Source organism: Cavia porcellus, unplaced genomic scaffold (assembly GCF_034190915.1).
Source record: "Cavia porcellus strain 051 isolate PalLab524CR breed Dunkin Hartley unplaced genomic scaffold, mCavPor4.1 scaffold_2, whole genome shotgun sequence".
In the NCBI taxonomy this organism is placed as follows: domain Eukaryota; kingdom Metazoa; phylum Chordata; class Mammalia; order Rodentia; family Caviidae; genus Cavia; species Cavia porcellus.
Genome location: NW_026947485.1, coordinates 136,894,546 through 136,955,493, shown reverse-complemented (window position 1 = coordinate 136,955,493; position 60,948 = coordinate 136,894,546). Strand labels below are relative to the sequence as shown.

Below are 60,948 nucleotides of genomic sequence, written 5' to 3'. Positions count from 1 at the left end.
GCACAGTCCCCCAGCTGCTGCTGAACCTGGAGGGCCCCGACAAGGCCATCACATATGGAGGCTGCATTGTGGGGGAGCTGTGTGTATTACTGGCAATGGACTCCACAGAATAGTCCTCCTGGCTATCATGGCTACAGCCTCTGCACTACCTGGCCCTCATGCATTCACATCTCTGCTCACAGCTGGTGGCTGCAATGTGGCTGACTGGGCTGGCCAGCTCCTTGGTGCAGACCATGCTGATCACCTGGATTCCCCCCATGGGAGAAAGGTCATCTTATCACAACTTCTGTGAGGCACTGGCTCTGCTGTGGATGGCCTGCATGGATGTCACGTTCAATAGGATGGAGCTCCACATGGTCAATGTGATCTTGCTCCTGCTGCCCCTTGCCCTCATCCTGGTTTCCTACAGCTGCATTGCATGGGCTTTGTGGACACTCAGGTCATCTGCAGGCCAGTGCAAGGCCCTGGGGACCCACTCTGTGCACCTGGCAGTGGTGTCACTCTTCTGTAGCTCTGCTGTGGCTGTGTACTTGCAGCCCACCTCAGCCACCACTTGGGACCATGACAAGTTCCTGGCCTTGCTCTATGGCAACAAGACATGAAAGGGGTCCTGCAAAGAGCTGTGGGCAGATAGTGAGGAGAGGAGGCCCAGCAGGGGGAGAACTATTGGACAGAAGCAGGCTGAGGGCCAGTCGCGGCTCTGTCATTTCCAAGCATGCTGCCTGTGTGTGAGAACAAGTCATGCTGGGAGTTTCCTCAGCTCCACTGCAAGGAGATTGGCTTAGTTATACTCATGGCTGTGCAACTGCTGGTGAGGGGACAAATCCTGACTTGTGTATTCCCTCTCTTGTCATGACATCAAAGAGGACGACAGTGCACACTCAGTGTAATACAGAAGTGGCTGTGGAGATGAGCCATACACAAGGGAGTTCTGCATTCTTCAAGTGCAAAACAGAATATTCCACAAGAGAGGTGCAGGGTGGTTCTCAAGGTCCTGAGGGGCTCACAGTCCATCTGATCAACCACAGTCAGCATCCCAGTGCCCACAGAATACTGCTTACGAGTCATGAGCTGTGTCCTAGCATTGCCAGGACAAAGCATTCTGTTTTCCCCACACTGAATGACCGTGTTTGGACAGACACTCTCATTATCTGTTTCCTTGTCGCTTTTAGATTGAGATGGAAGTTTGTTTCCTTTTATTTCAACCTTCCTTTTGGCTTCTGCCTTGAAAGTGGCCTGAACTCACTTCTGACAATGTAGTATCCTACTTGCTTAAGTGCTGTCAACACATGAAATCAGCAGCCAGCTACAACCTTTCTGAATCCATGCATAATTCTTTAAGTATTGCTTAGGTGGCAGGATGCTAAATAAACTTAAAATCTTGCAAATTTTTAAATTTAATTTGAGAAATCTTTAAATTGCTCCTACAAATAAATTTTGCACATCAAATTGCTTTATATGGATGGAAGGAAGTGGCCTGAGTTTGTCTCCCAGGTACACGTTTATCTTCTCCCAGTCACAGTGACTGGAGGTCCTGCAGGCACTCCTGCCTGATGGTTCCTAAGGATGCTGGCCCTCCTCTCCTTGTCAGCCAGCAGGATTTGCGTCCATGGTGAGCAAGTGGGCATCAAGCATTCATCCAAGTGCAGAGTTGGTCCTACCTACAGCTCTGAGGGACACTCATGGGGGTGTGGGGTGTGCCTGTCGCTTCCTGCCCAGTATTCTTGTGTGAATCACCATAGCACGTGCATGGAAAATCTACACTAAAGCAAGAGGCTGAGCGCGTAAGTGTGTGCTCCCTGCCTCTGCTTGGTTGTCCCAGCTGGAAGTGACCAGGCACCTCTGCCACCTCTTCCCCCTTGGGTGCCTCCCCTCCCATCCCCTGGCAGCTAGAGCCATGCAGATTAGTTCCTCATCACTTTGGATCTCCTGTGAGGAGCACCATGTGCTTTAAGTTTACTGTGTAAATACCTACTGAATAACCACGTGGGCCGAATTAATAGTGATGAGATTTAGTAAACCATCTGGATAACAATTCTATATAAAGCCAACTCCTGCATCCACAATGACAGTATAATGTATAACTCATCAGTTAACTGTTCCATGACTTTTGAATGTGCGTTGTGAATTTTCCCTTATTTTACAGTATTGACCTAGAACAATAAAAGATGTTAGTAGTGGTGGTGGCGGCGTGAAAATATGTCCCTATTTTCAACCAAAAGTGACATTAAGGGTAGATTTAACTTAATAGGTAAGGAAGTTTCACTTCTACATGTCTGAGATTATAAAAGTGCAAACTGCTCTGAAATTCTACCAAACACATTATGTGTACTTTTAAAAATGGTTTTGCATCATCTTGTTTTTAATATCTTTTTTCCTGTTTTAATATTTTCCTTCTTCTATGAAGTACCCACTAATGCGGGGGAGGGGGTGCCCCAGAAGTCAGTCACCTCTGCCGGCCTGCGCTCTGCTGGTGATCTCTATCTCTGTCACCTTCATGTCACTCAAGCAGGCGGCATGGAGGCCCCTGGTGCCTGCGGTGTCCTCTTCCTCCCCCTTTGCTGAGCTCCGCTCCTGCACAGGGAGAGCCCTCCCCCGACCCTGCGCCCAGCATCCTGTGGAACAGCACCGGCCCTTTGAATGGGGCAGGAGTGGCCTCAGGACTGGAGCAGGTCAGGGAGGCTCTGATGCCCCCCGCAGGCTGGGAGATGCGTCCCAAATGCCTCCTACAGAGCTCACACCCTGCTCAGGGGCCGCCCTTAGGAAATCGCAGGAGGAGGTAAAAAGGGAATTTGACTTTGAAAAAAAGCTCAGTGGCTCTTTGTGCGGGGCTTGGCATGTGACTGAGGACCGCAAGAATTTTAAGACAAATTTCTCCCCTCACAGCATTGTTCAAAAGCATCGCCTGAACTTCGGTAGTGTCTGCCCTGCATCTGTCAGACCTCTCACTGGCCCTAGTGAGGCTCAGGTTCCCTCCTGTCCGGAGAGGAATAGCTCTTTGGGGTCAGAGGTGGAGGCTTGAGCGGCGCCTCTCTGCACCTAGCACCGCGGACAGCGCCCTGCGACGCGCGCCCCTCCCCGCTGCAGCTCCCACGCACCTTGGAGAGGGCAGAGGGGCGGCGACTTCTCAGAATGAACACCGGATCCGGTGGCAGCCTTCTTCCCTGGTTCAGTCTTCCTCCTCCTTGATGGCTTCCGGGAGCGCTCACCCCTGAAGGAAGCTCGATCCCGCGCTGCGGACCAGAGGAGGGCAGTGCCCAGCACCGCTCTCCAGGCCCCGCATCCCCAGTCCGCCCGCTTCTGAGCGCCTAGGATTCTCTCCCTGCCCAAAGCTCCAGCACCCCAACACTTCTGCTCTCGGAAATGTGCCCCGGCCGCTCCAGGATACTTGTGTCCCCTCTCCTGCACACCTGTGTGACCTGGGCTTGTCCAGCTCGGTGACCTCCTGGTTCCCACTCTCGGGACGCCGTCTGCTGTGCAGACAGACAGAGAGGTCCCCAGCCGGAGGTGCAGAGGACCCGGTGCAGAGGCTATGGATGCCCGTGTCCAGGCTGCTGCCCCTGTGAGGGTGAATAGCCTTCTTTCACTTGCGCCGCAGACTCAGCTTTGTAAAGTGGGATAAACCTGTTCGAGCACAGGTTTTAAAGATACATTTGTCAGGATTAATGAGTGTCCCACTAAGGGCTTTCAGGGGGTGTTAATAGGTGCTTATGACTGGTTCTTTTCCAGAAGCATAATTCTGATAATCAGTGAAGAATAATATCATAGAAGATGCTGAAGACATCAAAAACAGTTCCAGAGAGCGAAGAGGAGATGGGAGAGAGGAGAGGTTAGAGCACATTACAGGCAGAGGGAAAATTGACAACACTGAGCAGCACAGAGAGTCCCCAGGAGTGCATTTAACCCCACGTGCCCCACCTGAGAAAGCACTGGTGAGAGCCCTGCCCTCGCCTGGCAGCCCAGAGTCCCTACCGGGCGGTGTGGATCCCGGCAGGCAGGAGAAGTCTCGCTGACTTGCAGATGTGGTGCCTCAAGTGCCCGGCAGGCAGCACCCTGCTGCGTAGGACCCTGGGGAAGCAGTCCAGCTGCCCAGGTACCCAGCCTTACAAGAGGACAGAGGGTGCCCATTTCCCTTTGACCCAAGGGCAGAGGGGAAGTTTGTCACCAAAGCTGAGGTGACTTGGGCAAGTGGATGGGCTGCCTCGAGGGCAGAGCTGTGGCAGAGATGAGGGGCAGTGAGAAGATGCACCCAGGTATCCTTTACTCTGGTTTCTTGTCTCCTCTTGTGGTGTGCATCCTCCTGGACTAGGACCTGCCATTGGACTCACAGAAAAGGCACCCAGAGGTGCCCCCCACAGGGAGCGGTGCTACCCCATCCCCATCCGAGAGCAGGGGACAGGGCCCCCGGTGCAGAACAGGTCCTCATCCGCACAGATCTGTCTCCTGCTTGGAGGGGGCTGTGCCTGCTCCCCTAGGAGGGGACTGGCAGAAAGCAGCAGAGACACATTAGTTCCACACTGGGTTTCACACAGAGGGGACACCTCCTTCCTTCCGGAGACCTCCAGCCACCTCAGGCTGGGGTGAGGGCTTGCGGTGGTGCTACAGGGTGACAGGACTCCCCTCCCAAGCCAGTGAGGTGGGCTGGAGTCCAGGCCTCCAGAGAGCAGTTGAGGAGGGGCTGAGCAGGAGGCAGGAGGCACAGCTCCAGTGAGGCTGGAGCCCGGGGCCTGCGGACCAAGGTCAGTGAACTCCTTCAGGGTCTGTGCTGAAATTCACTTAGTCCTCCTGGAAGGAGAATCACCCAGGATGGTCATCAGGCAGAGTCTGGAGAGGGAGGCAGCAGCCAGGTGTTAAATGCTGCTCAAAGCCTGGTCAGAGGGCACAGAAAAGTAGACTCATTAAATACATTTGTCATCACAAATTTTAATGTCACCAATGTAGGAAGATAACATAAACCTCAGAATATTTGAAATAGAACAGTGTACTCAGGACAAGACTAAAATGTAAGCAATAGGGTCAGTGACTGGTATCCTAGAGAAACCTAGTAACAGTGACAGATCCAGACACATTTGCCACTCCTCTGTCCGTATTTCATAGCCAGACAGGAACTCGGGAAATGCCCGCTGGCCTGGTGAGGGGAGGCACTGCCCACATCACTGAGGGCCCCAGAGGGACACAGAGGTCCTGTCTGAGGGCTGAGTTTCTCCCCAGAAGAACCCTTGGACTGAGGCCACCCAGAAGCTGGTATTCTAGGAATAGCTCAGGAAGTGGGGTTGAGGCCGCTTGTGTCATTGTTTAATATTGTGTGATGAATCTAGTCCTACCTCTGCCTTTGTATATAATGAACCCAATAAAAAGTGGGTGAAATACAGTTAGCTGAAGGAAGACACATACAGAAACCTAAATAATCAGTAATTGAGTTAAGAGATACAATGTCAAGTTCTCAAAACAACCCCACTAACACAAATCAATAAAATTAAAAACAGTAAATCAGTAAGGAAAACCAGTAGATCAAAAAACTGGTGCTTTGGAAAGATCAATGAAATCAGAAAGGTAGGTATGCACAAAGTTCCCACACGAGTTGTTTTGAAAGTTTTATTTACAATAACAAACCGTTGGATATGGCCCAGGTGTCCTGAAACCCACGGGGCTGTGTGTGGGCACCAAGATGTCACCCTGTGACACAAGGAAACTGGCGAGGAAGCTCATCATCACTGCATCCTGCTGTTGTACAGGTACAAATGACTGTAGACCGTAGCCCACTCACTATGTGACCTCCAGGGAAAGCCAAAAAGATTGCCAGGTGTAAGGGATGAACAAGAGTCACCAGGTGGCACAGTGTCTAGTGGCTCCAGGCTCTTTTTGTCCTGCCAGGGAACTGACCAGGACAAGCGGTGGACAGTTAAATGCAAACTTCTATTGACCTTATTTATTTATTTATGGTCTTTTGAGACAAGCTCTCACTATGTAGTGCAGGTTGGCTTTAAACTTGCTTGTGTAGCCCAGCAGACCTTGAATCTACGACAATGCTCCTGTCTCAACCTCCTGCGCGCTGGGATTAAAGGCTTGTGCTACCACACCTGGGAGACAAATTTCTATTGAGAGTAAAGGAAGAAAAGAGAGAATGAACAGAAAGATCAGGAAGAGATGCAGCGCTCAAGCAGGGTGGGCACTGAGGAGCAGGAGGACACAGAACACCAAGCTCACAGTGGTGGTGAAGTCAGCGGCCGCTGTCCTTTCCATTCCAGATCCAGCCCATTGAAGGCCTCTTTGCCCTGGCACACTGGCCACTCTGGGCTTGGTGTCTGGTCTTCCTAACAGGCAGGAGGTGGGATGAGTCATTGCATGCTTTTCAGGACTTGCAGAACGCGGACACAGGGAGAACCCCACTGTGAGCGCAGGTTTTGGTTACGTGACCAGCCCCTCACTAGTGCCTGCCTGTTCCCTGCAGACTTCCTTGACATGAGCAAAAGTGCTTTCCACCACACTCCCCACTCTCGCCTGTGCCTGCCTGATGTCATATTAGTTCTGTCTGTTTTGGGTCTTGTGTAAGTGGTGCCTTTCTACCCAGCACCATCTGGGTCTTGAATTTTTCTTAAATTTATGTCTGTAGCATTTATTCAAGTTGAGGTAGATGATTCCGATTCATCTGTGCTCATTTCTGTATAGTTCTCCCCTGAACAGAGACCCTGCTGCTTATTTCCTACCACTCCTGAGGGACATGGGCTGTTTGCAGCCTTGGCTTTGGAGCGAGAATCTGTCCGTCCCCTCGGCTGGGTCCTGTGTGCAGGGCTGAGGCTGCCCAGGGGCCTGAGATGGGGAGCACTTGGGGACACTGTGCACGGCTCTTCAGCTTCATTAGAAAAGGCTGCAGCCATCTCCGCGTGGTCATCCTGCTGTTCCAGCAACAGTGTGTACACACTGGTGTGTGTGCAGGTGTGTGCACACACATGTGCTGTCTGTGTTGGTCTGTATGACATGGCGTCAGCCTCCTAAGTCTGGGTAAATCGTACACTAGGAATACAGTGGGGTAATGTGGCAGTTTTAATTCATGTTTCCCTAGACACTTTATTTTGCTTACTACCTTACACCGTAAAATACGTATTCGGTGATTCCACCCATTTGCTCTTAGATTGTATGTGTTTACTAATTTCTCACATGTGTTCAGAGGTGGTGAGTGTAAGGCACTTTTATTAATGTACATTACACCCATCTTGCTGATTAGCTTGGGTTTAACTCACTTTATGGTGTCAGTTAATGAACAGAACTTGTTGTGTTGATATTAAATTTCTCAATCTACTTTCAGTCAGAGGGCTTTTTTTGTCTTGTTTGAGAAGTAAAATATGACAATAAATTCCAATATTCTCAAATAACTTTATTAGTTTTTCTCTCAAATTTAGTTACAATTCATTTGGAAATTTCACATATAATATAGAACCAGAGGGAAATTTTATTTTTTGTTATAGTAGAGATATATTTATAAAGTGCTCACAATTTCCATCACTCCTGATGTGTGTTCCAAGGATCCTGAGGATAATCACAAAGCCCTGCAGCTGCCCACAGCCTTCTCTGTCCTCCGCCGGCTCCCCAGGCTCCTTCCATGCTTCTGCAGCTGTGCAGCCCGCTGGCTGCTGTCCTGGTGTCCGGCACTTTCTCTCCCACTCACGGAGCCCTCAGCCTGCCACTTGTCACTGTTATCTGGCTTCCCATCATATGGTAGAAGTTTCTCTGACTTTTTTTTCCCAAAAATTTACCCCCAAAAAGAGGCCCTTTCATCCTGTCAAACTTTCAGTTCTTCTTAGACTTAGATTGTCCTGGCCACCAAAGCTTGTTTGTATTTTAATTGTTATTAGAGTTGATTTACAATTTATTCCCCCTAATCTATTACCGTCTTCTCTTTCCTCTTTAACTAGCATGTCATATGTTTTCTAAATCAAACTTACTTTCATGGATGTGTGAGGCCACAAAACTTGTAGACCTTAAAGGGGTGCCATGAGATGTGTTGATACATGGGCAAAGGTGTCACGTTAAATTGGGTTAAACATAGCTGTCTCTTCAAACATTTATTGTTTCTTTATAGTAAAAACTTTCAAAATTCTTTCTGGCTTTTAGAGGTACAGAATAGTTATTGCTATGTACTATGGTATATGTTTAAATAAAATAATTATTTCATTAAAAACATTTCCATTAATCCCTTTAAAATCTTCCTCCTTCTATAGTGGTCCTGGCCACTTGCTACAGAAGCTCTGGAGTCCTCTGTCCTGAGAGTCTTTAACTGTACTGTCCTGGCTCAGTGTCCTCAGTGTCCTGAACTGAGTCCAAACCTTCTGCTTTCATGGTCACTCTGACCTTGGGAGGAGCCGGAAGTCGCATCAGTGAGTGAGGCCAGCAGGGCACAGTACCACGTGTTTATGAGCTGCCTCTCCGTTGGATGGGACTGGGCAGCAGCCTGCACTGTGTTTTTGGTCACACTTCATCAAGGCACTTAGAAAGAGGACTCCAGAGCTGCTGTGGAGAGCGAAGCCACTTTGATGGGAGCAGTGTAAGTACAGTGGGGTGGATTAGGTGAATGACCTCATTTCAGTGTTTGTCCTGTTCTGCTCTGTGTCAGACTCTCACTTCAATACCAGAAACATGATTGTCACACTGTCACCACAGTGTTCAGAATCTGGGGCTGTGGCCAGACATTTAAAAATAGTTATGTGATTAATTTCAGATGCAGTGTGGCTGGAGGGTTAGTTGCAGATGGATGGTGTGGACAGGATTCTGAGGAGTGAGGGGTGAACCCAGGAGAGCCCGGCAGGCAGGAGAATGTTCCCACGGAAAGAAACAGTGGGAGACACTCCAGCAGGGCTGGCAGAATTGCAGTGTGAGGAAGGTAAAGCACACCCAAAACCCTAGAAAGAGAGCACAGAGGGAGCTGAGGAAGGAGGGCAGCCAGGAGGAAGTGCGGTGGGCTTCTTGGCCAGCCCTAAGAACGCTGGAGACTGCTGAGTACAGACAGGTTGCCTGCTGGGAAGCGGACAGTGCAGGGAGACAGAAAGGTGTCCAGAGAGAGCTCCAGGTCCCTGGAGCTTGGGAGGGTTCTCTAGTCTGAGCCAGGGTGAATGACAGAAGCAGCATGGGCTTGGGGATCTCTGTGCTGCCATCCTTGGCTGTCCTGCTTAACGAGCATTTCCTGGGGGATTAGAGTCCAGGAGGAACCTCGAGTGCCCTCCCCAGGGTGCAGCCTCACTAAGGTAGGGCCAGGGCTTCCTGGAATGGACGGTTTGCTCTCTGGACATGGGGAAAGGAGAAGCCTTTTCTTGTCACAAAGCAGCCACCTTTTACACTACACGAGCGGATCTCAGCTTGGCATTATTATTGCTAACGTATGTCCATAACTCAAAGCGCATTATTAGTCTGGAAGGGCAAATCTAACGTGTATTTCCTATAATTCTTTGGTTTGAGCTGATGCACTGACCACCAGGAAATGCTCATGTGTTTCCAGCTAAAGCGAGAGAGTTGTTTCACTTGTGCCCTTGACGCGGCTTTCTAAGGTATGGGCAGTAGTTTTCTTTGTGAGTCAAAAATTTCATTACAATGCATGGGTTCTTGACTCTAAAATCATTTTTATGACTTTTCCCTTAGTCCCTGTTTGCAGCCCATAATGGCCCCACCCCTCACGAGGAGTTGGTGGCTGTGCATCTCACCTTCAATTTTCTCCCCTCCTCTCTCTCTCTGCTCCCTCTGTCTCTTCCTTCCCATTTGGGAAAGATCTACCTCCCACATTGCAAAAGATCCCTGTGCCTGTCTCCTAACTTTGTATGGTTGTTACCAGGCCTGGAGTAGGTGAGGGATGGGAGGGAATGATCCAGAATGAAGTGTGCATTTTACAAACCTAGAAGAGAGAATTCTGAATGCCTTCTCCATAAAGCAATGATGTATGTTAGGTCAATGGTTTAACTTGATTTAAGCGTCATGTAGTGTATTCACTCACTGGAACATCCCAGGGTAGTCACTAATACATAAATACACACCATTTTAAGTTTTTGTGTAGCAGATCAAGTACATCTAATTTAAACTTAAAAATTAATCATAAGAAAGGGATTTTAGGTTTTCTCTAAAGCAACTCCTGATGTGTTTTAATAATTTCCTTTTCCCAGAGGCAGGAACAGAACTCTGAGTTCAGCCTCCACACTGAGCCGGCAGCAGCTCAGTCTGGGCCAGGACACCCTCATCTCACCGGAGCTGGTGAGGGAGAGGAGCAGGGAGCCAAGCTCTGGCCCAGAGCGGGGTGTGAAGGAGCCATGAGGTCCTCCTCAGTTCTGTGGGTGCAGAACACCCCATATTTAAATTGTACCTGCCTAATAGCAATGCATGCAGTATCTGCATAGAATTTACACTTTGTAAACACAACCTGCTCACAGTGCAATTCTCTTCGTCTTTTCATTCGCTTTAGAATAAAGGGAACTGGTCAACCATGCAAATCGGCTGAGCCTTGTCCAAATTCTCTTGCATGCATAAGGTGAATGTGGCCCCTTCCCTGGCATGTGCCTGCTGCAGACCTCACACTGCAGATATGTCCAGAGAAAGCTCTGGGGTCTCTCGGTGCTGTGGAGAAACTACTGCAGGGAAAGTCTGCTCTTAACTGATTTCAGGATTTTTCTGGTATTCTTTTCTCCTGTAAATAGTACCTGTTCTATGATCTCTAGCCAATAGCCCGGGGAGCACTGATTTGGGTGAGAATGCTTTTGCTTGGGGTCAGTGCTGCCACCCAGAGGTGTTTTCCTGGCTTCCCTTACCCACCTGCCCTGTTTGCCCACAGATCCAGGAGACCCCTGGGATGAAACGCCTGCCTCGGCTTCCCCGGGCCAGGTCTCTAAGCAGAGTGAACCTCCCCACACCCTGAACTGCAGAGCTGGGCTTTGGGCCATTCTCCTTGGTTGCATTTCTCCCCAGCCACTGCTGCCCCTTGTGTTTATCAGAAGCACCCCACCCCTGTCCTGTCTGTGTCATTCCACTTCCTTTCCCTCTCCAGGGCAGTGCATTCACATGCATCTACCTGGGAGGGAAGTTGACTGTCCACAGGGTGAGTGCCAAACATTTATAATTTACTCAGCTGCTCAAGTGTCCTGTGGAAAGCTCACCGCTGTCCCCTGATCGGTGGCTTCCACTGAGACTGTCATTCTGGACGGCAGAGCAGGGGAGACACGTAAAAGAGATGGCATGGATGGCACAATGTGTCCTGCAGGGCACAAATGTCCCTGGCTCCCATCTCCACAGGAACCCGGCTCTGCTTCACCAGGAGCTCTAGGTCACGGGCACCGGAGTCAGATCTGCCTCTGTTCTTGGGTGTCGCTAGCCACACAGCCTCAGTGCCCTCCTCTGTGAAGACAGGGTGGGGAGACCTCAGTCCCACGTGGAGAGGGATGGGCTTGCCTGGGTCCTGTGCTTGGGCAGTGAGCTGGTAGGTCTTGTCCTTCACAAGGTGGTCAGGACTTGGTGTCACCGGACTCCACTGTCCGACACCCACACAGGCACAGCAAAGGAGCCTCTTCCTCCTGTCTGCTTGCTGAGGACCAGGGGTCCACCCCTTGTTCCCTTTGAGACATCGACTTCCAAGGATGTGGGATCCCTTCCCCAGGTGAGTGAGGGGGTGCAGGATACCTACTCCAGATGAGTGAGGGGCCTATGACTCCGAGGTGGAACTCAGCCCTGGCTCCTCGGGTATCAGAGCTGCCCCAGGCAGTGCTGCGGCAGTGCCCACTTACGCTTCCTGTTCCTGACACCCGGTGCTGGCTGGGGATGCAGAGTGCAGTCGGGAAGCCCCCAAGGTGAGGCCCAGTGGCCAGGAGTCCGGCGACTGCACTTCATCGAGTTTGCGAACACACATGCGTGTGTGCACACGAGTATGTGTGAAACACCTCCAAACGTGTGGCCCAGACAGGGGTCCCCTTTGTGTAACTGCAGGAAGCAGCGTGTGAAAGTCAAATACTAAATGGAAAATACTGTTAAGAAACAAGTGGAAAAGATTTAAGTTTCATTTACACTAATATATGAGTAATCTTATTCACATAATGATAAATTCATATTGTTACACAAATATATTATTAGTATGTTATATTTACATATTAAAATAAGCATATTACAAATCACTAACAAATCATTAACACACAGTTTAATGACTTACTTTTAACTGTGCAGCTTTATCCATGCACCTTAAGACTCAGCCACGTGTCACCATCTCTCACCGAGGAAAGTGCCTGTGGAAGTGGGAAGCTGCACTGGGGGAAGAGGTCTGCATGGCTGGGCTCAGGGGCACCAGGCAGAAGCAGGGAAAGCTAGGAGTGAGGCCTAGGAAGACCCCGGGGATGGTGAGGCACATGCAACTTTCACCCTCAGCTTTCACTACTCCTGTGCACATGTTGCATGCAGTTTGCCACACAGGTTCATCCCCCAAGGGTGGTTAGGGCCTGGGTCATGCCCTAGTCGTGCCTCACCCTGCACTACACTGCACTGCAGCCTCACCTCAAAGACAGGACACTGATGCTCTGGAACCCAGACCCCACTGGACCTGAGCTGAGTCCTGGTGCCAAATGCCTGGCTGTGACCTGGTCCACAGAGGTGCGTCCTGGACAAAGATCACCCATGGCAGGGCCATAGTCCTGAGTCGGCTCCAGCAGCTACAAGGGAAAGTTTGAACTCATGAGCCAAGTAATTCAGGGACCAAATGGAGGACATACTTAACCAGTATCTAAAAACTGAGCAAAATTGTGCTTCAGAAACAATCTCAGAGCAAAACCTATGTCTATAAGGGTTAGCTGCCGAGAAATGGCAAGGGTTAGTTTGCTCTTCTGATAATGGATGGCTTCGCATATGCTGGGGAAAGTGGATATATTCAAGGGGGTCCCTAACCATGTTATTACAGAATTCTCCTAGTTTAATAAGTTACATGCTTGCACGCACAATTGTGCAAGGCAGGACCTCCATGTTGGTACTGTGATGCTGCATGTGTGTGTGTGAGGTCAGTGATGATCTCAGGTTATTCTTGGAGTTCAATTATGGTCAGTCAGATCCTTGGCACTGGCTGGCCTGGGAGGGAACAGAGGAGACCTGTACCTAACCACAGGGTCCTCGTTTTATTCCACATGATTTGCTGGGTCCTTTCTTCCTGTTAATTTGCTAACCTATCCATTTGCAGGCAAAAGTCTTCTCTTCTTTCACTTCTTCAGGGTCAAGCCAAGGGTCTAAACTGCCCAGGCTGCACTTGGCTTCCAGCCTTTCACACTGAAAAAATGATGATAATGAAACTGAAGGAAAGCTCTTTCTTGGTTGCTTCTGGCTTGCATTTATCTTCCAGCTTTGGGGAGGAACCCGTGGCCAGGAGTCCTGGTCGGAAGCCTGCTGGGATGCCAAGTATTGTGTACCCTGACATGCTCACTTTCATCTTTTCTCTTCACTTGTGTCTGAAGTGTTATTTCTTGAACCCAGGTCTTCGTTGTCAGACTGGTGGCCTGAAGTGCTGTGGTTTCATGAGGGTGAGACATCCTTACGGGGGTGCATGACCAGGCAAGAGCCATGTGGTGGATTAATGGCAGCGCCCTCTCTGGGTTCATTCTGATGGGGTTCTCTGAGCGGCCCCAGCTGGAACTGGTTCTCTTTGGGGTGACCTTGCTGCTGTACCTCATGACTCTGGTGGGCAACACCACCATTATCTTATTGTTCCTCTCGGACGCTAAGCTCTGCACCCCCATGTACTTCTTCCTCTCACACCTCTCCTTCCTGGACCTCTGCTTCACCAGCAGCATTATCCCCCAGCTCCTTGTCAACCTGGGGGGTGCAGACAAGTCCATCTCATATGGAGGCTGTGTGGTCCAGCTCTATGTGTCCCTTGCATTGGGCTCCACAGAGTGTGTCATCCTGGCTGTGATGTCCTATGACCGCTATGTTGCCATCTGCCGCCCTCTGCACTATGCCTCTGTCATGCACCCCCGGCTCTGTCACACCCTGGCATCCATGGCCTGGCTCAGTGGCATGGCCACCACCCTGGTGCAGTCCACGCTCACCCTGCAGCTGCCCCTCTGTGGGCACCGCCTTGTGGACCACTTCTTCTGTGAGGTCCCAGTGCTCATCAAGTTGGCCTGTGTGGACACCAGCTTCAATGAGGCTGAGCTCTTCGTGGCCAGCATCCTGTTCCTGCTGGTGCCTGTCTCCTTCATCCTGGGCTCTTACAGCTTGATCGCCCGGGCTGTGCTGGGCATCATGTCAGCCGCTGGCAGGCGCAAAGCCTTGGGCACCTGCTCATCCCACCTGCTGGTGGTGGTCATCTTCTATGGCACTATCATCTTCATGTACCTGCAGCCAGCCAGCAGCCGCTCCAAGGACCAGGGCAAATTTGTTTCCCTCTTCTATACGGTGGTGACACCCGTGCTCAATCCTCTCATCTACACCTTGAGGAACCAGGAGGTGAAGGTGGCACTGAAGAGAGCTCTCGGCACAGTTTGGGGGCGCCTTTCTGATCCTCAGGAGATCCACAGACACAGCCAGAGTAGCAACTGTTTCTCTATCAGGTGGTGGGTCCGTTGATGGGTTATCCTCAGGACACACACGAGGGTCTCAGGAGAGCAGTTGGAAGTTAGCTTGACCCGACCCTCACGATTAGACATGCTGAGAGCTGACACTGCAGCTGGACCTTGCACCACCTACAGATAGGGCTGCATGGTGTTAAACTGTATGAACTAAAAGGAAATCCTGGTTCTGTTTAAATTCATTCCATGTAATGACCTCAGCCACAGGTTGGATGCCTCCATTATGCCTGCAATTTTTGTGGAGACTGGAGTACTCAGTCAGTTGACAGGCCCAAAAGCAGGATCATCCACCTCTGCTGCCTTGCCTTGGGGAGCTGGCCCTTCCATCTCCTCTTAGATGCTTCCAGCCTTGTGTGTTCCTCTCCCCACTGTGGCTCAGGGAACGGCATTGTGCTGTGACATGGTCCCCTCGTTAAATCCGTCCATGCATGGGCGCCCCTGTGTTCAGGGTGCAGTTTGGACCTAGTTTATCCTCAGGGTGAACTGCACTGCGTCTGCCTGCCTGAGGGACAATATGAACACAGCCTCAGGGTTAACAGCACCACGGACTTACGGGCTCCTGGGCTCTGCTTCCTCCCCTCTGAGCTCTGTTTGAGGAGATGAGAATCACTTTGTCTTCTCTGGTCCCCTCTGTCGCCTGTGCCTGTCACTGGTGATGATGCTGTGCAGCACCTTTTGGCTGCTCTCCATTTTGCCCACTTCTCTGCAGTGCAGCATTTTTGTGTGGTTTTCTTGTTGTGTTTGGTGGTACTTGAGGCTGCTTTCACCCTTGGTTATATGCTCAGGACAGAGAGAGAGAGAGAGAGAGAGAGAGAGAGAGAGAGAGAGAGAGAGAGAGAGAGAGAGAGAGAGAGAGAGAGAATCTTGCTAAGTTGCTAACTGCCCAGAAGTGATGGGATCACAGACCACTCCTGCCTGGCTTCCAGCAGCCTCTCTGAAGTTCCTGTGGACTGCTGCCCTGGACTTTTTGCCTGGCAGGAGACACTGATCACAGAGTGGCCACTGTTGTTACACATTCTGTTCTTTTATTCTTTATTGACTGTGTGCAATTTCAAACACCACATGGGATTTCTCACTGAGTTAACTCATCATGGAACTTACGTGTCTTTTAAGAAGTGATAAATTTATTCAATTATAGGGGCATTAAGGGCACATATTTTAAAGAAGACCTCTAACTTCTCAGGCGTTCTGTGAGTGGTCTCCTGGTTTTTGATAGATGCTCACTGTAAATTGCCCATTATCAAAGGACAGAGATCAATGTTATGGAAAAAACTCTCACATTTAGCAAAAGATTTATAAAATTTATATCAATCAAAATGTAAGGTTAATATCTACAGGCTTTTCTTCCATTTTGGTATTTGTATTTTAAATTGATGTAGTTGTAAGTTAACATTATCTGGGCAGTGACACATCACCTTGAACAGTTTGCTAGATTATGAGTGTGTTAGTGTGTAAGCAAGGAAGACCCAGAGGTGAGTGTAAAGGAGCTGACATCTTAAAACAGGGTCAGAGCCTCCTCAAGCAGGAATGATCTGTGTCGGTAACACCAAGGGCATTTCCTCTGAGGTCACAGGGAGACCCAGGGCTTGTGTGTGTGACACAGTGGTGTGGCTTAGCCTCCCTCTGCTGACCAGCACACGAGTCTCTCTGAACTGGGAGCAAAATGGGACAAATTGATCTGCACAAAATAGGACACAAAGGAGCATGGACTCATTAGGCACGATACAGCTTAGGAAATCCTTCACGGGTGACAGCAGAAGGTTAGGTAATCCGAGGAGGTGGAGGGTTCTTATGTTTTGATAATAATAAAGCAAAGCTTAATTTTTACTCCTTTCAAAATCCAAAACTATTGAAAGCCTTTTTTTGTCCTCCTCGTGGTTCGGGAAGTTTATGTTTGCAATCCTGCAGATAGATTATTGGAATCCCAGCAACTTAACTCCAGTCCTTCACCTCCAGTGCGATGGCAAAAACACTAAGACACAGTTACAGTTACAGGGAGCCAAGGTGTCCTGAGTCCAGTCCGGATGGAGTTTTATGAAGCAAAGGCCTTGACCCAGGGCCTCACCCAGAATTTATTCATTCAGGGAGAAGGAAGCGTCTCCAGGATGAGTGACGATGGAATGGTGGGAATTACTTGAGTACTGTGAGCTGAGCTGGCTACATGGCCAGAAAGCGCCTCTGCAGCATGCAGAGAGAAAGACATGCAGAAAGGTCAGGCTGCATAACATAAATGAGGTAGCATTTAACGTTTGTGGAGGGGCAGTTGCTTCAGTTCCAATGTGCAAACCTTTTCTGCCTTGGGAAGTCTTAGCCTCTTACTTTGAGGCTGGAACCCAGGTGACAGACCTAGAGCTGTGTGAGTCCGCTGGGCTCAACCATTTAAAAGGGGACGCAGGACTGTTGCTTGGCTTCAAAGAATTCACACAAGCACCCCTGGTGCCCGACCTATTCATATTGCTTAGGGCCAACTGATGGGCAAAGGAAACAGCATCATTACATGGCAACAGGGCCCGGTTTAGCCAAGGTGGAGTAGCTGCTCTTTACTGAAGGAGAGCTGTCCCGCTGGTCCTTTACACAACTTAAATTTACCTTGCAACAGATGCATAAAAACACAAAGTTATATATATGAATGGGGTAACATGATGACTTGACAGTTTTTACTTCTTTAAACAAAAAACACAAGAATGTAAGAGTGGGCAGGAGGGGTAGGATAAAATTATTCCCTTGCACCAGTGGAAGGGTTGAGAACAGCACCCAAGCTTTGGCCTGGTCTGTCTCGTTGGGCTCCCTCAGTGTCCATTGGACCTTGGAGCTGGGCTGAGCCCAGGACTCTGTGCCAGGCTGTTGTAGGACCCCATGTTTCTGCTACATGCACCAGCATTGCAGTGCAGGGATCAATCAGGGCAAATTTAATTGGCAAGGCTGTTGGAAGCTCCATGCTCACAGCACCTTCTTGCCTACGTCCCTAGGGACAGGCAGGAATGGGGCTGTGCAGTGTTTTCCATGAAGGTTACGGGCATTTCTTGAGTTGCTTTTCTCCATGGGGAGTGACAGTAATTCCCCAGGCCTTCTGGGACATGACTATGCCATGTTAACCTGCACACGTACCTATCCCTCATGCACAGTCCTGAATGCCATGGAGGAGGCTGGAGCATCCTCATGTTTCTGCTCTGAGGGCCAGGGACCCTGGCATGGCTCACTTCCCTCTGACACCTTCCCAAGGGAGTGCATCCTGCTCCTGAGCTCCTGTGACACTCCTGCCCATGGCCAGGGGACCCCGCAACAGATGTGGGATGTGGATAGAGGTCCTCACGGCATCTTCCGGGCAGGAGTATGGAGGAAGTCAGCAACTGTGAGCACAAGTGGCTGCCAGCCAGGGATGTCACGCCCCTTATCTTCCACTTGTCCTTTCTGAGAAGCTGGCATGAACCTGGACCTTCACAGGAAAACCGTCTCACATCCACTCTAATCCAGCAACCAGAGCAGCAGAGAGGAGGAGGGCGTCCCGAAGCCAGGAAGCCCTCTCTGGCTGGACACAGCCGGGAGGCAGCAAAGACCAGGCTGGTCACGATGGCATGAAAGTGACCAGCAGGCTGGGAGGTCTGTGTACTGCATGTTAGTCCTTTCCTGGGTCTCTATTTCAAAGCCTTTTTTTCTTGTTCCTTCCTCGCTCCCAATACCAAGGTCCCCAAAGGTAGCCAAAAATGGGTTAGACTAATCATTCTTGCATTTTCTATATTTATAAAATTAAAACTAAGCCCAACCCTTCCAGTGCAAAGCTTCGCTACTGGCTGCAGGCTTCTCAAACCCCAGGCTGTGGTCCAGAGCCTGTCTAATAGGGCTGATAGGCCCTGAATTGGATCTGCAAGGCCCACTTGGGTCACTGACCAGTCAGGGACTCAGCTCCAGAGCAGATGGACAAATGCAGCCCTGGCTCCCTCTCACCAGCGGCTTGGGGTTCCCCTGCCCTGCCCAACTGCATTGACCCCTGAGGGTGAATGCTTCCCACATCTCCCATCCTTCTCCTCCTCCTTCTTGAGCAGTCTCCCCTACACCAAGAGTTTATATTTCTGCACCTACGGGGCTGGCTTCTCATTGCAGAGACAAAAAAACCTGACATTTACAACTTAAAAGAGGAAAGATTTATTTGCCTCATAGTGTGTAGAGGTTTCAGCCCACAGTCAGCTGCTCCAAAGCAGGTGGTGGGGCAGAGGTGCATCACAGAAGAGGAGCAGCCCATGGCAGGCAGGAGGCAGCAACAGGGAGCCAGTGAGGAGCCTCTTTCTGTCCCTTGTATCTTAGGTGGGCTGCTCACCCTTTGGACAGGCAGTGCTCAAGCCCCTCATCCCAGCAGCACACGCTCTAGGCCCAGCCACCAGTGAGAGCTGGGGGCTCTGGGAGCATCAGACATAAGCTAGTACAGTGGCCTTGGAGCCTGAGTCACAGGAGCTTCCAGCCTGGCTGGCACTGGCTGAGCAAGGTGACTCTAGGAGGGTGGGAGCTGTGGGGCATCAGGAAAGCCCGGGAGGGTACCCTCAGTACTGTTTCCCGGGCACCACAGAAGCTGGGGACATCCTGATGCAGTACACATTGTGGTGGACACGGCACGCATTGTGGCGGCCTCCTGTCCTGTCGGTGGGCAGCTGATGTCTGCACAGGTCCTGGGAGGGAGGGGCTCGGGCCTCACTAGGGCTTGGTGGGTGCCCTGAGGTTGAGCAGTGTGCCTAGTTTAGAGGATTATGGGTACTAGGGGGCTGTGTGCACAAAGGCTGGGGATGCGGCTGTGTTCGCTCCCCAGTACCCCAAACATCTTGCTCTGATGCTTCTCTCCTTGCATTTTACTATTTCATCTCACTTCCTTAGATTTTCTTGCTGTAACTTGATGTTTTGCCAGATATTGTGATTTTATAATGGAAGTATAAATTATTTTCTACGTATCTTCATCAGTTACTTTGTAAGGAAATCTCTATTTGAGGTAAATTTTATGAATCCTCTCCTGAAATAGTGTTAAACTGGCCACACTTGCTAATTCTGGATTATTATTACACACACACACACACACACACACACACACACACACACACATATATATCTTGTACTGGAGATTGAACACAGGGTCTTTACTGAACTACTTCTCCCGATCTTATCATTTGGTTTTTGCTTTGAATCAGTCTCCATAAGCTGGCAAACTGCCCAGGCTCTGTTTGAGCTCAAGATCTTCCTGTCTCAGTCTTCCAGAGGGCTGGAATTACAGGAAGGTTACCAGGCAGGGCTTGCAGAAGGTTCTTGTGAATACTGGGCAGTTTGCTACTGCTCTTGCTCTGTGTGTCCCGGTCAGGTGCTGTCTGCACAGGGACCAAGTCCTTCCGACGACTCAGCAGAGCAGCTGTGCATGGATCCCCATCCAGCCATGTGTGCTCTGCAGTGCTGGAGAGGGAGCAGATGGAAGGAGAAATATTCAGCTGTGTGGGGGGAAGCACAGCACTGGTGGCAGCTCTAGTTGAGAACAGATGAGTGAAGTTTTTGTACTGGATTCTTGGCTTCATTCCTTGCTCACTTTACAGGTGTCTGCTAGTTGACAACTGTGTTTTATTCTTTGGAAACAAAGGAGGAACAAAGATAGAGAGAACCCAGGAAAGTAACCCTCTGGAGGCTGCTCTGTGGATGGATTAGCAAGTTTGCTGGCTCTGCGGCCCTGGGTCTGTGAATCCCACAAGATCTTCTGAACAGACACACATAGAACCTGGTCAGGAACAAAGTCGCAAAATGCTAAAAACTAAAATCCATCCCTTATCAGAGCAGGGAGTTATGGGCAAAGGCTAAAGCAGCACAGACCAGTAAAGCACTCTGTCTCCCCGGGGATCCTTGGCCCTCACTCTGGTGGAGTGGGCACTGTCCCGCTGAGCTGTGTCCCCAGAGCTTAGAGGACTATTTCTGCCATGTAGAAAGGCTGAGGCTGCTGCTGTGTTCAATCCCCAGTACCCCCAGAACTAACCGTGGTGGTAATGATAACAACAACCCATAATTAGCAAGTATGGCAAGTGTGGGCACCTTTTCAGCAGAACAGGAAAGGAACTGGCTTCCTTGGTAACTGCGGGTCCACAGGGAGGGCTGGCCTTCACATGATGCCGCCATCAGCATCTTCCTGAGTAGCAGCAGCTGATGAACAAGAAGCAGTGTTTATTTGGGGATCACACCAGGTGCGAGGCTCACTTGGGAATAAATATCTCTTTAATTATGCACCTCAGGAGCCAGGTGAGGCTGACCCTTCGAGGTCACACTTACAGGGCAAGTGACCAGGAAGAAGGGAGCTAAGATCCTAGAGACACATTTCTTTACTAAGAGCTAGGTAAAGGCTGAGGACATGCTGGATGCCTGTTACAGGAGGCAGGCAAGACAGAAAGACAGACAAGGGCAGCAAGGAGGGGCAGAGAGACAGAGTTAGGGTTAGCGCTGGGCCAGGAGGAAGGGAGACACAGACTCATGAGCTGACCCTTCTCTGCGCAGCTTGGTTCAGACCCCAGGAGCTCTCCAGGACAGGGTCATTTTTCACTGGTGAGAATCAGGTCTAGAGTATTTCAGCCACATAATTCTGCGACCACTTTCTACACTTTGAGAAGATTAAACATGAATTTTCCTATTTCATTGAAAATTGCTGAAAGAAAACCTCAGGTTTCTGGTCCAGTTGGAATTACCTGAGTTTCTCCTTTTCTGCAGCTTGAGGGCGAGTGGTATCCAGAGGCGAACTGGTAAGGTGGGAAGGATGATCTAAAAGTTCATTGCTGTTCCCTGAGCCATCGCTAAGCCAGGCATTCGAGAGCCCGCTGTGCCCACGAAGCAGGCACTGGGACCACGTGTGCAAGGACTCAGCTCCTGGAGGGTGACACCCAGCACTCCTCCTGCAGGCAGCCCAGTCAAGACTGGGCCTGTGAGCACCATGGTGACTTTCTCAGTGAACCCTGGCCTTCGGAGCCTTGATTACTCCCTGGGGATGGTGAGGCAGACCAACAACAGCAGTGCGACGATGGGGTTCATTCTCTTGGGGTTCTCTGGGCATCCACAATTAAGAGAAGCACTGTTTGCGGTCATCCTGGTTTTGTATCTACTCACCATTTTGGGGAACAGTGCTATCATTCTAATGTCTTGCCTGAAGCCCAAGCTCTGCACTCCTATATACTTCTTCCTTTTGCATCTCTCCTTCCTGGACCTCTGCTTCATCAGCAGCATCATCCCCCAGCTCCTTGTCAACCTGGGGGGTACAGACAAGTCCATCTCCTATGGAGGCTATGTGGTCCAGCTCTATGTGTCCCATGTGCTGGGCTCCACAGAGTGTGTCCTCCTGGCCATGATGTCCTATGACCGCTATGTCGCCGTCTGCCGCTCTCTGCACTATGCCTCTGTCATGCACCCCCGGCTCTGTCACGCCCTGGCATCCATGGCCTGGCTCAGTGGCATGGCCACCACCCTGGTGCAGTCCACGCTCACCCTGCAGCTGCCCCTCTGTGGGCACCGCCTTGTGGACCACTTCTTCTGTGAGGTCCCAGTGCTCATCAAGTTGGCCTGTGTGGACACCAGCTTCAATGAGACTGAGCTCTTCGTGGCCAGGGTCCTGTTCCTGCTGGTGCCCGTCTCCTTCATCCTGGGCTCTTACAGCCTGATCGACTGGGCTGTGCTGGGCCAGTGCAAATGTCAGCTGCTGGCAGGCGCAAAGCCTTGGGCACCTGCTCATCCCACCTGCTGGTGGTGGTCATCTTCTATGGCACCATCATCTTCATGTACCTGCAGCCAGGAGCCACTCCAAGGACCAGGGCAAATTTGTTTCCCTCTTCTACACGGCGGTGATGCCTGTGCTCAACGTTCCAATCTACACCCTGAGGAACCAGGAAGTGCAGGCAGCACTGAAGAGGGCCCTGAAGTATGTCTTGGGTATAAGTTTCACAAGATTGTAAGGGTGGTCAAGGTGGTGCCGCAGAGGGTGGCATCCTGTGTGGTGCAGAACCTGGGACTTGGCCATTACTCATTAATCCTGCAGGGTGGATCTTCCATTAATCTTAGCTTGGAGTTGTTTCTGCAAAATATAAATGTGGCATTCATGAGATTTAGTTCAAGTCGAAATTTGTTCAGATTAGGGTGATCTTGGGAGACCAGCTTGCCTCTTTTTCTGTTAGGTGGAGGTGACACAGTGGTCTCTGAACTTTCCCATCTCTGGATGGACACAGTGTTGTTTGTTTTCAAGGCTACAGTGAGGTGGATGTCCTCTAGGTGAGCTATCAGGGACCTGAATTCTGGTTCCTCGCCTGGATCGTGGGGACAGGATGCACAGGTGAGTGACAGCTTAGGATCAGGTTCAGGTTTAGGTGCCTGGAACCCTGTGTCTGGTCTCTCAGTTCTGTGGTAGATCCTGAGGACCAGTGTGCCCATACTGTCCTGAGGCACAGTGCTGATGTCCAATGTCCTGTGGCTCACAGGAGGTGTAAGTTACAGCTCCTTTTATTATTATTGTAGTGCTGCTTTTCTATTACAGAACATATATTTTTATAACTTTGAGGTTGCGATTTCTGTAAGTTGCAGAACTGGGTGGAGAAGGGAGGGGACAAGGAGGGTGTGCAGCTCCCACAGGGCGGCTGTGGCATCAAACAGGGGAAGCCGGCTCCAGGAGCACTGGCAGTGGCAGGGGAGGATACAGGACCTTGGAGGAGACCCTGAGGGTCGGCCGACTGAGAGTTTGTTGTTGTGATCAAGCTGATCCTTTCCAAGACAAATTTGTGTACTTAGGAGTAAACTTTGACTGCAACTGTTTTATATTTGAACTAAAACATTTAATGAGGGTGTTTCCTTGAACCTGTATGTCATGACTTTGTAACCAAATAAAAACTTTATTACAGTATATGAATGTGCTGCTTTATATAGAAGCTCTTCATCCAGTAAAGTCTATGAATGTTCCTCGAACACTTGTAAAATTTGCTGTATTTATTTTTATATCAATATGTGTAATATACAACTGGGATCTTTTTTCTTGACGCTTTTGAATATTATTCAAAATTGCTTTTGAAGATTCAAAGTGATTTTTTTTCAGTACTAGAGATTAAACCCAGGACCTTCCCAGCCCTTTTATTTTTATTTTGAGACAAAGTTTTGCTAAATTGCCACACTGGGCTCAAACTCTTGACCCTCCTGCCTTAGCCTCCCAAAGTGCAGGGATTACATGTGTAGTGTGCTCTTTGTGACCTAATGTTGTCTCTCCTTTGAACCATGTCACAGTTTTCAGTTGTGTCCCAGCCTGCGGGAGCAGGCTTAGGACCTGGGGAGGTGAGGGGGACCCAGGAGATCAGCACAACAGGGTTCGCCTCTTGGGTCTCTCTGGTCATTGCAGTTAAGGGAACTCTGTGTGTGATCAGCCTGCTCCTGTACCTACTGACCGACCATTTAAGGGCTCAGTGATCACTCCGGTGTCTTGCCTGGAACCCAGGCTTCTACCCTGGTGTGTTTCTTCCTCTCCAATTTCTCATCCATGGTCCTCTGCTCTGCTGGTGCTATCTGTTCTCTAAGTGAACAACGAACCAAGGAAACAGTGAATTACCCCATGCTGCACTCCAGATTTTCTCCAGATTTACACAAGTCATAACTTTTATTATAACCCTGAAGTGTTCACATATAAAGATCCTTATTAGAAATTTTCAGAATTATCATCCAGATACAAACTTTGTCTAATATCTTATAGTATTCATGCTAAAACAGTCATCTTCATTCAGCACTGGAAACCACCTTGTCCATGCAATTTCTTCCCTGAGAACCAGGGCATTTCATGTCTTTATCCTGGGAAGTGTTGGCATCGCTCTTTCTTTTCACGCACTGTAGTGAGTGCTGAAACGCATGGACTCTGTGCCTCAATGCAGTGCTTGGGCACCTCTGCATGGCCCTCTAAGGGACTCTTAGTCCACCCTTATTCCACCCTTAGTCCACCCAGAACCACTCCTGAGCCCCTGGATTCTGTGGTAACCCCCACCCTGCACAGGACTGCAGAGTCCACAGAGCCAGGCTGGACTCACTTCGGCCTACTTCTCCACTGGAATGGTGAGTCTCTTTTCTCCTGACAATACTCAGGAATAAAGTCTTTGTGCTGTCTTTAACGTAGTCTATTGTAGGCAATAAAGCTTTGGGTTCCAACTGACACTGAAACACATTCGGTGAGGTGAGCAGGGATCTGGGGGGAATTCTGGGTCCACATGCTATGGTCATTTCCAGGGAAGAGTAGGACATTGGGAAATGAACCCTCACTGTGGACTGTCAAGCAGCACCAGTAGTCTAATGAGGAAGACAGTGCATTGTGCACCTTCTGTCTTTTCAATCTTTAATTTTCCAGGCACTTATTTGCTCATTAATTATGTTTTTGGTGAGTGAGTACTGAACCCCATTGTGCTAATATCATGTAAAAGGAGGACACTAAAAAAAGATATGTGTCTCACTTGACTTTGTTACCAATATAGAAGATGAATCATTATTTACCAGCTGCAAGAAAATCGTTGCAATAAAGTTAGGATAAAGTCTGTGCAGGAAAGAGAGCAGGAGCGATGAGCCTGAGTATCAGAGAGGCACTTGGAATCCCTGTGTGACTGATGATTACCCTAACCTCAGCAGAGCTCAGGGGTGGCCGGGGAGGACTCTGGGAAATGGGCAGAGGTGCAGGAGAGCGGATTTCCAGGGCAGACGCGGAGGGAGGTGTGGCCTAGGTGCCTCCCGTGCCTTCTTCTGCATCCCACACCTGGAGAGTTTTCTCACAGATGTTATGCAAATCCCCTACAGGCTTCTGTTCTCTCATTGCTGTGGGCTTTGCTAGCTCTTTGAACCTTCCTCCGACATTTAGAATTCCTTAAAAAGTGTGTTTTGAGCAAGGTAACACAGCTAAGGGCAAGCATTGCTAACCACAGGGGCCCTTCCCAGGTCTTCCCAGGGCCTCCCTGTTCTCCTCTGCTTCCAAGACACTGTCCTCCTTTCTACACAGCTTTCAACACCCCAGACACCCTGGCTCTAAAACACTGTGTATTTGAGCTAAAAACTCATAAAAGCTCCCTCCCGAATACAGTTGATATTGTCTCTAGGACGTGTTCTAGTGCTGAATTTGGTGGACTCATTTCTTTCTTTTTTTTTTTTTTTATGTTCATAATTTTCTGAGGAAAGATTATTCAATCTTTCTCATTTTCTTTTTTTTTAAATTTTATTTAAAAGGAAAAAGAGAAAAACACAAAACAAAACAAAGCGGTGTAAGGCTACACGTAATACAGAACTACAAAAAAAAAAAAAAACAGTAAGAAATCACCTGTTAATAGATTACATATTATCATCTTAGAAATAGTTGCTCAAATCACAGTATCAAAGATTACAAAGTGGACACTCAAACAGAGAGACTGCAAACAGCTGTGTTCAATGAGTGGACTCATTTCTTAATCATGGAACAAACATGAAACTAATTTCACCCAATTGATGCGGAGCATCTGTAAATCCTGGCTCAAATTTGGGTAGCGAATGTAGGGTCTATATCTATCAAAACTTTATACTAAGCTTTATTTTGTAGCCAGATAGGCATTTTCAGAAGACTGGAGCATGAGGCTATTTGTTGATAAGCATCTGGTCACTTTCACTGGGCCATCACTGCCCAGGGTCAGCTTGGCTTGCCAAACCCGTCCCATTGTGGGATGGCTGGGGTCTTGGAAGGTGCAGCCCGGCAGGAATGTGGTTAAGTGGGGGACGTGGAAGTGGTCATCTGAGGGGACTGGGATGGGTAAGGGCTGGGGGTTCACTGCCTCAGGGACGCTTGTCCTAGCTCAGAAGTGGGAGGAGAGAGAGGAGATAGGATGGAGGTTAGAGCTTTCGCCAGTGAGGAACCTGAGACGGTGACAGAGAAACAGTGTATTTTAATGACTGAGCTGGAAACACAAAATGGGTAAAGAGCCCAGCAATGCGAGCCAGGCATTCAGGAAGCAGTGGGCTGGGATTCTGTGAGGACACTGCTCTCACTCAGGGACTGAGCCTATGGGAGAGGTGCAGAGCCTGAGGGGCTGAGCCCTGTCTGCTGGCCTGCACATGCATGAGCGCATGGAAGAGGCCTCCTTTTGGGGGCCAGCAGACCTTCAAGGAGCCCATCTCGGGCCCCAGGCTGGGACTTGGAGCAGCCCAGCACTCCAGGGCATGCTGAGACTCTGCTCCACTCATCGTGGGGAGCCCTGATGAAGGCAAAGGCAGGGGCAGAGTGTGTCTGTGCATTGTCTGGGCACCTCTGTGTCCCAGTGCCAATTAAATAGGGCACAAGTGAACTCCAGGGAAATAGTTTTTAATAAAACACCTTAAATGATCCATTTTCTTCCCAAACTAATATCACAAGCTCTGCCAGCATATTTCACGTAGAAAACTGTTCAAATCTGAAGGAGGCTACGTACTTAGCGGAGAATCCAAGCAGTCCATCCAGTGCAGGCACAGTGTAGGATCCTGGATGTCGTGGATGGAGAGGAATCAGAGATTTGTAAATAAACAGCTTTGCCCATTGGCCAGTGTTCCGATGGTGTTGGGCCACCATGCAAGGAACTGCAGACCTCACTCCGCAGAACCCAGAGACGGACATGCTATGTGTCCTGACCCAGATCTGCCTCAGCCACTTAGCTCCCCAAGGACTTTGCTCATTTTATTTACTTATTTATTTTTGTACTGGGAATTGAACTCAGGACCTTGGGCTTGCCAGGAAGGCACTTTTGCTGTGGAGCTAAACGCACAGCCCTTCACACTGACTTTGGATTCAGTGTTTTCTTAATTTAATGAAGCAATTACAACATAGCAAGATACTTTCTGAGCCTTCAAATTATATACAACTAACATTGGTTATTGTGAGGCCGGGATGATGTGGGCAGGTTCGTGAAGGTCTTTGTGGTTAAAACTGCGAAGTATTTGGGGCTACAATACATACATTTGTTTTGTTGGATAGAGACAGAGATGATAATATTACTAAAATCAAAATCAAAGGTGGACCCGTGACTTGCATGGTTGGAACGGTGGTGCTGTTCCAGGGTTTTATAGGAAATGTGGTGAGAATGAGGGTTCAGGTTTAAAGGATGGGTACTTGAGGTGTGTAATTCGTGGAGATGTGAACTAAACTTGGGTGCATCAATCTGCACCCAGGAGGAACCTGACGCGTGATCAGTGCAGCGCCAACTGGATGAATTCTGTTGGGAGAACATGGATGTGGACCCTGGAATGCAGGTGGATGTGCACAATATTTAGAGTTCTAAGAGTAAAGAATAAGATTGCAGGAGAGATGGTAAAAGTAAATATTTTTATCCAGATAATTTGACTGCAAAGTTTTTTGCGTTAATAGAGAGAGAAGCTCATAGCCAGCAGTTCCAGGGGCATGGAATCCACAGCAGCAGTGGGGTGAGCTTTTGGGGGCTGAGAGAGCTGTTCACTGTTGTAAAGCTGGCTTTTAGTGTGTGTGTGTGTGTGTGTGTGTGTGTGTGTGTGTGTGTATGTAGATGTTGCACTAGCCTAATGGCTCCTGTTTCCTCTACACAGTAGAAGGACCCAGAACAATATTAGTGAAGCAGAAGTCCCTGCCTCTGGGAAACAGTGCCATCTGCTCTCTGATGATCCCGGCAGGGAGGCAGCTCCTCGGCTCATTGCTGCTGGGGACACTTGCTCCCTAGTGACTTCCTCGTCATGGGGCTGTCCATTCTCCCACATGAGGACCATTCACGATTCTTGTCACCACCCATTACCAATTTCTCAGGCTTGGCTCTGCTGGGGACCCCACTCCTCAGCACATAGCATCTGCAGTCAGCTGTCTGGTGAGTCTGGAACGCTGTGATTTGGAAGTAGAGAGTAAAAGGGGCTCCCTGAAGAAGCGGACTTGGGTGCGCTCTGCCATTCCTGCTGGCAGGTGAGGACTGGTCTGTTTAGTCTGCTTGAGTCCCTTGTATCTCTCTGGGGTTTGCAGAAGTGAATGACACAGGAATTTATAGTTCTTATCACATCTGAGTTTGTCATATTATTAAGATAATGTGACACTTCACGGAATAGGAAAATTATGTGGGATTCAGATTTTTCTTGTCAAATATGGAAATGAGCTATTCCTGAATGCTAGTTAGTGTCATAAGACTGGCAAATACAAGATCAATAATTTAACATGTTTAAATATTCTTTCATAAGTGCACCATAAACACTAATGATGACAGAGCAGATACAGGCCATAGACAGGGGCACCACCAGTAGACAGAACCAGCTTAGCTAAGCCCTGCCCAGGGGAGCCTTCTCTGCTGTTAGGATTGTGAAGCAGAGATCATTTCTCTGGAGCTTGAGGACAGAACAGTGGGATTTGGAAGGTCAGAGGATGCCTGCTGGACCTCCAGCTGGGTTCTCTGCTGACCAGCTGGCCAGCTTGGAACCTGGTCTTGAAGCATCAGGGCAGATCCTTTGGCCTGATCATTTTACACAGTGACAGAGCAGTGTGTCTGGGAGACAGATGGGAGCCGTCAGATGTGGGCCTCATTTGGATCACTTGGGGGACAGAGAGGATGTGGCGGGTAGTCCTTGGGCAGCCTGGCCCAAGGCTCTCCATGCCAGGGAGTGCAAAGGCCAGGGCACTGCAGTGTGCATCTTGGAAGCATTCAGTCACAGCCCAGATCTTGAGTAGTTGCTCAGGATGGACAGGGGTGAAGGGTGCCTCACAGGCACCCCAGGAACCCTGCCGTCCCCGTCATGCTTGTCCACAGCCAGCAGGCTCAGGACCAAGAGGGGAGCTGTGGTGGGGGGATGTGGGCACCTCCAGCTGCTCTTGCCCTTCACAGGTTTTGTCTGTGCTGAGACCCCCTCCAGGCTCTCTCTGTCTGAGGCTCAGGAGCCTCTGGTAAGGAAAGAGGGGAGCACCTCAAAGACAACGCTCCACATCTGACTCCCAGTCAGGACATTGCCAGGGGTGTCTCTGCCCCTCCCCCTCCCCAAGGACCCACTCACCCCGGTCCATTCTGCAGCACTGTGACCCTCATATTTTATGGAGACCCCCTTCAGAGAAGGAGGTCGGCAGGAGGAGGCAGTGCCTTCTCCAGGGAGACTTTCCCAGGTGCCATCTCAGGCCCTGTTTCAGCTCAGCCTAGCTTCTCCAACACCACTTCCCAGCCCAGCTGAGGCACTGAGGCTGAGTGCTGACCTTAGCTGCTTCCTCCTCCTCTTGATATCTTATGCCCAGAAGAGCCTGGGAGAAAGTACGACCAGGAGAAGGAGAACACTGGAAAGCCTCATCCTCCTCTCCAGGAAGTGCTTGGTGACTCAGCAGTGGGCAGTTAGTATTGCAGATCCCCGTGGCCTCAGCGCTTGTGCCTCAGTCTTGCAGCAACTGGGGTTTAGTAGATCTATGCAGGTGTGGACTTCAGGTAGGGGCGGACCCGTGGATTCACTTAGAAATGCTCTTAGGAGCTAGTATGGACACTGCGTTGCCAGGCTGGGGACAGGGGAGAGCAAGAGGCCAGTGACAGAGTCCAGGAGGCTGTGTGTGGCTGGGCCCAATCAGGGAGGCTGCAGGGGGCTCCAGCTGGGCTGGAGCAACTCCTGCTACTATGGCAGGAAAAAAGGCACAGGGAGCCCAGCACAGTGGGGGAGGGGGAGAAGGCTCCCTGCTGGGTGTGATGGGTAGAGAGTGAGGGGTGTGAGGGGTGTGTGTCCTGTCCTAGGGAGGCCCGTGGGGTGCAGGCCACCCTGGTTGCCATGCTTGGGACATGGATGTGACTGCTCTGGTGCCTCAGTGAGAACCAGGCAGAGTGCCTCTCACCCCATCACTGTTCAGCCCCTATCACACTATTGTCTGCCACCTCCCTCCTCTAACCTAACCAGTCCTGTGTAGTCACGGAAGAGTCCCTGAGTCGGTCTCATGCAAAGGCCATTGCTGTTCCCAGTGTATTAACCTGGATTTTAAAGTCCTTCGCGATCTAGACTACTATTATTTACTTTAAAATCCCTATTCTTTTCCCTTTTTGCCCAACTGACATTTTAAGAACCCAGGAAGAGAAGCTCCTCTGTAGGGGCCTCCTTCACGTTGTGTTGCTGGCTGTCATTGGCTTTGTGTTGGGGGACAGCTCCACTTCTTCCAGCTGCTTCTTTGAGTGGGGTTCAGCCTCGCTCTCCGGGGACTGAGTGTGGACCCTCTGTTTTCCCCACCCTCGTGGCTCTATAGAGGTTAGAGCGCAGCTTCCTAGTCCACAGAGCAATGGGCAGGAGCCATGGGCAGGTGTGTGAGCTGCAGGAGCCCTGCTTGGCACCTCCCTCCCACCATTCTCTGGCTCTGCGGGCAGATGAGTCCGGGGTCCGAGCTGGGCCACTGTACTCTTGCCAGGAAGAGCCATTCTGGCACAGCGTCTGACTGGGAGCCTTGGGGAATAAAGTTTTCATAATGGGAATTTACTGTTTTCCACATTTGCCTTCCATTCTCATTGTGGAAACGAAGTAAAATACAGGATCGTCTAAACCATCAGCTCACACTCCTTTCCCTGGAAATCGAGGCTCCATTTACTACTGAATCATCAGCTACTTTTGCCCAGTGACTTCCGATCAGTTCCTCACTTCAGCGGCTCCATCCCTGTGCATGAGCCTGAATCCCACCCGGAGAGCTTCAATACCCTAGCTCCCCCAGAACATCCTCTTCCCACACTCTCTGCCAGCACTAGAGCAAGGTTTCCAGCACAGAAACAAAAAGGGTTCCTCTACCACCAGCCTGCAGGCTTTGACGTAGCCTCATTGCTTGCTCTGCAAAGTTGAGATCTTTATTTCTACAGTTTTAATAAATTTATCTAAGGGTTTAAAAAGTATGTGATAAGTGATTTTATAATACTCTTTAATGAGCTCTTTATTAATGATGAATTTTTTTGTGACTACTAAAGACTTTTAACTAGCCTGTCTTAATAACATCTAAGCACATAAAATATATCTTAAGATCAACTTCTTATTTTTTGGCTGTTTAATCAGGAAGTGGACTCATGCCAGTGTGAGATGATTTGAATTCATGTCAGTGCTTTTCTGTCTCCTGCTGGTCACTGCTAACCCTGTCCCCCTGTGAGAACGATCTTCTGTGCTCTCTCACATCAGTCTCACCCACGCACAAAGGCCTAGACTCAGTCAGCTGCATTAACAAACACTTCTCCTTTGGAAATAATCTTATTCTTCTACTTTATTCTTCAAAACTGCTTGAAAAAGTATTTGTTCAACCCTTGAATATCCTTTTAACCTCTATGTTCTTCACTGTCTAACCCTTTGTTTTGTATTACCTCTAGTCAGAATGTAGATGCACCACGCCCGCCCTTACTGGATCCCCACAAGGCTGTGAACAGAGGGGAATGAGGAGCCTGTGACTGGAGAGAGGAGGAGGAGGAGCTTCCCAACCACATCTGCCTGTGCCTGCAGTCACTTTGCAAAGGCTGAAGCCTGAGGAGATGCCAGTCCCCTCTAGGCTGTGTGCACAAACCACTGTGAGCATCCTTAATGCTCAGTCTCAGCTGCTCCGCAGCTGAATGCACCTGTGATTCCCAGATGTGACTCAGTGGACTGCAGCACAAGAGGGTGGCTCCATGCAGGTTGGCAGCACCGGAGAAGGAGGTGAGCAGCCTGGGTCCAGCAGCAGCAGCCATTGTCTCGGCTCCCAGGTCCCTTCACTCTGGAATCACAGGTCCCATGTGGGATGGGACAGGCCAGTGACAGTGCCCAACCCAACTTCATCCTCCTGGGCTTCTCGGACCACCCTGGCCTGGAGCCAGTGCTCTTTGTGCTGGTCCTCCTCTGCTACCTGCTGACCCTGGCAGGGAATGGCACCATCACTGTAGTCTCCCAACTGCACATCCCCATATACTTCTTTTTCAGCAACCTGTCCTTCCTGGACCTCTGCTTCACCAGCAGCCTTGCCCCTCAGACCCTGATTCACTTGCGGGGCCCAGAGAAGACCATCACATATGGGGGCTGTGTGGTGCAGCTCTATATTTCCCTGGTGCTGGGCTCCACTGAGTGCGTCCTCCTGGCTGTGATGGCCCTAGATCGCTATGTCACTGTCTGCAGACCCCTCCACTATGCCGTTATCATGAGCCCCCAGCTCTGCCACCAGCTGGCCATGGCCTCCTGGCTTAGTGGTGTGGCCGACTCCCTGGTCCATGCCATCTACACCTTGCAGCTGCCTCTTTGTGGTAACCACAGGCTGGATCACCTCATTTGCGAGGTCCCTTCGCTCCTCAAGCTGGCTTGTGTGGACACCACGGTCAACGAGCTGGTGCTTTTTGTGGTTAGCATCCTGTTCCTCATTCTTGCCCCTGCACTCATCCTTGTATCCTATGGCTTCATCGCTCAAGCTCTGCTGAAGATCAGATCCTCAGAGGCACGGCACAAGGCCTGCAGCACCTGCTCCTCGCACCTGATGGTGGTGGTCATTTTCTATGGCACCATCATCTACATGTACCTGCAGCCCCGGGACAGCTACGCCCAGGACCAGGGCAAGGTCATCTCCCTCTTCTACACCATGGTGACGCCTGCCTTGAACCCCATCATCTACACGCCGAGGAACAAGGACGTGAAAGGGGCTCTGAGGAAACTTCTCCTGGGGATTCTGTGTCCCCAACGCATACGCTGCTAGAGGAGCTGATGTTAAGCCCTGGGCTCAATCAGCTGCATCCGCCAAACCAGCTGCTCCAAACTCAACCCCAATGGCTTTGCCACCCACTTATTTGTCTTTGTGATGGCCTTGCTCTCTGTCTTGTACAACTAAGCAAATAGTGCCTGGTCCATGTCACTGGAAGCTTGGGCAGGGAGAAGCAGTGTGTATGCGTGTGTGTGTGCATGTGTGTGTTTGCATGTGTGTGTGCATGTTTGTGTTGTGACCCTTGCTATGTGTCCATGGTTCACTTCTGACACAGGTTCTCATATTCTCAATTTTGCCAACTCTGCTCTAGTAAATGAGGTTTTCATTTTTTAAAATTTCAGCGAATTGTTTGGTTTCCAGAAATAAAGTTTGTATTTACGTCTAGTGTCCCCCATTAAAGTGTTACACTGGTAAACAAGCTGGTTTCTTCTGTGATCCATCTACAACAGCAGAACAGACAGCTGCTCAGGCGCCCCACTTCATTGTAACAGCTATTTGTTCTCATTTCTCATCTGAAGACATATTCCAGAAATTTCCAAGGGATGAAAGAAACCAAATAGCCGGCCGCACTATCCTTTTAGTTGGGTAGGGCTCCCCTCTCTGTGGACTACGGCTACCATGTGCATTGTAGATTTAGGCTTTTTGGGAGAATCACTGAAACTGAAAAGACTGCATCTTTTGAAAAGTAGCTTTATTGACATGAACCCCACACTGCAATTTGTGCACCTGTTGCACTCGGTTGGCTGACACGTGAGGATTACAGACCCAAGAAAGGGCCTCTGCCTTCAGGGTTCTCCTGGTCCTTGGAGTGGGTCTTTGGGCCTCCTTATTCTGTGAGGCTGCGGCATGTACCTTTCCCTCCCACAACCCAGGTGCACATCCGTGGCAGCCATGGGTCCTGCAAGACAGGGAGCCCCAGCCTCTTCACCCCCACAGCAGACTTCACAAACACCCTGCCTCCTCTTCCCATGCAGCCTGGCCGACCTGGACCTGCTGCCTGCTTACAGCTCCACTCCCACCTTATCCTCTCTGCTCCACAACACCTCCTCCGGGTTCTCCCACGTCATCATGGTGAAAGGATACCCCACTTTCACAGCTGCACCTTCATCGTGCACCCCATGCCCTGCCTCGTGCATCAGTGGGGGCACCTATGTCCTCTGCATCTGAGCTGCTGGCTCCCCTGAGGCTGGGCTGAGTTACTGCCCCGCTGACCAGGCACCAGCTGCAGCTGCTGTGTGTCTGTGATGCCTGATTATCTCTGCTTTTCTCTACTTCTCTGCCTGACCAAGTTTGCCGCTGAAGCTTATACTGACGTTTTCCACCTGATAACTGCACTCTTTAGCCCCAGAGTTGCGGTTGGGTTTTCTCCTCTCTTCTTGTTGGTATTTCCATTTTCGCTCCTGTTAGGTGTCTGTCTGTCTCTTCCTTAGGTCACTGGGCTTCTTTAGGATGATTATTCCGAGCGCTCTGTGACTAATTCTTTAGCTCAGTCCCGGGGGCCCTGTTCTGTTCCTTGGGTTGTGGGGTCTTTCCCTGGTTTCTGTGTTCCCTCAGCTTTGCACAGCAGCCTGCACGCCTCTTTTCCACCTGGTTGATGAGGCAGTGCCTGCCCCGGCTGCAGACCTGGACGTCTCTCCTTCCCAGGGAGCACTGAGTATCTTCTCCTCTGGTGACTCCCCGGCCGTGACGTTGCTCTTCCACTCAGACCGCGTGGGTGAGGCTGCAGCGTGGAGCTCCTTTCCCGGGTTTCAGTGAGCAGCACCACGGACCCTCCCTCCGGGCTGTCTCTGGCGGACCCGGATGCAAGCGCGGCTCCCCCCAGCCTCCTTCTCTCCTGACCCTGCCCTTCTGCCTGCACCGGGTGCTGCCAGTCCCTCTTCCCTGGTGTTTCATATGGTAAGGCTGGGTGCTGGGCCTCGCGCCTCACTTCCACCTGGAAAAGCACGAGGCCTGGACAGAGCTCTCCAGGCCGCTGAGAGCCCTCACTGGCTCTCTGGCTCTTGCCTGCCCCAGGCGCTGGCTGCCCTGGTGGGTGGGACATAACAGAAAATAATGCAGATGGCAAACTGAGCCAGCAGATCAGTCTTCAGCAAGATGGAAAAGCTGGGGCAGCTAAGACTTGACTTCAAACTGTACCACAATTTATAGAGAGTAAACCGGAGGGTACCGGCACAATGACAGACACGCTGACCGTGGAGAGGGTGGAGCCGCCAAGTGAACCACGCATTTGCAGGCCTGGGATTTTCAGCAAAGTTGCAAAGAACACCAATGGGAAGAGGGCAGACTTCAGTAAAGGGTATCGGGAAACCAGACATCCACATGCAGAAACATGAAGTTGAACTCTTACAAAATATTCACAAAATGGATTAAAGGCTTATACATGAGACTCGGGACTCAAGATCCTAGAAGACAGTGTAGGATTAAAAAACAAAACAAAACAAAACAAAACAAAAAAACCTTGAAAAACCTTGATATTGGGTCTTTGTGGAGCTGGATTTTAGATGGGATATTAAAATCCCTAGCAATCAAAGCAAAAATAAACGAGTGGGGCTACCTCAAATAAATAGTGTCTGCATAGCAAAGAGAAATAATCTGCACAGTGAAAGACACTTTGTGGTGTGGAAGCACATGCTGGCCGTTGTGTATCTGGTAAGAGGCTGGTACCTGAAACGTGGAGGAGCTCACAGCTCAGCAAGGAGAAACAAAACTAGAGATAGGATGCAGCCAAAACTGCTCTTAAAACTAATGTTACAATGACAAATGCCGGCATTAAAAATAGAAAAAGAGATCCATACACAACCAACATTTACACCTCAAGGAACTGCACAAAAGGAGCTCATAGTTAGCAAGATAAAGTTAGCAAGTTAAATAAATAAAAGATAGAAAAATAAAGTTGCTATATGCCTGTATGAATCTGCCAAAGTGAAACCATTAATCTGGGTAACCAATTACCAAAAGAAAAAAAGAAGACTTCTGACAACACAAAACAAAATATCACTTGTAATTCAGTAAAATGGTGCCATTTTGAATAGAGCCATAAAAGCCAAAAATACCAGTAACCCAGCATAACTTGCAATCATTAATATCTTAAATTGTTCTTTCGCAAGACAATTAATAAACAATGGAAAAATATTTAACACACACAAAGGAAAAATAGAGCCAGAAGTTTATTTTTTAAATATAAATGAATCTGGTTAGACTAATAAGGAAAACAAGACTCAAAGAATAAAATTATAAACAAAAGTCACAACTGATATGACTGAAAGCAAACAAATCTGTTCATATCCCCCAAACTGGGTAGCTGTAAGAAAAGCAAAAAAATTGCAAAGACTGAATCAGGAAAAAATGAAAAACCTGACCTGTTCAATATTAAACATGGAGATTGACTTTCCAACAAAGTAAACCTAGGATTATATGACTTTACTGAGAAACTCTTCCGAATATGCAACAGAACTCTGCCAAAAACCAAAGAAATGGGGACTTTGTCAAGGTCATCACAGGAGAACTACTTTGCTGAGACCAAGACAGACCAGGGCACTATAGAAAGGCAAGCCACAGGCACAGATTCCTGAGGAATAGAGATAAAAATCATCAGCAAAATATTAGAGAATGAAATTCCGCAGCATGCTCTGTGCCTCTGACAGCATGAGGTGGTGGGATTCATCCCGGAGGTGCCAAGACATCTCAGCACTGCCAAGCAATGACCGTGGCCAAGGCGGGGCATGGGCAGAGTGAGGGATGAGAGGAGAGAGGACGAGGTGTGGGGACTTTGCTGTGACAGCCCCAGAGGGAGCAAGCAGGCAGCTATGAACCTGGGCTGTAAGAAGGAGAGAGTGAATCTGGAATCCATCAGGCTGCAAGTCTCTGCAGTTCTGAGATAAGAGGTGGGTACAGGGGCAACCTGGGGACAGGTGCAAACAAGGATGGACAGGTCTGAGAAAAGGCCCTAGGCTTCTTCATGCTGCATCACCCCATAGAGCCCCAGGGGAGGGGTCGCCTTTTTAAACACTTTGTGGAGTGCAAATCCCTCTCTGCACCATAGCTGAATTTCACCCTGTCCAGAGACCCTGCCCTTTTTGAGAAAAAAGAGTGCATAATTAACGATATTGTTTCCAGGGATCCCTGAAGAGTAAAAGAGTAAATTGTAGGTTGGGGGTTTCTCCACCTGTGGGGGACCCGATCTGTTTGTGGTTCTTTCTTGGGGTTGTCTAGGGAGCATCAGCTTGGTTTTTCATAATAAATTTTCATTTTACTTTGCTCTGTAAATGTAAATTTTCATTTTACTTTGCTCTTAGTGCACCTCATGATTTTTCACCTGATTTAGACAAGGACTAGCCAGTGACAAGGGAATTGATTATTTTCATGTATTGAGAAGGAGCATAGAAAACTCAGTGTCTTTTCATGACAGAAAAATCTAAATAAATTAGGTGGGAGAAGAAGATACATGATATTCACAATGGGTCGTAAGTGAGAAGTCCATAGCTAACTTTATACCGCGTGGGTAAAAGTTTCCCATTGAGTTTTACCATCAAAGCAAAGTGAAGCCCTCATCACTTCTACTGGGCCTGAGATTGGAAGTCCAGTTCAGAAGTTATGTAAGGGAAGGAGAAGAAGCCTCCAAACAGGAGCAGACTTTGAACACCTCCCTCCTGTTTGCAGAAGGCTCCATATGAACCACAGAAAGCCCTGCAGACTCCACGCAGTTTCAGTTAGAGGTCCTGGGAGTCAGGAAGCAGATGCAGCCTTGCTTCACACTAACTGTGGACCACCATTTTGAAATATGTTTTACAAAATTCATGGATCTGCATTCCTCTGGGATCGGTTACTGGAAATTTACTGTCTTGCAAAGGCAGCGTGTGTATGTTCACAGCCTGCTGTGGTAGGCCTGTGACCCTGAGGTTGGGGTCCAGGCTGTGCCCCACGGCTCCATTAAGGTGAAGTCCTCTGCAGAGTGCACTGTAGGGCCCCAGGAGCCATGAGGGACCCAGGGTTAGGGTCCGGGGTGAGTGCTGTACTGTGTACTATGCTCACAGTTACCTGGGTCCTCAGCTTCTCTGTGCCACCTCCTCTCTACTTCAGGGTGCAAGGAAATAGCTGGTCATGGGGCTGAGACTGATCCCCATCTTCTCAAAACTCAGTTCAGGGTGGACAAAGGACTCAGGCATGAGACTGGCGACTCCAAACTGGCCAGAGGAAACCAGAAGGAAACACTGTAGGGCTTAGGCACAGGGAATGACTTCTTAAATAGGACTTTAATAAGCCAGGGAATAAAGCCAAGAGTTGGCTGGGACTGAACTGATTAAACAGCTTTGGAGAAGCTGGCCATGGTGGTGCATGCTATAATCTCAACACATAGGAGGCTGAGGTAGGAGCGTCATCAGTTCAAGGCCAGGCAGGACTACAGAGTGTGTTCAAGACAGCTTGGATTACATAGAAATCCCTGTCTCCAAACACACACACACACACACACACACACACACACACACACACACGCACGCACACATCCTAAACAGAATACTCCCCCACACACGTGCAAATAAACTGCTCTGCATAACAAAGCAAAGGGATGATTAATGCAGTGAAGAGACAGATCACAGAATGAGAGAAAATCTTTGCCAGCCTCTCCTCTTCCAGGTTATTTACATCCAGAATACATAAATAAGTAACAAAACACCAGCAACATCAAATTAAAACAAAATCAAATGACCCAGTCAAGAGATGGACCATAATATCATCTTGCTTTGAAGTCCTACCATAATTTTGTTCTTCTGTTTCCATTGGTTCTATCATGTTGTGTCTTACTGGATTTTAATATGTGTGATAGCATAAACAAATTTTTTATGGACAATGGGAAAATATGGTAACCATTGTTCATTTCCTGTTATTTGGTTCTGAATACCCTGTAATGCTTTCATTCTCTTGAATGGTTTTATACTATTTTGTTATATTTGATACTATTGTACGTGAAGGTATGCTCAACTATTTCAAAGAAAGAGGCATTATGGTAGCTACTGTTAATATCTGGTTGTCTTGTTGTGAAATACTGTGTTGCTTACATTGTTCTGTTCTGATCTGCTTTGTTATGTCCTCTTTTGTCTTAATCTCTTTAAAATAAAAAAAATTTAAAAATGAACAGATATTTTTCCAAAGAAGTACAAATGACTAATAATTATATGAAAAAAAGTTCAACACCTTTAGCCATAAGGGAAATGTAAATCCAAACTAAACTGAGTTTCTTCCCCCGCCCCCCAGTCAGAGTGGTGGTCATCAAGACCGTAATTTCAGTTTTATTCTGCATGCCGAAAGGGACCTATTGCTGGCTGTCATCCCCGGGATTAATTAAAGCAGAGCTCTGTCTCTTGCTCCCAAAGAACACGGACTGTATCTCCAGGGGCTGCAGAATCATGAAACATTTGTGTTACTAGATCCCTCTCATTAATCACTACTGTGACACAGAGACTGTAGGGTAAATCCCCACAAGAGGAGGACTGGGTGAGGTGCTCACTGAGGGTATATTCACGGCTGGGGAGAAGACAGCCATTCGCAGTCTCTGCCTACCCAAGGGCTGCAGCCCCCTGTGAGGTCACCCCACTTTCCCACTTAATCTGAAATACAACTCAGGTGCACAGAGGCTTCTTGTCAGACAAAGAGACAGGAGTTATGAATATCTGAGCAACTGAAGTTCCTTGATGGCTCAGCTCAACAGAAACCAATCTGAGCTGTGCAGTAAGTTAGCATCAAAACTTTGTAAAATAAAACCATGTTATTTTATTTTCAATCTATGTGTTGAATTTATGATTTTTGTACTAGGTCTTTATAAGGTCATTGGTGCAGCCCTGTGAGTTTTAGAGCACATACCATTCCTCTTGCTTGGGTGAAGTTGGTGCAGGAGCTGGGCATGAGTCCTGGTTTTGCAGGTATGGGACAAGCAGGGGGACAAGGGGGACTTACATCTGATGTAAGTCACACAGGGAGGTGGAGTGAGCATTTTGGATGTGTGCGCACATCAGATGCTAAAGACACACTGTGCTTACCTTCGCAGAATTTCTTAAAAATTCAGAACCAGGCAATTACAGCCCCCTTTCTCAAGGCTGTGCAGTGGCCTCACATCTGCATGCTTGATGTCCATCCTCAGCCAGCCCAGGAAGGTTTCGTGAAGGAGAGGCCTGAGCCAGCTGTGCCTCCATGAGTGCAGAAGCAGCAGGTGTCCGGAGAGGTCTCTTCTGCTTCTCCGGCACAGCAAGGCTTCCAGAAGCCAGGATGAGTGGAAAGAACACAGTGCCCAGCAGAAAGGCTGGCTGACTCTCCCTTAGTTTTCTTTCCTGTTTGGCTGTTGACCAGCCAGGGAGGCAGAGGTGACGCTGGATGCCGAGTATGGGAGGCAGCAGGATGAGCTGCGCTGGAGGAGTGTGAGGAGCTTTTGGGCAGGACAACAGTCTTTCCCTGACTGTGGTGATGGTGTCATTGTCTTTGACAGCCAGCAGGACTCCTGCAATGGCACACTTTCAGCTGATGCCATCCATAGTGTATAAAGTATGTATAAATTAGTAAGGGTAAAACGCTATGCAGGTCTAGATACTCCCCCCCTTTTAGGTATGGGGAATTGAACTCAGGAGATCATGCTTGCCAGGCAGGTGCTGTGCCACTGAGCTATATCCCCAGCCCTTGGTACCTTTGTATTGTAGTAAAGCAAACCAAATAAAAACAAACTCAGGCACACAAAATAGGTGGCATAATAGAAAAATTACCAACAGGAATTGTTTCGTATTTGTCAGTGGTGTGGATACCTGCACTACACGCTTTTTAAAATCTCAGTATTTTAGTTGAACTCTGAAGAGCAGGAAATAAAGCACAGAAGTTGGGATGCCTGAATGCTCAATTGCTGCTTAACTCACAGCTGTTGGTCTATGCTGCTGCCTTTCACGAGGTGGCTTTAAGATGTCTGTGTAAGAATCACTCCGGCAGCACTCTCCAGACCCAGCTTGTGGGTGCCGCTCCAAGAACTTTGTCACGGTGAGCCAAGCCTGGCCTGTTTTCCTGCACATCCATCACCACCGTGTCTCAGGATTTCTGCTTTTGTTCTGACACCAGATTCTGCTTGCTATTCTGCTTTTTGTGCCCTTCTCCAGCTTGCCTATGTTTTAATTCAAGAACTGTTTGTTGCAGCAGGGAGTTTAGGCTCAGGAAGGGATCAGGGTGGGGCCAGGATGGAAAGGAGCATGGACACAGTCCCTGGATGCCCCATGCACCACAGAAGCATCCGAGCAAGGCCCAGAGACCTGTGCATCGGAAACTCATCAATAAGAGCGCCTCAAGGGAGTAAGCCTTGGAAACAGCTATTGCTACTACCTATTGCTACGCCTACACGTGAGGTATTTAAACGCCTCAGTGTTTTTATGAAAAGCTGTAATAATCATCTCGCTAATTCCAGTTACAAAATAAGGAATGTTTTCTGGATTGCTAACACAACTGTATTTTTATTGTTACTCAAACTAAGAACTGTGAAAAATCATTTGCAAAGCTATATTTTCACTTAGAAGCAAACAATATATTTCAAAACAAATATGTACATTTGATTAGTGGAAATGAAATTAAATATGTGTGTATATTCAATAAATGGGAGTGGGAGTTATTTTTCCCTATGCTTGTGTATATTTCTCAGTTTTATTAATACTGTGTCTTTGCTGATTACTTCATTTCTAACTCTCATTTTTCATTGTAGTTACACCTCTTCCACACGCCTCAGTTAGCGGGATCTGCTCACTGAGAACGCACTTTGTATTAGACACTTTGCTGTGCCTTTGAGATTTTGGTTTGTAAAGATTGTTTCCACATTTGTGTACATATAATGTTTCATTTATATATCAGACCATAATTGTTTTAGAAATACCCTTTCAGGCAGCCGTGTGCTGTATCTATCACCGGCTCTTCTCTCTCCTCAGGAGTAAGTGATGGAAAGGAAGCGGAGACTGTTGAATTTCACCTTTTGGAATTTTCTGCCTCACAGGAGGTGCAGACCGCGCATGCTGCCCTGATGTTAGTGGTTTACCTGGTCGCCGTCTCGGGGAACCTGCTGATCATCGTGCTCACCTCTCTGGATGCTCACCTGCAAACCCCAATGTATTTATTTTTGAGAAATTTGTCTTTTTTAGATTTTTGTTATATTTCTGTTACGGTTCCCAAATCGATCATCAACTCCTTCACCCACGACAGCTCCATTTCCTTCTCCGGCTGTGCGTTGCAAGTCTTCTTTTTCATTGACTTGGCGAGCACGGAGATAGCCATCCTCACGGTGATGTCCTATGACCGCTACGTGGCCATCTGCCAGCCCCTGTACTATGAGGCCATCATGGACCGCGGGGCCTGTGTCAGGATGATAGCCTTGTCCTGGCTCAGCGGCATGGTCTCTGGGCTCATGCATGTCGCAGTGACATTCTCCTTACCCTTCTGCGGGTCCAACCGAGTCCCTCAATTTTTCTGTGACATCCCCCAGCTCCTGAGCCTCTTAGACTCCAAAGTAATCATCAGTGAGTTTAGAGTCATGGTTTTTATTACGTGTCTTGTGGTTGTCTGCTTCATATTGATCACTCTCTCCTATGTGTACATTTTTTCTGCCATCATGAGGATTCCATCTAAGGAGGGAAGATTCAAAACGTTTTCCACTTGTGTTCCCCACCTGGTTGTCGTAACGCTCTTCTTGATTTCTGGAAGCATTGCCTATGTGAAGCCAATTTCGAGTTCTCCCTCCATTCTGGACCTTCTTCTGCCTGTGTTCTATACAGTTGTGCCCCCCACCCTGAACCCCATCATCTACAGTCTGAGAAATAGGGACATGAAGGCAGCCCTGGGACGGCATTGTGTAAGGATGACCACACAGGGCCCCAGCCCTGGGACATAGCTCCAGCCGGGTAGCTCATGGCTGCTGAGCTCCTGCTTGATTTCTGAGTGCTATGTAGCTGGAGGCCCGCAGCAGCCTCAGTGCTGTGTGAGTGCCGTCTTAATCACAGAAGAAGGTGCTTTGAGCTGTGCAAAACAAGATCACTTATGTTTAACCATTTTTCATGTGCAGGCATTTTCAAAATCTTGTGATTTGCATTTTTCTCATTGCAGTGATATTTTAATTAACTTTTATAAATGTTTATTCACAATGTATTAGTCATCAATTCAATGTATGTCTATTACAGTAGAGTTGAATCACATGTATTAAAACAACCAAACCGAAAGTAATGTCCACTCAAAATACTTTTGTCATTGGAAAGTGGGTCCAGTAGTGTGGGAGACCAGTGCTTTGGATGCAGCTGTAATAGTTAGAAGACATTAACTAGGTGTAGGGGTTTGCAGACTGTCACAGTACACAAAAGCATTTGGCTCTGGGTACAGGAAAGATGGTAAGGGGAGAGACCCACTGTGTCTTGCTTGCAGTAGATGCGTTACTGTGTTTAGTGCAAAGCCCTTCATGGTTCCTTCGGTTTTCCCCTCTGAGCAGAAAGGGCTCTCTGAAAGTCGCTGTGAGTTCAACCCCAAATACATTTATCCATGATCTGCGTGTGTTTATTTACATAAGGCATAGTATTGTTTTATAAGTTAACACTTAAACATGAAAATGAGTAGTATCAGATCCTTGTTATCCTGTTAAATTTTGTTTATAATGGACAAACAATAATTATTTATATTTATGAAGAATAATGTGAAGTTTTGGTACATGTTTGGTGTGCAAAATGATGAAGTCAGCCCAATTAACATTTCTGTCTTTTCAAATATTCCTCATTTCTTTCTGGAGGGAACATTTAAAATGCTTTCTTGTAGTTTTTTTGAAATATCTTGTAAGTTATCATTAACTATAGTCATTGTGCAGTCCAGTAGACTATCGAAACTTATTCTTCCTGTCAAATTATAACTGTAATCTTTCATCAGCACCTCACTTTTCTCTGTCTACACTGCAGTAGCATCTGGTAACCACCACGTGACTCTGCACTCCTTTGAATTTGACTTCTTTCCAGATGGTTTCTGTAAGGGAGGCCATTCCCAACCTCTCTACCCCTGGCTTTTATTGGTCCCATGAGGTCCTCTGGGTTCACCCATGTAATCCATTACAGAACCCCTTGCTTCTTCAAAGGCAGGTGGTGTGCCGTGGTGTATCTTAGCTCTGTTGTTTAAGCACATCATTGGTTGATAGGTGGTGTGGTGTTTCCACATCCATACTACTGTGGACAGTGTTGAGATGCAGAGGAGTGAAAACTGGTTTGTTTTGACTCAATGTTTTCAGTTCCTTTGGTTACATCCCCAGAAATGTGACTCCTGATTGCTACGGCAGTATTATTTTCTCTTTATTTGATGAACACCAGTACTGCTTTCTAGAGTGTTTGTGTCACTTTATAATTCTACCAAGAGTGTGCATAGCCTCACCAGCCTGCACCTATTTTTTACATAGTAATCAATGAGCATGTTCTATTTTAGCTTTCTTATGGATTTTTAGGTGCTTAGTAATTATGGGAATTTGTTCATATATTATTGACCATTTGAATATCTTTTTGAAAGAATGTCTTTTGCCCTTTTTTGTTAGTGAGTCATTTGGATTCCTATGTGTTTTGGATATTAATCCCCAATCCATTGTCTGATTTGCAAATATTTTTTTCCAGTCCCTGGATTGTTATTTTACTCTGTTTCAGAGAGAAGCTATACAGTGTAATGAATTCCCATTTGTCTATTTTTGCTTTCAATATTTGTGGCTAAAAAATTTATAATCAAATTGACATTTCTCTGAAAGAAGGAAAATTTAATGCTACTTCTTTATATAACACAAAGAAGGTTTCCATTATAACTGAATGGGAACAACTAAAATAGGAAGGGCAGGAAGGCCAGCCTGGTTGGAAAGATAGGAGGTGGAAATCTCAATATAACAAAGTCACCACTTTCCCTCCAGACTCATCTGTAAAATGGACACAATATCAAATAAAACCTTTATTAGGAAAACAAAAACTTAGGTATGTCTAAGAAACTGCCATAGGAAACAGGTGGAGATGTCCTGCTACTGAGATGTTTTAATGACATTTTCTGGGTTTTTACTTTGAAGTTTATAAAGCCCACTGGTTTTGCCTCAGTAATATGTAAGTGGAAAAAAGAAGCTGAGTTTAGAAGCTAATTCATATTCTTGTGAAAATACGATATTCTATAAATCTGTGATTGAAAACAAGTGAGGAAATTAGAACTTCTCAGAGAACTGTGGTGTTCTAATTTGTTGTCCAAATAAAGAGAAGACCGGACCTTTTCCTTATCAGAAGCCCAAAGGGTCTTCTCTTTATTTGGACAACAGATTTTATTCCTCTAACATAAATGTTTTGCAAGTATTTCCCAGCACTCTGAGCCTTTGCTTTACATTTTCTTGTCTTTTGAAGAAAATTTCCAGTGTAACATATGTTAAGCATGTGATTCATTGCTTATATGGTTTGTTGTATATTTTTGTTTTTTCATAAAACTCTTGTAATGTTGGAAAGTTTTCCTCTATACTGTTTCTTTTAGAAATTGCACACTTTTGTCTCTATGTTTAGATTTTTAAAATAACTTTGGTTTTTAGAATTACTTTAAATGACATAGAACAATAGTATTTATGGGGTTCTATGTAATATTTTGTACATAAAGACACCACTGACTAATATTCAAGTCCGAGTGTGCATGTCTACATAAACATTTGTTATTATGACTAAAATATTCAAAATTTTCCTTTTCATTCTATGAAAGATATACTATATTACCATATATAAGTATCGTATATATATTCACTCTACTTTGCAACACAAAACCAGAATTTATTTCTCCTGTGTGTGGCTTAGAATCCACTGACCAAACTTTCTATATTCTCGTCCTGCATCCTTTCTGTGGGCCTGTGATTTCAGCTAGTGCAGTGTCAGCGGCTAAGAAATCAGCATTCTTAGATTCCACATGTGATGGATTGTGCAGTCTTTTTTTCTATGACAAATTAGTTCTCTTGAACATGACTTCATCCCATACACATTGTCCCAAGTGACTGACTTTGACCTTTCGTGTGGTGAATAATATTGTATTGTGTATATGTACCACATTTCTTCTGTTCATTTTTTGATTAATGAGCACTGATTTTGTTTACGTTTTTGCCAGTTGAGAATAAAAGCCTAAAAATACAGCTACACATCTACAGATAACTTATTTTTGATCACGTGCTAGAACATGAATCAGGAAAAGAGGACCTCAGTCCACGTTACTTGGAAAATTGGATATCCATGTGCAGAATAATGATACCAGACATCTTTCCCCTGTTACAAAAATCAAACAAAAGTAGATTAAAAATTTCAATATAAAATGAGGAGGACATAGGATAAGTGCTTCAGGAGAGTAAAATAAACTTCCAAAATACAGGAAGCAAAATAAAAAGCAGACAAATAAGATTGCATTAAATTAAAAAGCTTCTTGCTAGGTATGCTGATGCCTTCTGTAATTCCAGCACCCAGGGGGCTGGGGCGCCTAAAAAAAGTTTTAAAAATGTACAAACCAAAGTTATTTTTTAAAAATTTATTTTAAAGAGGGTAAAACAAAACAGAACAAGGCAGATCAGAAGAAAACAATGTAAGTGACACAGATTTCAAGGCAAGACAACAGGAGATTTACAGTGGTTACTGTAATGTCTCTTGTTTTCTTCTAAATAGTTGTCCATATCTTCACACACAATGAATTCATACAAAACAAAATAGTATTAAACTGATCAAAACAGAGTGATGAAGGCATTAAAGGCCTTCAAAACCAGACAATAGGAAGGTCAACAATGGCTGCCATAGTGTCTCTTGTTCTCTTCAAAATAGCTGTCCATACCTTTATGTATGTTGAAATTAAACAATACATAACCAACTAAAACTAGTTAACAAAGAATAAAAGCACTATTGGATTTCACAGCATGACGATAGGAAATCAGCAGTGAATACCATGATGTCTCTTTTCCTTCAAAGTAGCTGTTGATTTCATCATGCATAATACAATCAATTTTCATAAGTTGTCTAGGAGAAGTTCTAGGCATGCACAAGCCACTACATGTGCACCTATCCTTTCTGCATTATAGGGAAAAACAAAACAAAGCAAATTACTAGAAAAACAAGAAACAAAAGACAAATAAATAACAATAGCAAAGAGCTCAAACAATGATGATATAGGTCTTCAAAGGTGGTAGGAACATAACTAAGGTTGTTATTTTAACACCAAAGTTCAATAATGCCACTACACTGCGTGAAGGTAGCAAGTTTACCCAGATATTTTAATCAAGTGAAGTCCATTTTATCATTATTTAATTCTCTGTTTTCTCTGAATTTTCTTACATCAAAGTTACAGGCCCCATTACTCATGCTTTTTCCTAGAAAACATTGCTTACTCTTTGTAGGGCAATATGCATATGTATAATTACATTAACTTATGAGAATACATGTACAGTTAAATTTTATGTGATTTCAAAATTCTACTTTTTCAGTGTAGATGTCCAATTACAGTGCTTTGTTCAGTTCATTTTTTCTGCATTGATCTGTTGCTCTTGTCAAAACTAGTTTGTTTGTATACGTACACGTCAAATTCTTGACTCTGTCACATGCCGTGGAAATGTGTTTCTTCTTTTGTCATTGTCACCCAAGCAGCAAAACTATGGCTTTGAAACATGCCTTGACTTTTGATAGATGATATGCTTTGTCTTGGTTATTCTGTAGTTAGGGATTTTCCAAGTGGTCGTTAAAAACCCACTTGTCAAGTTATACAAGTCAGTGTTAGACTATTTTATTTTGGCTTGTACTAACACTACAGATGAATTTCAGGACAATTGAGAGTTTACCAATTGTGAATTTTCCATGGTGAGCAAGATATTTTTCCATTTAGGTGATCATTTTTATTTCTCTCAGCAATGTTTTAAAGTGTCTGTACAGCAAAAATGTTGTTTTTGAAAGTTTGGAAAGTTTATTTACAGAGATTGATTATTTGCATTTCTTATTTAGCAGTGTTATTGCCTTAAAGTTTATTTACAGAGATTGATTATTTGCATTTCTTATTTAGCAGTGTTATTGCCTTAAAGTATACTCTGCAATGATATCCATTATTTAAAATACATTAAAAGTTAATTTTTGGCTTGTTACAGGGTCTGTCTTGTTTACTATTTCATGTCTTCATGAGCCGAATATGTCTTCATGAGCCGAATGATTCTGTGCATGGTGTTCCTTTATTAAACCCTGAAGGCAGTGATGCTTATGTTTGCTAAATGGAAGTTTAACAAGTTTTAACAAGTTTTATATGGACTTGAATGCATAAGAAGAGGTGTAGAAAGGTTTCCAAACATAATGTATTTTTTCTATATTTACCTTTAGTTGGGCTTTTTTGGATTTTACAATGAGGTAGTGAACATTCTTGATGAATGTCTATTGTCATTATATAATTTTCCTCTTTATCTTTGGCAAAACTCTTTATTTTATAATCTCAGTTTGGATACAATGTTTCGTGGTCACACTGGGTTTCCTAGGTTTGCTGTTTGCATTGAGCATTCTTTTTCTTGGTCATTCTCTGTAATTTAATGAGGTGGTGATGGTGTTGGCAGGGCAGCTCCTGACACCTTGTGGTCCAGCAGCAAACCCTGAGAGCTGTGCGTGCTCACTACACGCACCAACCTTTCCGTCTCTGTCAGCAGACAGCAGTGGACACTGGCCTCACTCCAGGTTCTGGTGCCCCTCTGCTTCCTCTCCTGTGTAACTGGCAGGAGCTGGTCCTGGCTGATGTCCAACAGAACACGCTGCTCCTCCATGGGACTCGTTCGAGTTTGCTGATGTCCTTGGTGAGAAAGGAAGAGGGGGCAGCATAAGGAAGGAGACTCAGCTGCTTCAGAGGACGAGTGTGCCTCATGCTAATTCAGGGCTTTGCAGCAGGGCAAAGGCTTTTTGGGACTGAGAAGTTTAGGAAAGACTGAATTTTTACTTTCTGAAATGAAGACAAAGAATATAATGAAACAGTATGGCCTTTCCTTAAAAAAAAAGTAGAACTTCCTTATAATCTATCCACCTTATTTTGGATAGTTATTTAAAAGAATTGAATTCAGAATCTTGAAAACATACTAGCAGAGCTACATTTGTAACAGCTTTGTTTATAGTAACCCTATTTATTTTAATAGACATGCCTCTATTTCAGAATAATTCAACACAATGAACTTCATAGCATTAACTTCATTCCATTTTCCTATTTGACTGGACTTTGTGTGTGTGTGTGTGTGTGTGTGTGTGTGTGTGCTGGGGATTGAACCCAGGCCCTTGCATGCAGTGAAAGAGCTACCACTGAGCCACATCCCCAGCCCTATTTGACCGGGTTTTAAACATCAGTTTCAATCACTGGCTTTGGTTTAGATGAAGCAATAGATATGCTGTGGAGCCCATTCCCACTCTATTTATCTCTAAAGCATCATATGGCCAGCATCCTCCAAGAAACCCTATCTAACCTGCCCAGCAGCCTTCAAAGCAAAGAACCGACTAAGATTTCAGGAAGCCCAGTGCTCAGGGTGTGGGGCAATGGACACAGGACCAGGTGTGCCCACCAGTCAGCTGCACAGTGGGCACAGAACCCAGCCTTCCCCCTCAAGATTGGGGGACTGACTGAACAGGGCCGCCCTGAGTCCAGGACTTCCCCTGGCCCGGGCAGCATGCCGGATTTCCCTTCTCATGCTGTCTGGTTTTGGAGACTCCTTTGCCACCCAGTCACTGTCCCTCTGCACGTTGTCTTGTGGGGTGTGTGTTTCACGTACTCATTGGTAATTACAGAATAAATAACTGAATAGAATGAGTGTCCTAAAATTAATTCATTGACTAGAATTCTTTAACTAGAATGAAGTAGGAGCTATATCAATTGTGTACTTGCAAAAGCACAGATCAAACTAATCACTGGAACTAAAATCTACCTTCCTGAGTCATTGCCTTGAAAAATGCACACAACCAACTACAAACCCAACTCAGATAGTTCCATTAATCATATGGGAAGCCAGGGTAATGTGTGTGTGACGAGGTCTGACTCCTCTTCTAAACCAAATGTGCATACAAAATGAATTTTTATGCCCTCATAGGTTGAATGGCCATTTGACGTTCTGGTCATGTAATTAGAGAAGCCCTTAGGAATTTTGTCAGCAGGGATAGCTCCCCAGGGAGAGCCCTACCACTTTGGCTGGTCTCAGGTCTGGGTAATATCCTGTAGTCTGCCTCCTGGAACTGCAAAATCCTGGTCTACAAATGACTTACCGAGCAGACTGGACTACAGCCCTACTGATGTGGACGAATGGGGGGCAGCTCAGTCATGCTCACTTCAGTTGCAGATGAATGGAAACGTTAGACTCTCACTAAGGCACCCCCGGCAAACTAGGAGGAACCCTTGAGTACCAACCTGGGTGCAGCCCAGCAGCTTCTACGAGGCTGATGAGTGAATTCAGGATGGGCTTCTTGCTGCTTCTGTGCAGAGGTCTCTGCTTCTGCCTGGGGCTCGGCTGGGTCCTCCAGCCTTACTCATCACTGGGCTTCACGCCTGGAGATGGTCCTGACCCAGTCCAAATCCCAGCTCTATCCGACCCTGTAGGGGTGTCTATTTTCTGTCTGACTATTTAGTTTTTATTATGACTTTTTCTGGATGCATCTACATATAAGTCTGGAAAGCTAGAAAAAGCATTCGGATAGTAGCTCTTCTCTGGAGATGTTGCTGACATTGTGTGAGGCAAAGGCTTTGAATTTACACGGGTTTAATAATGTCTGTGATTACTTAGGAGTAGCCATGGTAAGTGTGAGAGTATTTCAAGCACCTGCAATCAATTTAAGTACTTTTCATATGAGAGTTCATATTCACATAACTATTTAACTGGTAGTTCTAAAAGTGATTCTGTGAAGTTAGAAACCAGCCTGAACTTCAAAGGAAATTGGGGCGCAGGCTTTCTGAGGTTCAGCTCTTCTTGACATATATGAGACAGGGAAAGGACCTGAAATAGTAGTGACTGACTCCATAGATCAAGTCAGGGTTTTTTTTTTTTTTTTCTACGTGAAGAAGGAAGGTAGTGATGGAAATGCAAATAGGTAGGTGTGGAAAATGCAAAGTAGACAAAAAAAAAAAAAAACAGCACGAATGAGGGTGACAGGCAACTGGGTAGGAGAGGACACCGCAGGTCACTGTGGTTGGTGCTGGTGGCTGCTGTGGGAAGCAGAGCTGCTTCAGTGGCTGTGGGAGGCTGGCCTTCACATGTGCAGTGAACGTGTGCCATATGTGATTTCTGCGAATACAAAACTCCTTTGTGCCACTGATGCTCCCATTCCTGTGAAACTGAGTGTTTTCTAGCTTGATTTTGCAGCCTCTATACACTGAAAATCCTTCCTATTTTTTACAGGTCCACCTCACTAATATTAGCTTAAACATTTTTACTGGTCCCTGAATTTGTATAGTAACTCTGTCCCATAATCAGATGGATGATAAATAAACAGATATGCTGTGTGTGTTATTGTTGGCATACAAGAGATTCACAGCAGCATATTGCAAAATAATCATTGAGTGTATAACAATTTCTGTGTCTGTATATACAAACATGTGTATGTGTGTGTGTGTGTGTGTGTGTGTGTGTGTTAGTATACAGATATATGTCCCCCAATATCCAGGAGTGAATTGGCTCCAGGATCCCCTGAAGACATCAGAGGCTGAGGGTCTCAGTTTTTCTTTTTTCTGTAAATTGTCCTAATTCCTACAAAGAATCTGTGGAAACCTCTTCCATATTTAAACCATCCTGATTACTTATAACACCTGGTGCAAAGTACAAACATTATGTAAATATGTTTTGGGCTATATTGTTGAATCAATAATAACCTGGAAAAAAGTCTGTATATGTTCAATAAAGAACCAACTTTTTTTCAATTATTTTTGATCTGAAGTTGCTCAGATTCACAGAGAGGAGACTCAGGACATGGGGCTGACTGTGGATGTATACCTGTGTTCCCACCTGTGTCTATATATTACCCACATAAGTTGTGCTTACACGAAGCATCAATAATTGGATACCTTTCTATTTGAATTTGGTCCACCTTGAAATACTTTATGAACATTTGCAATAGAAATCGCAATATTTTTATTTTTATACTTCCAACAGTGTTTCATCACTGTGTTAAAAAATACCTTTTTGTAAATGATAAAAGCCATAAATAGCACCTTGCTCTTGCTATTTGTCAAATGACACCTGGTCAGAGGGTGCATCTGGTTCTGGTGAACAGGTAGATGCTACATGAGGAACGGGTGATGTCCTGAAGCCAACTGGAACCGAGGTTGCTGGAGACCCTGGGGCAGCCCCAAAGCTGTGGTTCCTGGTGAGGACAGGGCACAGGAAGCAGCCCTGACATAAGCAATGCAGAAAGGGCTCATTGCTCTGCATACAGACCTGGAGGCTCCTTCTGATGACAGTGCCAGATTCCTGTTGGTCCATCTTTTCTATGTCTGGTCATGCATGCTTTCCTAGTGACCAAAAAGAAACACTGACTTTATAAATGCCCTGTTTCACCTGCATTGCTCTGCTGATTCTCTCACAGTGAGGCTGACTCTGCTGTGTACCAGGTGTGAAAACAGCTGAGGGTCAGGAGGCTGGAGACGCTGGTCTCACCTCTGACCCCTGTGAGAGCAGCCAAGGGTCAGGAGGTTGAGCTGACCTCTGACCTCTGTACCCAGGGTGGGCTGGACTCCTGTCCCTGGGCGCTGATCCTGACCATGGTGTGCAGAGCTCACCAGCTGGTTTTTATGGACTCAAGGAAAACCAAGATGGCAGCCCTTAGGTCACAGCTCTGCCCTTGACCTGCTGAGAAAGAGTCTGCTAGCAACGCAACTGCAGGCCTGATTCTGCGCAGATGTCAGAGTTGGGGAACAACCATAGTATGTGCCTGTAAAGAAGGCTCTTCAGGGACCCACACACATACACACACGGGGGGGGGGCCATGCACGAGCACGCTGTCCTGCTTTTGGGACAATGCTCGCTTCCCTCCTTGCCCACAGTCGGCCCCAGTCGCTAGGGTCTCCTAGGCCTGGCTATGGAGAGCGGCGCACTGGTGAGGGAGCTTCTGCTGCCATCGCAGTGCAGCTGGCGGAGCAGGCGGTGCCTGCAGGGAGGTGGTGGGTGCAGGTTCCCTCTGCCAGGCCCTCAGCTGCAGGAAGGGGTGAGAAGCTGCCCAGGCGCTGTCCTTTGCGCCCAGGGAGCACATGAGGCAAAGCTGATGAACAAACGCGAGGTGGGTATGCTGGAGACCGGGTTAATTGTCATTCACATCGTGAGGCTGCTACCCAGAGCCTCCAAACTCCTGGACTGTGAAGGCACAGATCTCGGGTCAGCTGCGCACACCTTTGCCTTGGCCTGTGACCCACACTTCGCCTGCTGCATTGCGGAGGTTCAGTTCCGCAAGCGAGGTTCAGCACTTGAGTTACCAGCGGGGAACTGGGGAGGCGGAGCAGTGCCCACTTGGCCCGGGCACCGGACACCTGGCTTTCTGAAGATGCAGGCTGGTGGCTCCTGGTGCGCCTTTGCGCACAGAGCAGCCTGCACCTAGATTCCTCCCTCGTGCGTTTCCTCCCGCAGCTCCAAGCCAGACTGCAGCTGAGACAGGGCCAACACAGGGAGTGACACAGGTCACTGTTCCCTCCTAGTCCAGTGTCGCTGCTGCCCTCACAGAGGAGGGGCTTCGGAAGCCGGGGGCCCAGGAGACAAGAGAGGAGACAGAAAGGAGGAGTCAGCTGTGCATCAGGGCAGCGCCTGGCAGGACTGGCACTGCAGGCTCCAGGTGTGGGGGACGCCGGCTGGGCGTTTATTTCTGGAGCCTGCCGCTGAGCAGTGCCCCCACTTTCCTTAAGTCTCACAGCTGTTCCTGCTCCACACATCCCAAGGCCAAGGCGATTGGAACCACAGAACTTCGCCATTAACTTTTGAAGTCACTCTGATCATCTGTTGTTTTCCAAAATTTGGTTACAAAGCCAATTTGTATCACGTTGTTCAAAAAATATCCTTAATATTCCATCCTGAGAGATAAATGCCATTATTTTATTTATAAATGCTGACAGAATTTTAGATCACAGTTCAAGGCTTTTATTGAGAGGGATAATTTTTTTTTCAATCTTGATTCCTAATAGCACATAAGATACAATATGGGCAGTACAAGTTATGGCAGTGACAGACTCAAAACTTAAGCTGACATTGTAAATATAAAATCTGAAATGTCTTGGCTTGTTTTTAAAACACTGCTGCTAGCTGCCTTTGAAGATTTCTTTGATTTCCGGGGAATTTTGCTTTTCTGTTCAATGAAGTACAGCAGCTGATTCGCTCTGTGTCATACTGAGTTCTTGTGCCTCATGCTCGCTCACTGTCTGGTTCTTACTTTAAAGCCACAGGTCTTGGGAAGTCCTGCGGATGCTGACCACAGCCATCAAGGGAGAGGAGCACACAGTAGCCGAATGTGGCAGAGGAAGGTGGGACCTACTCTTTCGTGGGTCTTGAGCCTGGCCAGATGTGTGTGCAGCTCTGCAGAGCTCAGTCCAAAGTGAGGCCAGCACTGCTGGAGAAGGGCTGGTGACTGAGGGGTCCAGACGAGCCCACAGTTCTGTTGGGTGGAACAGGGAGATACTCTGCATATATTCATCCATCCACCCATCCAATTCATTCATTCATTCATCAATTCATTCACCCATCCATCCATCCATCCATCTGTTCATCCATCCATTCATTCATTGATTCATTCATCCATCCACCCACCCATTCAACCATCCATCCACCCATTCAGCCACCCATCTGTTCATCCATCCATTCATTCATCCACCCATTCATTCATTGATTCATCCATCCATCTGTTCATCCATCATCCATCCATTCATTAATTTATTCATCCATCCACCCACCCATTCAGCCATCCATCCACCCATTTAGGCATCCATCTGTTCATCCATCCATCCATCCATCCATCCATCCATCCATCCATCCATTTGATAGAACATTTACTTCCATTATAAAATGTGGACACTGGGATGCACACTGCATGATGACACACACAGGCAGCACTTGGTAGGATGCCTTTCTGGAGGAGAACCTCCTGCTCTGACCCACTCCAGCATTCACGGGCTCTGCTCAGCTTTGTGAGCTTTTGAACTGCACTCTTCTCCCCGCTCTTTCTTTCAAACAGCATCTGTATACTGGAGCATATACCACCGTCATTGGGTGGCTAATTCCTGAACATATGATACCAAGGGCCTTTGCAATGTTTGCTATGTGCATAACCAGGTACTCATTGTTACCCAGGCTTAGCAGAGACGTCACAAGAGACACAGCAGAGCCAGTGGGAGTCATGAACTATGACTGGGCTGGACTCTTTAGCTGCTCTGTGGACCACTTTGAGTTATCTTTTGCAGTAAATGTCACAGACATTTCTGCTGTTTTCAGTGTGCTTAGACCTGAGTAAGAAATGATGAATGACACTACAGTGACTGAATTCATCCTGCAGGGCTTCTCAGACGAGCTTGAAATGAGAATCATGAGTGCCGTGCTCGTTCTCTTCATCTACCTCTTTGCCCTCCTGGGCAACGCCTCTGTCATTGCAGCTGTGACCAGGGACAGCCACCTGCACACTTCCATGTACTTCTTCCTGAAGAATCTCTCCTTCCTGGACATGTGCTACCCCTCAGTCACTGTCCCCAAGGTGCTTGCCAGTTCCCTTGCAGGCTCCAACGTCAACTCCTTCTGGGAATGGATGGCCGAGCTCTTCCTCTTTGTGACCCTGTGTGCCTTGGAGTGCTTCCTCCTCACATCCATGGCCTGCAACCGCTGCTTGGCTATCCACAGGCCTCTCCTGTATGGCATCATGAGCAGAAAGCTGTGCTATGAGCTGGTGGTGGCGGCCTGGCTGAGTGGGGTCCTCTATGACATCTTCCACACCATCAACACCTTCTCCCTCCCCTTCTGTGGGCCCAACATCATCAATTACTTCTTCTGCGACAGCTCCCCCATCATGAGGCTTTCCTGCAGGGATGCCTGTGCCATCGAGGAGGTGAGATTTGTGGTGGTGGGGTGTGTGATTCTCGGGGTCTGTGCCCTCACCATCCTACCCTATGTCCTCATCATTGCCAATGTCATGCAGATCCACTCTGCGGGTGGCTGCCAGAAGGCCTTCTCCACCTGCTCCTCCCACCTCGTCTGGGTCATTCTGTTTTACATTGCTGGGAGCTTTGCTTACCTGACACCTACTGCCCAGTACTCACCCACCGAGGAGGGGCCATCCTCACACCCAGCTTGAACCCCGTCGTGTACTGTTTGAGGAACAGAGACATGCATGCAGCCCTGAGGATACTATTTGTCCAGTCCTGGTGACATCCTTTCTCATGGCAAGCAGTTCCCTGAGCACTGTCCACATTACATCCTGCTTGGTTAACCAATACTTTGCAGAAATGAGTTGTGTGTTCTCCACTCCATAAAGGTACAAATTAAGAAAATAAAATGCAAATGTGCTGTGGAATTTATTGTGTTAGTTGCAAGTATTTCCATAACTTCTGGTCTCTATTGAATTTTGTCTGATACTTAAAAATAAGCTGAGAAGAATGCATAGTACTATTTTAGTCAGTTTGTGTTTTTCTTATTCATTTGAGAAGGGCTTGCTTAGTTACTTTCTCATTGCCGAGACAAAACACCTGAGACTCAAAGTTAAAGGAGCAGAGGCTTATTTGAGTTTACAACTTGTGAAGGCTTTAGTCCATAATTGGCTGGCTCCAAGGCAAGATGGCATGGCAGAGGGGCATCATAGGGGACAAACTGTCCATGGCATAGCAGGCAGGAGGCAGCCAGCTTTCCTTCCTTTCCCTTTTTATTCCACCCAGGTTACCAGCCTGTTGGTTGGTGCCTCCCAATCCAAGGGTAGGATCTTCCCCTTTCAGTTAATCCATCATCCACACCCAGAAATATACTACAGCCATCAGTGGGCAAATTAAGTGTCATATACTCATGATCCAGAGCCCCCCCAAAAGCTCCACCTATGAGTGCATAAGGATTTGATAGGACATCTAGATACAGTATCAGCCATAACAGGGGTGAGACAAAAATAGCCTCTGTCTTTTCAGACTCTTATCCCACTATCTCTGCACAGAGGGGAAAACATCATACAAGTTATGCTTATAAAGTATATGTGAAGAGAGGGGCAGGGCATTCAAATCTTGATGACTAAGAGCTTGAAAACAGCTTTAACACTCTACTGCTTGGTCATGGTGATTGATATGGCATGAGGAAGGACATCTTTACTTTTTAAAAATGCAGCCAGCTTCTGCAACTAGCCTGGGCATTTGTGTTTGCTGTCCACTGAACGTGTACGTGCTCTTTGGGTCTGGCAAGTGGATTGGATTTGAGGGGGTTGCTGTCAGTACATCAACTGGGAACAAGAGAACTATTGTGACTTTTAAAAACTGGAACTAGACAAGTACTACTAATGCTTGTACTGAAAAAATTTTATTTCCACAAATAGAAAATAAATCTTATATTTCTAGTTTTTCACATTAATAACAATTAATGGCCTCACATACAAATGATGCTTAAGATTCCTAAGTGTCAGTCATGAGATTTTGGTTCTTGGCTTTTGATAGAACACGTATACACTGAGACCAAGTGCTAGGGTCATGGAAGCAAAGTTTTCCACAGACCCTGAGGGCTTGTGGGTGGCTTGGGGGTGCTTTGAATGTACTATATTTATTGCACAATTTACTTCTGCTACTATTTCTTGCTCTGTGGATGACATGATGCATAGATGCACATTCAGAGGAGATTTTTTTACCTGAGCAGTGGAACCAGAATGGCCTCAAGTCAAGGCAGCTGTTCTGACTGTCCATAATATGTAGTTGCCAAAAAATGAGCAACTCAGTGTTCCTGATAGGCAATCATCCAAGCATTTGAATACTTCTGTAGCTTGGTGTTTGGCAACTTTCTCACACCATCATTCTGAAAATTGCATCACACAAAAGCATGCACCGTGGCCTTGTGGTCAGCAGCCATGTCGTCTTTTCGACCTGGATTGTGTTCTGTGGTGATTTGTTAATCCTAACATTTGTCCACCAGTGTTTTCTGTTGTTTCATCAATTTGCCTGGCGATGGTGCTTGCTGAAAGAGGAGCATGCGATACTGTTTACAATGGAGCCTCTCCAGAAGGTTCAGGGCAGATGTGCCTGGGTGCAGGCAGGGTCCCCCCTTCTCCAGCAGTGAAGGGCCCTTAGCTTCAGCGATGCCATTAGTCAGGAAGGATGGTGCTGTCAGTGCAGACACATTTGATGGCATCGTGGCTTCAAGGATTGCTTTTCTTCCTAGTGTTCATGTTTTTTGTTTTGTAAAACATCAAAGGCTTGCCTGTCAATGCAGGGTGCTTGGTCTCCCTGTGGTGAAACAGTCTTGACTGGAGAGCCAATCAGCAGGCATTATACAAAGTGGGTCAGAGAGTGTGAGTCATCTGTCTTAGTGAACCTGTATTTAAATCAGACTCTTGGCATTTTCTATTAAGTGCCACTCATTTCTTGCAATCTTACTGCTGTCTCACCATTGACTCTTCTACAGTGATGTCTGTATTTTATTCATTTTGCCAAGGGTTAGCTTTTTTTTATTTTTTATTTTTTGTACCGGGGACTGAACTCACAGCCTCATGCTTTGCCAGGCAGGCTCTTATGTTGCTGAACTAAACCCCTGGCCAGGGTTAGCTTTTAAAATTACCAAAACTGTGATTGAGAAAAGTGTGCAGGCTGGAGAGCAGAGCAGGCAGAAGCAGTAAATAAAATAATGGATGTACCACCCAGGAGCTAAAATAAATTTCAGGTCCTGATTTTAGAGCCTGCCACCACATGCAGCTGCACAAATGAAGGACATCAAGCTATAGCCACTATAAACCCAGCACCATATGCAGCTCAATTGTCACTTGCTACTTACTGATAAGGTCTGATACGAACCTGCAAGCAGTTGATTTATCATGGTCCCTGTGCAGTTGAACCTCTGCTAATGCTCATCTGTATTTTCAGCTGCTCCTCAGTGCTAGCATCATTGTTTCATCTCTACCTCAGATCATCAGGTAGGAGATTCTCAGCAGGAGGCACTCTTAGGTCCCTCCTCTGTGCAGGTCACAGCAGGGTTCATGCTCTGTGAGAATTGAATGCTCCTGCTGATCTGATAGGAGGGAACTCCAGGAATTGGGACTGGTTGTAAATATGGATGAAGATTTGCTCACTCACCTTCTGTACTCCTCCAGGATAGGTCTCAGTGGATAGGGTCCCTGGTGGAAAACATGGGGTGAGCAGGGTTGGAATGTTGGATACATGGGAAGTGGGACTCAAACAAGTAAAAAGTTAAGAAATCAAAGAAGGAATAAAGGTAGTTACCTGGAAAGTCAGGTTAACAGGGCCTGTTTTGGGGCCCTAAAGAGCACATCTGCAGAGCACTTGACAAGATATTAAGGAAGGAAATGAACAAGATGACAGAACAGAGTCAAATGCTACCAACATGCACATCAAGGGACATGAGGCAAAACTGAGCAGCCTGTGATGAGATGCTCATGACGTAAAATAGTGATGGATCCCCCTGGACTCCTGCAGGGTCCCTGTGGGGTCAGTAGAATAACCGAGGCCACTGGCCCGAGAGCCCCCTGCTGCCTGTGAACACAGCCCTAAGTCACAAGGAGCCCCTAGTGCAGAGGGTGCAAAGGGGGACAGAGCCAGAGCAGGATATAAGCCCAGGAAAACAACACTGTGGATCTAAAGGAAACAGGGAAGTCTGAGTGTCACGTGCTGCAAGAGAAACCCATTTCCTTCATGTCAGACAATTTATGGGTGATTTGAGAGCAATAACAGAAATGTAACCAAAATCTATGAGGGGTAAACTCTGTATTTCGAAGGACATTAGAAAGCATGCTCTTGGTTCCATCACAATGGCAGAATGGTCAGCAAATGCCCGGCAGGAGCCCGCACATGAATCACTGAGATCATCAGACCAGGCAGGAGGTAGAGCTGCTGGGAGCTTGAGATATCCAGGAGGAGGAATTCTGTGAGGATGGTGAGGGTGTCTATGTCTGCAGGTTTGCCGTGTGACCTGTCACCAATGGCGAAGTAACCAGATGATACCACAAATGAACACAGGGATCATGGTTCCCTTTTCATGTGAAATATGATCTGGAACATAAGTTGGTTCTAATATTTTTAAGATTCATACTTCAAATAAAATTGCACTTTTACACTACTGAAGTGATAAATCAGAAATAATCAGGGAGGCTGTGGTGAGGCTCAGTGTTAGAGTTTTTGCTTAGTTGTGCAAGGCACTGGGATGGTTCCCCAGTTTCCAAAAAACCAGGATGTAGGGAGACACAGAAATCTGAGGGATGCAAAGTGTACTAGGATACTTTGTAAAAGTTACAGTTTTTCTTAATGAACCGAATGAGCAACAAGATCAAAGACAGACCTAGCAGGAGGCTGAGAGGGTGCTCTTTCTGCCTGCTAGGGTCTCTCATGAAGAGCCTGGGGCAGAGCTGGTTATAGCCCTCTGGTATCTTCAACCAGCACGAGCCAGCATTCTTCATCAGAGTGTATTTATTCCAAACTCCTGGAGAAAACCTGCTTAAGCTTCCAAGTTTTGCCTTGACATCTGTTCTTGAGTGTCAGGTATTTTAATCATTCTTCTTGCTTAAAACATGTGGGATTTAG

General features: G+C 47.2%; 3 protein-coding genes and 1 pseudogene across 3 annotated transcripts; all 4 read left to right on the top strand.

The window, feature by feature from the left end:
• Positions 1-13,542: 13,542 nt before the first annotated feature.
• Positions 13,543-14,713, top strand: LOC100729697 (olfactory receptor 2G2-like). The gene has a single exon (XM_003479428.2). The coding sequence runs from the start codon at positions 13,561-13,563 to the stop codon at positions 14,566-14,568; it is 1,008 nt and encodes a 335-aa protein (XP_003479476.1). The 5' UTR covers positions 13,543-13,560; the 3' UTR covers positions 14,569-14,713.
• Positions 14,714-20,981: 6,268 nt separating this feature from the next.
• On the top strand, positions 20,982-23,428 carry LOC100729971 (olfactory receptor 2G2-like; annotated as a pseudogene).
• Positions 23,429-31,874: 8,446 nt separating this feature from the next.
• LOC100730246 (olfactory receptor 2G3-like) lies at positions 31,875-33,619 on the top strand. Its single transcript, XM_003479429.4, has one exon. It carries the CDS (start codon positions 32,275-32,277, stop codon positions 33,211-33,213), a length of 939 nt encoding a protein of 312 aa, XP_003479477.1. The 5' UTR covers positions 31,875-32,274; the 3' UTR covers positions 33,214-33,619.
• Positions 33,620-55,703: 22,084 nt separating this feature from the next.
• On the top strand, positions 55,704-56,531 carry LOC100730795 (olfactory receptor 5A2-like). The gene has a single exon (XM_013143353.2). The coding sequence runs from the start codon at positions 55,704-55,706 to the stop codon at positions 56,529-56,531; it is 828 nt and encodes a 275-aa protein (XP_012998807.1).
• The last annotated feature ends 4,417 nt before the right edge of the window (positions 56,532-60,948 follow it).

Bases quoted from the DNA above. Each gene is read 5' to 3' on its own strand.
- LOC100729697 (XM_003479428.2), top strand. From the start codon at position 13,561: ATGTGGTGGATTAATGGCAGCGCCCTCTCTGGGTTCATTCTGATGGGG.
- LOC100730246 (XM_003479429.4), top strand. From the start codon at position 32,275: ATGGGACAGGCCAGTGACAGTGCCCAACCCAACTTCATCCTCCTGGGC.
- LOC100730795 (XM_013143353.2), top strand. From the start codon at position 55,704: ATGATGAATGACACTACAGTGACTGAATTCATCCTGCAGGGCTTCTCA.